This window comes from Grammomys surdaster, unplaced genomic scaffold, assembly GCF_004785775.1.
Source record: "Grammomys surdaster isolate TR1022 unplaced genomic scaffold, NIH_TR_1.0 272, whole genome shotgun sequence".
In the NCBI taxonomy this organism is placed as follows: domain Eukaryota; kingdom Metazoa; phylum Chordata; class Mammalia; order Rodentia; family Muridae; genus Grammomys; species Grammomys surdaster.
In genome coordinates this window covers 558611-629947 of record NW_021604713.1, presented here as the reverse complement: position 1 = coordinate 629947, position 71337 = coordinate 558611, and the positions used below count along the sequence as shown (strand labels likewise).

The 71337-nt window shown below is 44.7% G+C and overlaps 2 protein-coding genes and 1 pseudogene across 3 annotated transcripts; 1 reads left to right on the top strand and 2 right to left on the bottom strand.

The window, feature by feature from the left end:
* Window positions 1–17583: 17583 nt before the first annotated feature.
* On the bottom strand, window positions 17584–18998 carry LOC114628817 (annotated as a pseudogene).
* Window positions 18999–41822: 22824 nt separating this feature from the next.
* Ska1 (spindle and kinetochore associated complex subunit 1) lies at window positions 41823–52593 on the bottom strand. Its single transcript, XM_028776758.1, has 7 exons — window positions 52411–52593; window positions 51811–51906; window positions 49049–49173; window positions 47458–47555; window positions 44723–44860; window positions 42606–42775; window positions 41823–42132 (listed from the first exon to the last, which is right to left on the bottom strand). Exons 2-7 carry the CDS (start codon window positions 51893–51895, stop codon window positions 41984–41986), a joined length of 765 nt encoding a protein of 254 aa, XP_028632591.1. The 5' UTR covers window positions 51896–51906; window positions 52411–52593; the 3' UTR covers window positions 41823–41983.
* A 10015-nt stretch (window positions 52594–62608) lies between these two features.
* On the top strand, window positions 62609–67964 carry Cxxc1 (CXXC finger protein 1). Of its 2 annotated transcripts, none has more exons than XM_028776750.1 (15): window positions 62609–62870; window positions 63539–63657; window positions 63785–63885; window positions 64180–64415; window positions 64504–64689; window positions 65041–65067; window positions 65144–65389; window positions 65538–65657; window positions 65791–65975; window positions 66242–66449; window positions 66524–66634; window positions 66762–66811; window positions 66964–67060; window positions 67289–67441; window positions 67523–67964. In XM_028776750.1, the coding sequence occupies exons 1-15, from the start codon at window positions 62868–62870 to the stop codon at window positions 67667–67669; spliced, it is 1989 nt and encodes a 662-aa protein (XP_028632583.1). In that variant the 5' UTR covers window positions 62609–62867; the 3' UTR covers window positions 67670–67964. The 2 variants fall into 2 exon arrangements, with proteins under 2 accessions (XP_028632583.1, XP_028632584.1); XM_028776751.1 differs by having other exon boundaries at window positions 62610–62870; window positions 65538–65645.
* Window positions 67965–71337: the final 3373 nt, after the last annotated feature.

The window sequence follows — 71337 nt, the reverse complement described above, 5'->3', positions numbered from 1 at the left end:
CTTCACCGCATCACTCTGGATCCTCAGAAACCTCAACCATAGGAGCAGACTTAATTTAGGAGGTAGTGGTGATGTCACTGAGGCGTTTCCTTAGTGTTTGTAGCTTGCCAAACACAACCGTGGAATAACAAGAAATGTATTCAGTCATCTCTCCCTGTTATACCTGAATATGTTATGTTCAAGTTAGTAATTTAGGATGAGGTCCTTTGGTAACCTTGACTGGGTCACCAGAAACACCAAGTAGAAAGAGGATAGACATTTTAGTCCCCACAGACTGACCTTGGAAGGAAAAGAGGGTTCCCTGAAGAACGAGTACTATAGAAATTGTTGAAATATGAGGAGTGTCTGCCACACGGTGAGGTTCACCTCAACCCTGCACAGCCTGCCCTGTTAAAAGGTTTAGCAGGAGAGGTTCCAAAGGTCAAACACCATATCAGCTCAGTGTAGCGGCAAGGTGCTCATTGTCCTGGTTTAGAAGGCAGTGCTTGATTCCCAGGAGTTCTCTCCAACTACCCTCACTCAGCCCTGATGTTCAGTCATGGATCTGTCTCTGGAAGCTTAGTGAGAGGTGCCCTGAAGTTAGGGAATTTAGGAACCCAGGTCCAGAACCATGCTGGTGAGGCAAGTCTTCCTACCCTAAGTCAGTGGCCTTCCCATCTGCAAAGGCTATAGTTTTCTCCAGGAAGAATGCTCTTGACATTTCAGTGGGGACCCTTCTTGAAAAGAATTAATTGCCTATCTACAGTAGGCTGTTTAGTGCCTATCAGCCCCTGGGCCTGAATGATCAGTTTCTAAAGCTTTCCAGAGCCCACCATTATGAAAATTCAAACTTTATCCCCGAACATTTCCAAATGCCCCATGCCCATGGAAAGAGAGAAAGAGTCCAGGCTTGGGCAATCCCACAATGGCTTCCAGCCACTGGGATCTAGTTGGTAAATGTGGGGAGATGTGCAGTGTCGACAATGGCTTTATCAGTAAATCCCTCCTCAGCTGTGCTGTGTACTGGAACATTCTGGGTTTCGTTTATTTAGTTCCATTTGAATGCTTCTAGTTGTTTGGGGGTGGGGGGAGCTGTTAAGTTTCAGTAGAAGGTTCCAGACCAGTGTCCTGACCAGAAAGGCAGAGCATCTGGTGTGTGATGACAGCTCTGTCCTTTGTTTTCTCTAACAGGTCTTCTTATCTACGGACCCTCCAAGCTCAAATACTAAGGTTTCCTGGTTATTATAATTGAAGCAAAACCACAGAAATAATATCCACGGTGTCTTTGGTGTGGCAGAGAAGGTCACTGATGGCTGAATTCACATTGGCCATTGTGACTTGCAGTTAGAATACTCCCTGTCCTCTCACCAAGGCACTCCCTACTGCTGGCAAGTGGCAGAATTTGGACTGCAAAGGGCACCACTTAGCTGTTAACTGAAGCGATGTGGCGTGCTGTGCTTAAGAGACCTGAGTGCCTGCGGGTACTTATGAAGCATGAATACGTTATGACTGTTGATGAAGGAGTTCTCTGTGAAAGAGCCACCCTGTCCTCCTGGCCTGGCCCTTGGCTTTGTGCTACAATCCATTCACCCTTGCTGTTCCTGCTTTGCTGTGTCCACACCTGTGACACAGGGAGCGCTGTGTTGTCTCTTGAAATGACTTCTCTCTCTAGTCCAGGCTTCAGAAAGCGTTCTGTGAAGTCAAATGCGTATCACATTTGGCTTTTCTGAGCCTCTTTCCTGAGCCATCTGTGCAGAATACACAAGCTGGAATTAATCAGCCCAATGGACACTTGGTTCAACATGCTAGGTTGATGAGGTTAAAACTGGCTTCACTGTTTCCAGAGTTTCTTCCATGGAGTCCTGCAGCCTCTAGGAGAATCTTTTCTGCAGTGACCAGAGAAGATGAATGAACTCAGCCGTGGATGTTGGGAACTGGCATGGAGCAGGAGCTGTGACTGGTACAAATGGGGATTTGAAGGCAGGGCATCCACAGCCCACCCTGCTGAAGGTGAGTAAGTGAAGCTTGTTGAAAGCTCCTGATTGTGTTCTTACAGAGTTAAAATGTGGAGCCCTCTGCTCTATGAAGAATTAATCTTAAAATTAACCTTCTCTAGGGATACCCACCATGCCCCCCCAAAAGCAAGAAAGCATTTTTTCTACTTTTCACTACTCTCAGCTACTGTAACACCATTAGATTCTATTTTTTTATTACTTACGATGATTTCTGACCTGACCTTTCTTTGTGCCTCACCTCTAGCCAATACCTTAACCATGTGTTTTCTAACTCACACTCTGATTGTTGTTAGAAACTCTTGGATAGAAGCAAAATAAAGAGGGAAACAAAGGCACCTCACCCCACAGATGAAACCTTACATGCAGCTGGGCATTGTGGTGCACACCTGCAGTCTCAGCTACTCAAAAAGCAGAGGCAAGAAAAGCATTTGAGCCCAGAACTCGAGACCAGCCAGGGCAACATAGTGAGAACCCTGCCTCAAAACACACACATGCAGAGAGAGACAGAGAGATGGAGAGCCAATCAATTTACTTGTTCCTCTTAATAAAGAACATCTAACTCCTTGATGATTGCTGTACAAGTCAACTTTTCTCATTGTCTAGGATTATCAGACTATTCATTGGGGAAAAGACGTACCCATCCTCATCCTGAAGCATGCCCACAGAGCCCAGCACGACAGGTGCTACAGCTGGAGAATTCCCATCAGCCCTTTCTGCCTTAAGAGAATAGATGAAGCAGATTAGGAACAAACAACCTCATCTCCCACAGTCTTTAGGCAGTCACCTGTTCACTGAGCCCTTAGAAATTCCCCAGTGTATTTAGCCAGATCCTTTATTTAAGAACAATTCTTATTTACTCAGTAGTCAGAGATCAGCTCATATCATGATGACCCAAATTATGTTACTGAAGGACATAGATTTAAAAAGAAACTTAAATAGCAATATAGGACTTTGCTGAAATATTTTAAAGATTTTATGTACTTATTAATTTATTTAGAGACCAAGTCTCACTATGTAGAACAGGCTTCAAACTCACAGAGATCTGCCTGTTTCTGCCTTCAAAGTGGTTAAAGGTGTGCCCACCACACCCAGCTTATTTTTAATTAGCTGTATGTGTGCCCATTTGTTGGTAGGTACAGTCAACTGACTGCAGGTCCCATGAAGGCCAGAAGAGGGCACTTGATCCCCAGAGCTGGAGTTACAGGTGGTTGTAAGCTATCTGATTTTTTTTGAAAATTTGCTGTAACAGACACATTTTGCCTGAGAATGAAGCACACATATGCACACACTGCATACACGCATGATAACTTAGGGCTGTGATATAGCTCACCGGTACAACACTTGCCTAATATGCTTGAGACCCTGCATTCTATCTCTAGCACACAAGCAGGGAAAGATCTAATTTACCAATCTTTCTAGGAGTAGTCCAGAGGGATAGACCTTTATGATGATAGCATGAATCTCAATTTGATTATTTCTATTTCTTGTGGATGAAATCAGTAAAGTTCAGCAAAATTACACATATGATGTCATCAATTATATGGTTAGTATCCGTATTATATGGAACAAAGTGCTTATCGGGGTAGCATATATTGGGCCATTAAATGGTATCTGACATAAAACAACTATCAAAAGCAAAGTTATTCGTGGTCCACATAGTGGGATGGAGTGGGGTTTTCCTTCTCTTTTTGTGGTGTTGGCAATGGAACATAGGACCTCACATACAAAAGACAAGCACTCCATCACTGAGGTAGTCTCTATCCTGGGGTGCTTGGTCTTTTTCTTTCTTCCTTGTGTGTGTATGTGGTGTGCATGCATGTGTACATGAGTGTTTGAATGTATGTGCACGCATGTGTACATGGGTGTTTGTGTATGCATGCATGTGTTCATGAGTATTTGAATGTATGTGCATGCATGTATGCATGAGTGTTTGTGTATGCATGCATGTGTGCATGGGTGTTTGAATGTGTGTGCATGCATGTGTGCATGAGTGTTTGTGTGTGCATGCATGTGTGCATGGGTGTTTGAATGTGTATGCATGCATGTGTGCATGAGTGTGTGTGCATGCATGTGTGCATGAGTGTTTGAATGTGTGTGCATGCATGTGTACATGGTGTTTGTGTGTGGATACATGTGTGCATGAGTGTTTGAATGTGTGTGCATGCATGTGTGCATGAGTGTTTGAATGTCTTTGCGTGCATGTGTGGAGCACCAGGGCTGACATCAGGTTTACCCCCCTTCAATTTATTAATTTTTGTTAAATTTTCATACAATATATTTTCATCATAATCTTTCTCCTTCCCAAATCCTCCAAGATCCTCCCCTACACACCCAACTTCATGTTCAAAACCAAAAAGACAAAGCCACAAAATCATAGCAAAAGAAAGCACACACAAAAAAACATGGCATCTGTTTTGTGTTGGTCAACTACCTCTGAGCATGGGGCTTACCTGGAGTTTGGTCGACATAGCTAGTATTATTCCATTGGAAAAAGAGAGATTGTCTTTCTTCTAGTGTATCAATTGCAAATAGCTTCTTGGTTAGGAGTGGGACTTTGTGCCAGCTTCCCCTGCTCCCATTAGGAATTTTCTCTGGTTTGAATTTGTTCAGGTCACATGTGTGCTGTCAAACTCTCATTGAGTTCATGTGTGGGGGTATCAGCCCTGTATCTAAAAGATGCTGTTTCCTTGGAGTCATCCAACACCACTGGCTCTTATAATTCCAACTTATTTATTGAAGCAAGATCTGTCCCTGACCCTGCTGCTCACTTACTCTGACCTAGCCAGCTTGCCCCAGAAATCCTCTGCTTGTAGGCTCTCGAATGCTGGGATTATAAAGATGGCCTCCACAAGGGTTCTGGCTATCCAAAATGGCGAGCCCTTGGTGCATTGAACCATCTCCCAGTTCCTGCTGTTTTTTTTAGTGACACTGAATAATGAAGAGCTTAAGGAACCTATAATGGCAAGCTCTAAGTCCTAAATACTCGGCTAAGCACAGGACAGAAGGAATGTCTCCTGGAGTGACTGGTCATCTTCTTAGGATCTAAACATGAATTCAAAATTTGATCCCACGGGTTCCAGAACTGCAGTGATAAGTTAATTCACAATCGCCTTTATTTTTTTCTTCATTTTTGGGTAAAAGTTTGGGTATCAGTTAGGGAGCAGTGAAGATCTAGATACAACAGGAAGATTCAAAGGCATTTGCCACTCTGTGTTCTGTTACTGTAACAGAACACCACAGGGTCTGCAAGCTGCAACAGACCGGAACTTATTTAGTTTATGGCCCTGGAGCCAAGGAAATCCAAGCCTGTGTGTCACTCTATGTCGCTGATGTGTCTCGCTTATGTGATGGTGAGAACAAGGGCAAGAAGGGAAGGGAGCAGAACTTACCCTCCTGTCAGGAACCTACTTCCTCAATAACTCCCTGCTGCTGTAAAATGGCATTGATCTACACACGAGGGCCAAACTGCCTCTTAGTCTCACCTCTTAACCATGCTTCAAGTTGCCCTGAGAATTAAGTTCCCAACACATGAGCTTTGGGGAACACATACAAGCTATAACCCGAGCATATAAACTCAGCAGGAAGAATCCTTCCTTCCTTCTGGTAAACTCAGTCTAGGGTCCCCACAAGTCATGGTTGAGGCATGAGCTGATTTTCCTTGTGGTTTTAGCTATGTTCCAAACTAGTCCCTGGACAGTCTCAAGAAGGCAACTCGGGAGGGACTTGTATACACACACACACACACACACAAATCAAGATACTACTCACTTTCCTTTACTGTATATAAATCATATTTTCTACTGTTAAGCAGTGATTAACTATTAAAATTAAAAGCAAAACGTTACAGGTTAAGACTTGACAAAACTAGAAAGGGGAAATGGACTCGGTGGTGTGGACTCGGTGGTGGGGAGCATGAACAGTAAGCATGGGCAGGACAAGGACTTGGAGAAGAGGAAGGTATGCTTAAGAGGTGAGGGGACTGGATTGGGAAGATTTCGACCTCAGGTAAGTGTCTACGTGAACAAATAATGAGATTTGATTGCTAAGCCCCACAATGCTCCTGAAACACCCTCTCCTTGCTCAATCTTCCTTTCCCACCACGCTGGACCGGTTCCCGCTAATCATCCCCATCACCATCCGGTAGATTCCCCTCTTCAGAAGATTCACCTGAGGCCTGGGAGCAGCTTCCGAGCAGAGCAGTCTTCTCTCCCTTCAGATTGCTCATGCTCTGCTCCTCCCATGACCCACCGTTCTTAGGCTGGGTGCCTTCTTCAGCTTGCTGTGTCTTTTTGCTGTTTTCTGGGATTTCTTGAGAGACTCTGTCTGCTAAATCCTTAGCTCAAAGGTCAGTGCCTCTGAACTTAACTTAGCTCTATTCCTCTCATGGTTTTCAGGCCCCTGACTAGGGTATAAAAAGACCAACCCAGAAGAAGATGTACACAGCAAAGAACACACAAGAGAGTGCTTGTTTTTATTCTGAAACACTGTTTGGAATCTGGTGTAGACAGAGAAAGAAACTTTGGAGAAAACTGAGTCTACTGGAATTTGTGTAGTCTGGGAACACTGAAGTCTATGTGCTAGCTGAGCAGCAAGAGGTGATTTTAGTTTTGGTTTCAATTAGGTGAGTGATACGTGGGCTTCGGGGTGGTCTAACTCTAAGATATTTAATATTTAATGCCAAAAAGTCACTGGCATGCCAAACCTAGGTGAGTGCTTCTTAAACTTTAATGAACACTCAGTAAGATCTGGGGTGAAAGAGTATTCGTTGCTAACAAACACACAGGTGATGCTAATATTCCTGGTTCTCACAAACACTAAGCCCAAAGCTATAAGAAGAGGTTGGAGGCCGGCGGTGTGGGGCTGGGGATACTCTTACCATGAGCCTCCCTTCCTCTTGGTTGTTGCCTATGCACGCTCAATGAATCCTAAAGATTGCACTGGTAAAAGTATTGTCTTCCCCTTCCAGCGATGGTGAGAATGATAATAACAAGGGCTATCCTCTGCTGATTGAGGGTGCTAGTTAGAGACACTGAAATGGACATGAAGTCCCCAGTGTCTGTGACAATGCTGGATTCCCGCTTTCATTCCCAGAGGCCAGGTGAGCTGGTTACCAAGTAACCAGAGTAGTAAGATGGTTGACCAGCAAGAAACTTGGCCCTGCTCCTTGATCATGAGTGCCTTCGGATTGAAGTTGATAGCTGTCTACTTACCTTCTTTACCAACATAACGAATAGAGTTTTAGCACGAGGGAGGTCTTTCCCTGGGGTTGCTGCATGCTCAGTGCCCAGTATCCACTATCTCTTTCCTATCTTTCTGCTCCTCTTCCTTATAGATCCCCGCACCCTGCTGTCTCTGACCGTCTCTGCACATTGCTCTCTTCCCTTCTTTGTTAAAATTCCAGGGCAACTCCTTGGCTAACATTAACTCCCTTGTATCAGCCGCGCTTCTTTCTGCCCCAGGGCCTTTGTACATATCTGCTCTTCCATCTTCCCAGGGAATACTTCCTTCTCGCTTCGCTGACTTCTTCCCCGCCCATCCTTACGACCTCACCTCCGTCCCTCTTTCTGAGAAATGCTTCTCTCAGTAATCATTACATCTCTCCAGTGGGGCTATTTACTTCTCTGTCCCTCTTCCTGCACCTGTGTGCCCATTTGGTTGGTCCCCTCCAGCATCTGAGTAATGAAAGCTGACGTCTGAACCTCTGGCAGAGAGAAGCAGACCCCAGATGTTTCTCCCACTCCTTCAGCGTCTCTTCTCTCCTTCCCTGGACTCCATTGCTTTTCAGCTAAGCGAGGGAGGGATATTTTTAAAAATCCGAGAACACAGTTGACGGCACAAAATGAAGCCACTAAATTGTGAACAAATTTAGTTCTTTTGAATCTTTCGCAACCGAAACGGAATTACTAAGCTGAAAAAGACCATTCAATTTTGTTCTACCTGAGGACAGAATCCAATTCTCTCGACGTTCCCGCCCCACCAGAGCTATTACTGAGCTGGATACCGCCCCATAAATCGCATGCCTGTGGGGCTCTTGAGCTCTTAAAACGCCTTTCGGTTCCTAGCTTCACTTGTGTAGCGTGGGCTTGTGTGCACTCTTTCCTGTCCCTCGTCACTGATAAATTTGTTCAGTTTCACTCATTGTTCTTGCTCAACGTACCAATTAGGAGCGGCTCAAGGATGGTTGATGTAAGGATATTCGACTGGATAAATACATCGGGGAATGGGAGGATTTACAAGCAAGTGTGATCCACGCGAGACACATGAGCTCACATGGCGTGAACTTGGATGCTGGCGCAGCCCCTTCGCCCACACACTCTTTCCCCACAGATGTTGCCATGACATTGCTCCAGGAGCCGGAAGACACCCGCCTGAAAGCTATTGTTCCTTAGAATCCCGCACCTGCACACAGTTTAGGCGCCAAGGCTTTGCTTTGCTGCTCACTTTGGCCCCTCTGAATGCAAGGCAGTAAAGAGGGTGCGTCCATCAAAGACAGCAGGGGGGCAACTTTGCCTTCAATGGGTGTTAATGACTGGTATCTAGGCATTCACTTGATCTTTTGTTATTTCCACTAATAAAAGCTTTAAAAAATGTTTTAATTTAAATGTGCTCGCTTCTGCTTTCCATTCTGAAGGCTAAAAGGCAAAAAAATCTAAGTTACCTTCACAAGAAGGCAGACCAGGCCAAATGGTACTTTATGTAACTCATCTTAATTAGATTGCAAAAATGTTCAGCCCAGAGTCCCCCAGAATCCAGCTGGCTCGCTGTGGTGAGCGGCTGCAGAGTCTTTTCTCCCTCACCCACGGAATCAGAGCAGTCGCCCATTTTTCTGTCACAAAACCCAGACACGTAACATTCTGTAAATTATTCTTCCTGATGGTGTAGGAGGGGATTTTAACAAAAGGAAGTCATTTACGCAGTAAAGACAGTTCAAACAGCACTGAGATAAGGCTGTCCTAGACCACTTCAGGGCCCTATCTGGAAACATCAAGAACCTCCTGTCCGAGAGCAGTTAACAGCAGTTAACGTCTGTGCACTGCTGGAGTCTGTCCTGGTATCATCTGCTGTGTTTATATGGGGGACCAGGACTTTACTGAATTGGGATGGGAAGCCAGTCGTTTAAATCGGTCTGGTTCACCAAAATACTTGGCCCTTTTCTCTCTTTGGGAGATGGTCGTGGGAAGGAGGGGGAAATTCATCTGCAAATAGAAGGGTACACTGACTTCATTAGCAAATGTGAGTCTATTTCTATTGGGCTAAACCTAGACTTTTGGAGAAAATGGATGCTAGTGAGACGAATGCCTGGGGCAGGGAGCAGAAATAAAAACTAACCTCAACCTTCTAGGGCAGTGGTTCTCAACCTTCCTAATGCTGCAACCCTTTGATACAGTTCTTCATGTGGCGACCCCAACCTAAAATTATTTCATTGTTACTTGATAACTGTAATTTTGCTACTGTTATTAATCATAATGTAAATATCTGATACGTGACCCCCCCCCCCAAAGGGTTGAGACCCACAGGTTGAGAACTACTGCGCTAGAATCTGAGGCTGAAGGATTATCTTCAGGTCAGCCTGAGATCTATACAGTAATACTGTCACAAACAATAAATAATAGCAACACTTTTGTTTCCCCTGCCAGAGAGCTGGACAGGCATACTTTGGTGGTGGATGGCTTAATGCCAGAGACATTCTATTTCTTTGGATGAGGGGTCTCTTTATGCCTCTACTCTCTGGCTATGATCAGAGATATCCATGCTTTTTTGAGTGGTAACCTATTAGCTTTAAACATAGTAGAATCTAGCTGCTGTAACTTGACATGATGGTAACATGATCTAGCTTGATGGAAAACAGCAAAAGTGTGTGTGCATGAGTGTGTGTGTAAACAAGACAATAAATTCTAATATATTAGAGCAGTGGTTCTCAACCTGTGGGTCGAGACTCCTAGGGATTGTATATCTGATATTCTGTTTATCAGATATTTACATTACAATTCATAACAGTAACAAAATTGCAGTTATGAAGTAGCAACAAAATAATTTTATGGTTGGGGGTCGCCACAGCATGAGAAACTGTATTAAAGGGTTACAGCATTAGGAAGGTTGAGAACCACTGTATTAGAGATTAAGGCCAAGGATTTGCACAACAAACTAGTTTGGATTTACCTCATACAAATGACTCAGTAGACATTAGGTAGAGGACAGAGAAATCACTCCAGCAGGGCGAGTAGGAGTTTTCAAATCAGAGGCCTTAAAAGTAAACATGAATGTGTTTAGATCACCAGAGCTACTCTGCCCAGTGCCTCACTAAGACTCTCACTGCAATGAAGGTATTAGATTCAATGTTATAGCCACAGACTGATATCCACAGCAGAATGAATGCGCAAGGTGGAGTCCAAGCAAGACCAGACACAAGGTGGGTTGTAGGGAAGGAGGGTGCTTATTCCCTGTGTGACAAACTCATCCAGGCAAAGTTCCCAAGCCTTTGTGTCCAAGATATATGTAGTATTCGAATACAGAGGCATGGACTGGCACCTTCTGAGGCCCTCAGTCTCCAGCTCCTTCTAGAAGTCATGCTATTATCAAGGCCCTCAAAGTTCTTATATAAGTCACATTAGCATAACCATCTGACATTGTCCAGGACCTGAGGCATAAAACCAACACTACCAGAGGCCATTCCAACACCTCACTGGTAACCTAGGAGATGAACCAGGGCCAAGCATTCCTCTGCAGTGTGCAGACTTTAAAGCACCTGTCTGCTAAGGAGGCTGAGGAGGAGACATCAGAGGGGCTTCTGGGTGCGACAGCCTGCTGTCTCTGTCTGGATTGTGCAGTTAGTTCACAGATACTGTTCCCTTCTGAGCTGTGAGCTTTCTGCATTATATAATACCAAAATAAAGTTTTTAATAGAAGCTTTGTTGTTTAAAGCAGTCTTTCTCAGCCTCGGCTTTTGGGTTAGATCACACTTCCCTGGAGGTTATAGGATGTTTAATGACATCTCTGGTCTCTGCCTTCTGGATGTCTTCTCCCTCATATTTCTAATAACTAAAAATGTCTTCAGACACTGCCATATACTTCCCAGGAGTGATATGGCCCCAGTTCAGAGCCATGATTCCGGATAAACATAGAGGAAAAATTTATAGTTGAACTAAGACATCAGATATTTGCTTTAAAATAGTCCTGACTGGAGGAGGGTTTGAGGTGACAGTGAAGTCGAGGTGAGTGTCTTGCCATTAATTGTTGGAACTTGGTAGTGGGCATAGGGAAATTCATTACAAAGTTCTCTAAACTTTTTATGTTAAGTTTTCTATAATAAAAAGGTTGAGTGTTTTATTTATTTATTGTATGAGTGTGTATGCACACACGTGACATGGCTCACGTGTAGAGCCATGTAGAGTAATTTTCAGCAGTTGCTTCTTTCACTCCACATGTATGTCCTAGGAATCAAACTGAGGGGGTCAGGTTTGAGGCAATCATCTTCATCTGATGGACCATTTTCCAACATAAGAAAATGTTTATGGCATAATGTTATTAGAAGGGAAAAATCAATAGAACAATACTTACTATGTATAGATAGTAAACAGATCAGAACCTAGTAGGATGACACATGTTTGCTGCTCCATGACATAAAATTATGGGTAATTTGTTTTCTGTTTCCACATATTGTTGTACAATGCAATACTTTTACAATTGGAGAGATGAGCAAAGAATTCAACTTTAACACAAGACTTATTATACAAGAATTTTCTAGCTCTGACCCAGAAAATTTCAGAAAACCTTCCAATTACCCCTTGGCATCTGGGCAAAACATAGTATAAAGAAGCAGTCCTTCAGTGAACAGATGAGGGGCGACCAGGCAGTGACAGGTCAGGGATCCACAGAGAGCTCAGAGCACAGGCAAGAGAACTGGCCACTTTTGGCAGGCAGCAATGGTGGTTAACACAGCTCAATGGGGCCACACCTGGAGACACAGGCATCAAGAGAGTGATCTGAAAGGTCAGGCTGGAGTAGAAGTCCTATGCAAGAAGATACTTTATTCTTGGCTTTTCTTACTGCATTAGTACCTTTGCTGAAAGCCCTTACAAGGTTTTCCTTGTAAGGAATCACTTCACTTGGAATCACAGTCATCCCCCTGCAGAGGCCTTCAGGAAACCAGGCCTCTCCAGTCCTGACTTACTTCCACACAAGTGTTCAATCCCTGAAGACCTGCACATCTGCTCTTCCCTGTGACCTCTATGCACCCCCACGCAGCACCAGAGACTCTATAACTTTCTTCTTATTTGCTCTGGTCAAACATCACCTCTCTCAATAGTGGAGTCTTCCCTGGCCACACAGTGTCACCACCATGCTCATTCCGTGTCTTGTTAGATTGCTGTATGTTTTCCAGAGCAGTTACTGCTAGCTGACTTTGGCATAGTTTATCATGACCACCTCACACCTCGTCAACACTCCTAGCCCCAAACCACACTGGAATGAAGGTGGGGTTGGCCTTATCCATGGCTGTATCTTTGTCACTTGGAATATATATATATATATATATATATATATACATATATATATATATATATCCAATACACGTTTCCTAGTGGGATTAATCTCATACAGTATTTGGTGCACAGTAAGTTCACTGGGTAAAGATATGGGTTCTGGAGTAATTGGGGGCTGGATTCAAATCCCAGCTCTAAGCTTTACAAGTCAGAAGACCACAGGAAATTTATGTCACATCCCTCTGACTTTCTTATGTATCTGTCATGGAAGGCTAACCTCTCATAGAGTTGTTTTGGCTGTTAAAGTAGACAGTAGGTGAAGCTTTTAGCATGATGTCCATTAGATAGTAAGTAGCAATAAATAAAAAAAATTGCTGGGCGCTGGTGGCACACGCCTTTAATCCCAGCACTTGGGAGGCAGAGGCAGGCGGATTTCTGAGTTTGAGGCCAACCTGGTCTACTGAGTGAGTTCCAGGACAGCCAGGGCTACACAGAGAAACCCTGTCTCGAAAAAAACAAAACAAAACAAAACAAAAAACAAAACAAAACAAAACAAAACAAAACAAAAAATCACCAGTGAGCAGGGAGTTTGATTTGCAGACTCCGTCACTGGCCTACCTTCCCCAAGGCTAGATGTAAGCTGGAATTTGGAAAACGTCGCACTCCATTTAGATGAGACCAGTGTTGGACAAGACCCGAGCTGTTTCATCCCACTTCCCCATAACATCACTGCCCAGGGCCCTTGAGCAGGTCTTTGTACTCTAGCAAGGAGTGGCAGCTGTGTGGTTGATTTTTTTTTACGATTGGCAATGCTCCTTTCATATTTTCATGGCCACTAGAGGGCAACACAGACACAATTCCTTAAAAACATGGTTAACATTTAAAAAACCACACACATCTTATGACTGTCCTTCGATATATGGATAATTGTGTGAATATATGTTTATGCGCACACATACACTGAGGCAACCATCTTTATACGATGACACCCATGCTGTGTGGTGGGCCATTTTTATTAACACCGTCACATTGTAAAGAATAGTTCTCAGCAGGGAGGAGACTTGAGATCTGAGTAGCCTGGACTCAACCGGCAGAAAAATGACTCCTTTATCCGTGATTCCAATCTTCTGTAGCAGAGAGCTCTTGCATTCGTGTATACAGATAGACAGAGATAGGCTAGCAGGAAAGACAAAGCAGGGACTACTGTGGGGTCCTATTCAAGTTTCAATCCTGGCTGTGCTGTTTATTGCCGTGGGGTATACAGCACTCATATTCAGTATTATGCTTTCCACACCTGTACAAGGGGGTCCTTGAAAGGTTTCAATGAATTAAATATATGGGGCCAGCTTCAAGTGTGACCATATTTGACCTTTTCTGCTCATCATCTTCTAATTTTATATTTGAATGAGTTTTGGTTTAGTTGGTTGGTTTTTATTTTATTTTGCATTGCTTTTTGCTGAGGTCTGATGGACCAATAAGGTATGTATTGAGGCCCTTGGGACTCCGTTCCCATGCATGTTCCTGCCTCCCATTCAGTCCCTAGGATGGTTCCTCTGCCGGCTGCTCGCTGGCCGTGGCATGTGAGAGCACTGACAACACAGTCTAAGTGCCAGGGAAGGTATCTGCTATGACCTTAGGTCACTGGTGACCAGCCCAGGAGATCAGGGCAGCTTCCAAGCTAAATTCCAGACTCATAAGTGTGGCTCAGGAGGATACGAAGTGAGAGGCAGAGAGAAAAGTCCTGGGGAAGAAAGCAAGAAGAAAGCAGAGTTCCACAGGGAGCTGCTGTGGTCTCAGCTAGTGACACTGCTCAAACAGCACTGTTAACTCTGGCAAGAGTAACTATAGGCCCAAATGGAATTAAGACCGGCTTAGCTTTTCTTTCAGAGTTAGTGAGCTTGGGAGTTTTATGTCAACTTGAAACAAGCTAGAGTCATCTGAAAGGAGGGAGCCTGGGTTGAGAAATTGCCTAAGACCAAGCTGAAGGCAAGCATGCAAGGAATTGTCTTAATTAGTGATTGATGGGAGAGATGGTGGATGGTGCCATCCTTGGGCTGATAGTCCCGGGATCTATAAGGAAGCAGTCTGACACTTAGGAGAGTGGGCCGTACACTTTGCCTGGGCAGCACAGTAGAGCTGGCACTGGTGGTGTGAGCACAGGAGAGCTGCTCTCCACTACCATCTGGACCACAGGAGAAAGCTGGCCTCACTTCTTGACAGGGCAGTGCTGGAGACCTGGCCCTGATGGTGTGGGAGAGGGAGAGCTGGCTCCAGTGGGTTGAATGTAGGGGAGCCAGTCTTGTTCCTTGCCACCTGCAGAAGGCAGAAAACCTGGCCCTGTACCTTGACTGGGCAAAGCAGGAGAGCTGGCAGGCTGACCAACTCGGCTACCACCAAGGCCCAGATCCAAGGCTTTGAGTTGGCCTATCCTAATGTCTACCCCATCTGTGAACTTCTGGATCAAATAAAGGAGAGTCAGTCCTACAGAACCAAAGCTGCAGGATCTCCATGACACAGGCCAACAACAGGATGTCCAAGAGAAGTCCCAGTGAGGATCCAGTAGATGCTCTAGCAGAAGCCGGAGGCCTCAAACCAGACCAATGACTCACTGCAATGCTTATTTGCAAGTAAAGCTATTTGGACAAAAGGGTGCACTGTGTGGCACGCCACAGCTTCCACGGCAAATTGTGTTTTGTTGTTATTGTTTTGTTTTTGTTTTCTTTCCAGAGGGAGGTTGCAAAAGTGGATAGATATGGATGGGTGGGGTTGGGGTGTATGATATGAAATTCAAAAAGAATCAATAAAATGTTTTTTTTTTTTAAGTGAAAGAAAGAAAGCAGGCTGATCAAGGTACAAGAAGCATGCCAGAATCAGCACCCTTCCATGGCCTCTTCATCAGCTCTGGCTTTAGGTTCCTGTCCTGCTTGAGTGCCACCCCTGACTTCCTTTGCTGCTGAACAATGATATGGAAGTATAAGCCAAATTAACCCTCTCTTCCCCTAATCGCTTTGGTCATGGTGTTGTTCTGCAGCAATACTTGCTCTACCTAGGACAGTTAGGTATGTTTCCATTCAGCCTCCCAGAGGGTAAATCCAAATAATTTTCTGTGATCATAAGAGGGAGTTCCTAATATCGTCAAAGTATAAAAGATACTAGTTATAAAATATTAGAGATTAAAAAATTTCACATTAGATGGACATCAATGAGAGGACAGTTATTGAAATTGTAAGGGATCCACAGACTTATATTAACCACCCGAGAGTTCTCCAAGGCTCACACATTCATGTCTTTAATAGCACTGTAAATAGCAGAGTTAGGTAAAAGAAAACACACAATGCTGAGCAGGAAAGCTAAATGACAGCTAATTTGAACTTAGTGTATTTTGTGTTGCCATAACATAACACGTGAAGTATAGTTTATTTGGCTGAGGATTCGGGTAATTAGAACAATGCTGTATGCTAGAGAAAGTTCCCTGCTCACATCTCTTTATGACAGAGAAGCAGAAAGGGGGCCAACACTTTATAACTTGTTCTCTTGTGAATGAATCTGGGCCTTCGAGAACTCCATTAATACTTTCAGAGAACAGAGCCCTCTGGCCTAATCTCCTTTCGCTAGACTCCACCTTTTAAAGATACACCACCTCTGAATATTCTTTATTACACTGGGTCTAAGCATCCAAACATAAAACTCTCAGACCATACTAGAAGGTTATTTAAAACACTCTAACACTAAATAGAATCTTGAAAAAAATTTTAATGTAAGAATACAATGACTGGGGAAATGGCTCCTTCCAGTAAGTTCTTTCCATCTATGAATCAGGACCCAAGTTTAAGCCCCAGAACATCCGTAAAAAACGTTGAAAGTGATGATAAACACCTGTGATACTAGCACTGAGCAGGCAGAGACTGGCAGGTCTCAGGTACTCACTGGCCAGCCAGCTCAGCCCAGATGACGCGACTCAGGTCAACCAATGAGAGATCCTGTCTCAAAAATCAAGACAGATGACTTCTGAGGGACAACACTCTAGGCTGACTTCTGGCCTCCACACGTATGAGCATATGTGTGCGAATATACATGTTGTGTCTGCAGATATGTGTGTATCTATATACACATACACAGATACATTTCAAAATTCCTAGGGCTGACATGGTTTCAAACAGCCTCAACATTCTAAGCCAACAAGCCTATTCAATCACAGTGAATTTGGATAGATTTCTTGTGATCTTCTAAATGAGAATGGGAATCGTGAGGCTACAAATAATCCCTTTCAGGTTCATTCTAACGATTACTAGCAATTTGACAAGAATATAGTTTAAAATGCCTTTAAAAACCTAACATGAAAGGAAACTATTTTCCCCTGTGTTTTTTAAACTAAATATCTATTTTACTTAAGTACTTTTATGTTGCAAATGTAATAAACTGACATGCCTTTGACTTTTACACACTCATACACAAGATCATTACATAACACTGCAGTGTTTCTCAAGTGAACTTTTAATCAGATCTACAAAGCTTTGACTGGGGTGACACATCTGACAAAGCCACAGACTTCTATCAGGCAGCATCGGTATAATATAAAAAGTAAGTAAAGGAACTCAATAGCTTTCTCTTAGCCTATGAGTAGCTGTATTTCTGGGAAAGGACCTACATACATAATTCCTTGCCAAGAACCAGGACACTACACCTCTGAAGAAGGGAAATGTGGATTAATACATTCCTTTTTGGTTTTTAAGGAGACTGTAATAGAAATATATTAAAGATAGCCTTAAATATCCAACAATCTTCTAACTTACAACTTAAACCAAAGTTATAGGAATCTACAGGTTTTTATAAAGACTTCTGTTCACAGCATAGCTGTAGTTCATGTTAAAACACAGAAATATTCCCTTTGTGCTATAGCCTTACAAACAAACCTAATATATATGTGTGTATTTGAAAGCTCAGACTCTGCATCAAGCATTATTCAATCTTGCCTTTTGATATAAACCTGAAGACAGCCAAATCTGCAAAGCATTCACTTAGTAGTCTAGTTGATGAAATGTAAAATGGGTATGCATTTTCAGAGAAGGAGAGTATTCAGCTTTAGCAGTGTCCTTGACACACTGAGCTCAGCTGAAGTCCCGACCTGTGAGGACCAGGGGAGCTACAACAGTCCAGAGGTAAAGGAGGAGGCACACCTAGCTGGAGCCTATTTTGACCCACACAGCTAGTCACTCATTGGATACCTTCTGGAATTTGGCATTGGGGCTGTACTAGCTGGTTATGGTCATCATGATATACAAGGAGGCACAGGAGAGCATCAAGTGAAAAAGGAGTAGCTATCCTGCACCCCCTCCTTCTCGTTGTCTGCAGCCCAACGAGGCTGTCCCATCTTCATCACTGGCTCCACTGGTGGTATCAGCAAGGATAACACTGTCACTCCCTGAGAGGGTCAGCTTGTTAACTTGGTTGTTGCTCAAAGTACAGATGCTAGAATATATAAGGCAGAAAACAAAGATAATCAGTCCCCAAATATCATCCAAATTCATAAAATGTCCGTTCTGTGGTGGTGGAGCACAGGCAGGAGCAAGAGTAGTTGAATTTGCTGAAGACACAGTTGGTGAAATTAAGTGTGTGATGATGCCCATAAGGGAGGGGTTGCAGGACCGCTCAGGTTCATGGTCATGGCCGACCATGTGAGGTAAAGGGTCTGTACAGCGATGATAGAGGACTGCAGGAGGCCAGAGTGAGGCTGATGTTCCTGAACTTTGGGGAGGATGGATACAATAGAAACTGCAACACAAAAAACCAGGCTCGGGCTGATGAAGACCTTCTTTTCTGTGCAGCCGTCGGGCTTGGTGTAGAAGATGTAGAGCAGCACAGCAAAGACGATCGAAAGGATGTACAAGAGGGTTGTAAAGGGCAACAAGGCAGCATACCAGAGCCTTGGGTTTCCTTCCTCCGTTCGATTTACCCATGATTCATTCCGAGAGTGAGCCACGTCTACCAAGAGCACCAGCTGGATGAAAATGAAGAAAGTGGCCCCCAACATTCCAGCGCCAAACCAGACTTTAGTGAAATGGTCCCCGGGGATGTAGAAAGATGCAACCATGATACCAATAATGGCAGTGATTTTGAAGAACCAAAATCCATTGTGTACTGCTGCTCTGGGATCTTTACTTGTTTTAACTTTTAATTTGAGCAGAAAGAAGGCAAAGAAAAAGATGGCCACAGCAAAGCTGATCCGATACACAGCTTTAAAACCGACCAGCACGTCACACTCTTTCTCTGCTTTTGTATCAATCGTCTTGATTTGAAATCTTCCTTCACAGAATCCAGGAATCTTCTTCAGCTGAGTTTGCACGCCTTCTGTCATCATGATGCAAGACGTAAAAGTGCCAAGGATGAGCATGGAAGCGTAGATGAGCGGGGTTACGGTGGGATTCTCACTGACGGGACCGCAACTGCACAGCAGACATGATGCGCCACTACAGAGACATGGAACCCAGCTGGCGAGGGAGAAGGCGCCGAGGATTGCTCCCATGGTGATGCTGCGGCCGAGACCCACCACTCCAAGCAGCTCCCTGTGTGGTGGCTAACTGCCCGCTGAAGCATCGCCTCAGAAACCTCCCCTGTGTTTTCTAAGAAATATGATTACAAGTTGCCAAGCAGGACAGCAACAAGCTAGGAGAGAAAGCTGCCCCACTAAAAAGTCAGTAAAAAGACGGAGTTTCTCATTCCAAGTGCTCTAGAAGTTGCCTACAAGAACGGGAAGCCTTCAGGCTGAGAATGGTTGTTGGTTGTGTCCAAGTCTCAGTGAATACTTGAAGGGTCCCAGTGAGAGAGAAAAGTCTAGAAGGAACTCCAGTGGCTGCTAAGAGAGTGTCAAATGTACCCTGGAGCAAGGAGATCTCCAGATTCCACCAACAAAAGACCCTTTACAGACACCATCATTCCCTCCACAGAGTTGACAGAGTCTCAAGTCAAGTGAAATGGCAGAGGAGAGGTGACATTTCCATACGGGCCACCAGAATGTTTGAACAGGATGGTGGTGACCTGGGCAGGAAAGAGTGCAGCAAGCCTGGAAGAGGCAGAAGTAGGAGCTTATGCAATCAAGTATGGTACAGCCAGAGGGCAGGGCAGTGAACAGAGCCTGTCCACACAAGCATTCCGCCAGCTGCTTGATGGTGTGGGCTTCTGCACAGGCAGTCAGGGAGTGCTACTGCGCCTCTGTACTAAAGAACAATGCCCTTGGGGTGTACTGTAACCAGCAATAGCATGTCTATGAGGGAATAGCCATCTTGCTGTGAGGCAGAGAGCGAGAGCTCAATGCAGCCTCCTGCCCTAAACTGGCATCTATATAAATCATAAAAACCAGTTCCATTTAAACTATTATGCTTTTAAAGGTAAAAAAAATTTTAAGAAAACATTTTAAAATTAAACACTTTATTAATATGTTAATATTAACTTTTTTTTACTAATTCTAAAACCCATAGCTCCTTATGTTACTTCCCAAAGTTTGATTTTAAAAAATGCCATCAAATGATAATATTATCATAGGAGTATGCACTGAATATGTTAAATTCCTTTATAAAAATTCATAATGCTTTTCTCTGCTTTCACAATTGAATTTCTGTCATACTTATAAGAAAGCCTTCTCTTTTATTGTATCATCTAAAATAAGTATATACCCTTGGATCCCCTTCCCCTAAGTGCTCAGACCTCAGTGGGAGAGGATGCAATTAGGTCTGCTGAGACCGGATGTCCCAGATCAGTGTGGTATCTAAAGGAGGCTTCCACTTCTCTTCAGAGAAGAGAGGGGGTAGTGGGGGAGGGGCTTGTAAGGGCAGGACTAGGAGGAGAGGAGGGCACAAAAATTAAAAAGCCAGAAAGATGCTGCAGCACAGCTTCCAGACCTTTCTAAGATACTATGGCTCACAGATATTTGTAAGTACCCAGTGGAACTCATTCAATAAATGTGTCATGTGACCAGCATGGGAAGATGCTTATAGTCTATTAAATTTTAACAGCCAGTGATATTACATAAGGTTCCTTTCATATATATATATATATATATATATATATGAGATATATTTATATCGTATATATGTTCTTGTTTTTCTGGGTGATTTTATTTATTTTTAAAGTTAGCCTACAAAGTAATGGATTTCATTGTGGTGTTTTTAGACACACACACACACGATTATACTTTTTTATCCCTTGCCTTCTCCACTTTTCTCACAATTCATCCCGCCCCTCTTGCTAGCTCCCTTCCTCTCTTCAAACATTCCTCCTCTTGCTTCTGTGATGTTTTCTGTAGTTGACCTGAGACCACCAGTCAATGTAGGGACCTCGAAAGGGGGTCTGGGAATTAAAGGACAAGGACGAATGGAGCCAAGACAAAGTTCTGATCAAGGCTCAACTTTATTGCAAAGCACCAGGCTTATAAAGGCAAAAACCACAAGCCCAACCCCTAGACGTGACTGATGACATAAATCACCTCATGCTGGCAGCCAATGGCATAGGTTTCCATTTCTCCGAGTAAGTCTCTTTTCAAGGAAGGTAACCAAAAGCAGAACTCCCAACTCGGGCGGGGAAATTCCACCAAGTGCTGTGTAGCAAAAATAGATGATGTGGCAACTCCTGCTATGCAGGGCAGGGCAGAACCTCATAGTTTTCCTCCTCCTTTTTTTATGATTCCCTTCTAGTTTCATGACCTACCTATCTCTCTCTGTGTCACACACACACACACACACACACACACACACACACACACACACTGGGAGTGGGGGGGATGGGAGGAGAATAAAAGGTATACCTGTCTGTTAGAGTGATCAGCTCAGCTTTAGGGTTGTGCACGTGTAACTGCTGGTTCCTGTGTTATAGACTGCTGTGTAGGAGGGATTATAATTGGTAATATAAAAGCCTCTGGGGAGTGCATTTCTATGGGTAAAACAGATTCTTCATTAAGATAACATATGTACATAATTTATGACTTTTATTTTAGGGGAGACTCACATTGATCTCTTCAATTAGTTTATTGCTCACTTTGGGCAGAAAAGGGGAGTCCCTTCTGTACAGATGTCAGTCACAGGAGACTGCTTCTCCCACTTGAACCTTCTCTCAGCACCCTCAGGCCTGTGATTTCTCCCAGAAGCCTTATTTGGTTCTCACACGTCTATGTTAGGTGCTTCAACATGTTTTTATAGTATTCACTAGGTCCAGCATATATTACATCGCTATTTTGTCCTGGGTTAGCTATGATGCTTCCCAGAACATCCATTTCTGGATATGAATAGATTTATCTCCCTCATTAGAGCAGGAAATGTAGAAGAAGAAGAAGAAGAAGAAGAAGAAGAAGAAGAAGAAGAAGAAGAAGAAGAAGAAGAAGAAGAAGAAGAAGAAGAAGGGCCACTTTGTAAGAGTTTCTGTTGTGGTCTTTCTGTCAGCAGAAAGAGGGGAAAGACCACTTGCAGCCAGGAAAGGCTAATGGTAGGGATGGGCTTAGTCATAGTCAGGGCTAGTCAAAGAACTAGGTAGTCCAGAAACAGCCAAACTTGTAATTCCCCTTCAGGTTTTTCCATCAGGCAGGGAAAACCTCAGTTCAGCCCTATTTTATTGCAACTAGTGCTGGACCACTTGAGTCTCGCCCAGCTCATCTTACTTTAGCCATATTTAAGCACAGCAAAATTTTAGAAAAAAGTATTTAGATAATGATTAACTTGGTCCCAAGTGCACAACAATTAAAGACATGTTTTTAAATTGAGATTTACAAAGTACATCTGCGTCCTCCCCACTCCCTCACCCCCCACCCCCCGCACAAGAATGAGGATTGAGGACTGTTGACTCAGAGATGGTGTCCAAGTTTCAGTATCTACAGAGTTTGACTGAGGTAAGCATAACGCCTGTGGGTGTCAGGATTGGTCTGGTCCTAAGATAACATAGAAGTCACTTAAGCTGTTATACAAGTGACATCACTCAAAAGGATGGGTTTCGTGGCCAGTAATGCTCAAGGTTTAAGGGGGAAGGGTCTGAGATAAGCCAGTTTTGGAAATATGAGAAAAGCCCGTCTTATCAGAGAGCAGAGGATCATCAGGTCCTAAAACTACATTTTTATGACCAGGAAGAGCAGCTGGACACCTCATTCCACTGAAGAGGTGCACTGTGTGTTTAACTTTTCCGGCTTCTCCAGTGATTATCTGTGTGTGCAAGGCCTTTTTGTCTTCCACACAAACTAGGAAGTGTGATCAGATGAGCAATGAAAATAGGAGTTAGGAAAGTAGGGGCCGTCATCGTGACCATCCTTACGATAAGCTGATGGATTCTTCCCAGCAGGACATGGGCACTTTACCTGCATGCATTACCAGCCATCTAGAGGCCAATCAAAACCACAGAAGATCTACCCCTGGCAAAAGTCAACATCTCCACCTTCTCAAGAGCCCTGTCTTTGCATTACATAAACAAGTATTTTAAAGACATAGGACTGCTTTTATCACTGCAGTTCTTTCTCCATGACACCCACAGAATAAGTCCCGCCTGACACATGAATTCCAGTACTCAGGTTGAGAACACTGCTGCTTAGCAATCTGATAAAGGACAATGCAGATGAAGAGCCATGGCAATTAGGCTGTGTGCGTAGCTGGGCTAATGTCAGTAGTCTCTCTGACTCAGAGCAGATCAAGGGTGCAGAAAGAGCAAATCACCCCCATCCCTGGTACTATAAACCCACTCACACTCAGAAATGGCACAGGTGTTGTGACGATAAAACTCCTGATTCCAACCCCACCTCCAAGAGGCCTCAGAATAGGAGAGAGCCACCCACCGCCATGTCCTGCCCACATGCAACAGCAGAGGCTTGGGCGTTCCAACTCGGGGCCCATGACTGTTATGACTTATCATGGTGTTGCACAGGGGAATGGGTACCAGAAGTGAGTCACTTCTTTCTAGCTTACTAATGCCAGCACCTGCTATTGTTATCACGAAAGACCATGAAAGAGGAGGCTGGCAGAGTTCTTGCTTCGGTTATCACCTCTGGAGATAAAGATAGAAATAAGAATCACATGTCTCTAAATATTCTTCTAACCTGGGGAAACGGGCCAAAATGAAGTATGGGCAAATTTCTGCTTTGTTTGTAGAAAATCCTAAATCGATGGGCTGGAGAGATGGCTCAGTGGTTAAGAGCACTGACTGCTCTTCCAGAGGTCCTGAGTTCAATTCCCAGCAACCACATGGTGGCTCACAACCATCTCTAATGGGGTCTGATGCCCTCTTCTGGTGTGTTTGAAGAGAGCAATGGTGTACTCAGACACATAAAATAAATAAATAAATAAATCTTTAAAAAAAAAAAGAAAAAGAAAATCCTAAATCGAATACAAATGTTTAAAATAGAAAATTATGGCTCACCTTCCTGTCTGCTCTCAGGAGGAAAATATTAATGGCTTCTTTAAAACAGACAGTAGCCAAATGACACAGTCACTACTAGTGGCCTAAGGATATACATGGTAATGTCTATACTGTTGTTAACATCAAAAATGTCAAGAGGTGGCTTCCTAACTTCAGGTTACAGAGTAGCCTAAAATGGACTATTTGAAGGCCCTGTAAAGTGACCAATAGCAGAGAGAATGGGAAAGGGCCACATCCCTTGAACAAAAGGATTTGTAGTAGTTAAGATTCATATTTAGAGGTCTGGAGAGATGGCTCAGCAGTTAGGAGCATTGACTCTTCTTCCAGAGGTCATGAGTTCTTTTTCCCAGCAACCATATGGTGGCTCACAACCATCTGTAATTGGATCCAATGCCCTCTTCTGGTGTGTAAATGACAGCATGTTCATATACACAAAATAAATAATCTTTAAAAAAGATTCCTATTTAGACAAGCTTTGCCTATGGGCATTCTGTAATCGGTATGCCTGTCAACTAAAATTCCAGCAGAAAAGCCAAGATTACCAGTTTAAGGTATCAGACTTCGAGGGAATGGTTATTATAATTTGTGACTTGGCAGGACAGGGCATCCTCTATCTAGTATTCCCCCATCTTGTATTCCTGCTGAGGCTATTTTAGTTTTGACTAAAATTTAATCTCTTTAATGGAAAACCCTGTGGGAAATAACCCATCTCTATTCTGGGAACCTGAGATGTTCCAGTTAACTCATCTTTTTGTTGTTGTTGTTGTTTTTCTTTTTGTTTTTCTAGACAGTGTTTCTCTGTGTAGCCCTGGCTGTCCTGGAACTCACTCTGTAGATCAGGCTGGCCTCGAACTCAGAAATCCTCCTGCCTCTGCCTCCCAAGTGCTGGGTTTAAAGGTGTGCACCACCACTGCCCGGCCCAGTTAACTCATCGTAACTTCTTGTTAAACTGCTTGTTTGAACAGACCTCCCACTCAAGCTAACTGCTTGTCATAGCTTCTGTTAAACTGACTGCTTGTGTAAAACCTCTCCCTGTAGCTGCCAAGTGAGTTATGTCTCACTTGAGAATGTGGGTTATGTCTTTCAAAGCTTCTAAATACTTGGTGCTACACATAGGTCTTGAATACCTGAGTGTAGTCATGTCCATCTGGAATAAAGACTTTCAATTGGCTATAAACTGTGCCTAAGTGATCTTCTCTAGTGGCCTTCCTGTAACAATAATGTCTGGTAATATAGGTCTTAACTCTATAGGTCTGGTGTTCTAAAACAGGCCAAAACTGTTTGGTGAGTCCCAGTGGCTGGAAACAGACACAAAACCCAAGAGAAAGGGGAACTACAAAGGAAAAGACTCCAAACCTACTTAAACACTCTCTCAGATTCCTGCTGGTAACCAGAAAGGAGGTGTCTCCACCAGGTATATGGCAAACTACAGCTGAGAAGATGGAAGGCTGTAGGCATAACACATGCTGCCACAAAGGCAGAGACAAAGTTTAGGTTTCAAACTCTACTAACCTAGAGGGGTGCATTAAACACCTGGCTTTTTATTTGAACCAAAAAGGATTAGCTATTCATAACCTATGCCCAAGACTAAGTGGACAGATGGAAACATGTAGTGAGAATATCAGCAGGAGAAGATGATGGAACAGAAGAAATAATTGATAAATCATCTAAGGCAATGCCTGAATACACACTCCCAATTGTATACTCAAATTGTGTGTGTGTGTGACAGAGAGAGAGAGAGAGAGAGAGAGAGACAGAGACAGAGAGAGAGACAGAGAGAGAGACAGAGAGAGATACAGAGAGACAGAGAGAGAGTCAGAGAGAGACAGTGACAGAGACAGAGACATGGAAAAACAGAGATCATCTTGAAATAAGTCAGTGGGGAACATAATGGATGAACAGAAAATATTATGATTTGAATCCGAACTGTCCCTCACAGGTTCATATTTTGATTTTTTTTGCCTACAGCTGGTGGCACACTTTTGGGAAGCTATGAATCCCTTAGGAAGTGGGACCTCACTGAAAGAAGAAAGTTAATAGAGATAAAACTTTGAAGACTCTAGCCTGGGCTTTCTTTCTATCCTGGCTCTCTGCTTCCTAGTCTGGCTTGATGTGAAAAGGCCTCCATTGTACACTTCCAGTGTCATGAACTGGGTTTTTCCTCATGCCTTCTCTGCCAAGACAGCCTGAAACTGTGGGTCAAAATAAAGCTTTCTTTCTTAGATTGCTTTTGTTGGGTGTTTTGGTCACAGAAACACAAAAGAATCTAAGACAGGGGGACAGAAATAATAACTTCATCAGACTCCCCACCAGAAGCCATGCAGAGAGTAGAGTAGAATATTTAAGGTATTAAAATAATAATATAAAATCATCACAATTAGTTACCCATCAGGAATATCTTAGACAGAGGGGAGGAGAGGCCCTAACAGGTTGGTTGGCTCATGAAAGGACCTTTCTGAAACAAGTTTTATAAAGAGAAAGGGCCTGACACTACAATCACCATGATCAGGCCTTGAGATAGATTAAACATTAGAAAGGTTTACTATGTTATATTGCAGTCAGCATGAAAGAAGGACTTAAAGGGAGTCTTCCCTTTAAAACCTGGAGATGGGTTTTCCCTTGAATTATTCTTTTTTTTTTTTTTTTCAGATCTTGCCTCGAGTTTATTTGTAAAAACAGCACAGGACACTGGTCATCTGCAAATAGTGTGTGGGTAGGTGTGTCACGGCAGTCCATCTGTCTTCACGTTGGCAGGAGCCTTTTCTATGGGGCCTTCACAGGGGCCTGGGCACCTTTGGGAGCCTGGGCTGGAGCTTTGGCCTGGGCTTTAGCTGGAGCTTTGGCCTCTGCCTTGGTTTGAACCTTGGGCTTTGGTTGGCAGAGCCTACGACCCTTGGGCATGTAGCTTCGAATCCGCTTCCCAAGCTTGGGGTGAGCAATGAAAGCCAGGCGGCTGAGTTTGCGGCTGGGGCCCTTAGGCATCTTGGGCTTGATGGCCTGAGGCTTCACAAGGGCCTTGATGGTCTCTGCGCGTGCACTCACTGCCTTTGCATTGTTGGCCTGCATCTTTTTCAGGCCTTTCTTGTTGTGCTTCTTGGCAAAGCGCATGTTCCTCAAGAACTTGGGGTCAACCCCCTTAAGAGACTCGTATCTTTGTGACCGGGGTTTCTTGATGCCATTTCTGTGCCATTTGCGGGACTGGTTGTGTGTGGTGTGGTTCTTGGACTTGGCCATGTCTGCACGGTAACCCGCGGCTTCTGCAGCGCCTGGGACCGGAAGAAAAAGAGCGAATTATTCTTTTAATCTCCATTTCACTCATTTCTGCCCTGATTTCTATTGTTCCTTGTCATCTAATGTCTTGAGTCTTGAGGTTTGGCTCATTCTTGGTTTTGTTGTTGCTTTTTTTGTTTGTTTGTCTGTTTTGTTTTTTCTTGGACCTTGAAGTACATTGGGTTATTTGAAACCTTGCTAATCTAATAATGTATGCACTCATAGCTCTCTTCTTAGAACTGCCTTAACTGTAGCCCAAAGGTGGTACTTTTATTTTCATTTACTCCTAAGAGTATTTTAATTACCTTCCTTTATTTCTTCAAAGACCCACTGGTCATTCAAAAGGGACTAGGGAGATAGGTCTGTCAGTAAAGCCTTACCTTGCAGGCATGAGAACCTGAGTTGGCTCTCCAGAATTGTTGTTTGGAGAATTGCATGACCAGTTAAGTGAAGGTTTATGTTCACACAAAACCTGAACTTGAATGAAGCTTAATTCATAATAGATATAAACCGGAAACCATAATTTATTTCAGTAGAGTAATAACTAATGACCTGAACTATGGAAGTCATCAATGAAAAGGAAAATCCTGTTGATGTATACAGTGTTAGGAGTCTGAGGTCTTTCAGAGACTCACCAATCTGGCCATGAATAAATTTTAAACAAAGAATAGGCTTTATTTAGATGCTGGCCTCAGGTGTACAACTGAGATTTGGGATTCCCAAGGTATAGCAACAACTTACATTAGTCAGGGGCCTATAAAGGCAAAACTCACAAGGGTGTATGCCTCCTGCTTTGGTGGAATTAGGGATAAACAAGTTTGCTGACAGAAGTAGAACACGTGGTTGGTTATCTTTTATGAAAAACTATTTCTTTAAAATTATATAAAACAATACAATTACAAGAACAGCCATCAACATCCCAGGAAGTAATATGTCCTTGGGCAAGAGGGGCTTATGGGTTAGAGGCATTTTTCTTTTATAGATCTCTTAAGCACAGTAATTTAAACTTAAAACATAATGTTAGCCATCATATTACCAACCAATGAATCTGTAGAGTTGTGGTGTGTGGAAAATGTCAATGTCAAAGGCTTCGTTGCAGCCAAGAATTGTAGCTACACCTTCAATTCAAGTACTTTCAAAAGGTAGGTCAGTTGCTGTATGTTCAAGGCCAGCCTCATCTATACAGTGAGTTGAGGGTTAGCCGGGGCTACATAATGAGACCCTATTTCCCCAGAAAGAAAGAGAGACAGAGAGAGAGAGAGAGAGAGAGAGAGAGAGAGAGAGAGAGAGAGAGAAGAGAGGGAGGGAGGGGGTAGAGGGAGGAATGGAGGGAGGAAAGAGAAGAGAGAGAGAGGGAGGAAGGGAAGGAGAAGAAGAGAGAGGGGGAGAGGGAGGGAGAGAGAGAGAGAGAGAGAGAGAGAGAGAGAGAGAGAGATCTCATACTTTAACATTGAGTTATATCCCCAGGCCTACAATAACATTTTTCAAATGATAAAATTATAGAAATGGAAAGCAGATGAGTGCCTATCAACGGATGGAAAGATGATGAGAGGGAAGTAGGCATTGCTATAAAAAGGCAGCAGGAAAAGGCTTGTGCTGTTGGCAATGTTTGGTATCTTGGATACATCAATGTTAATATCCTTAGTATGGTGCTATATTTCTTAAAAGACTTTTTTTTACTCATGCATGTGGTGTATACACACACACACACACACACACGTGCATGAACACACAGACATACCACATGTCTTTGTCAACTTGACTACGTTTGGAATTAGCTAAAACCCCCAAACAGCTGGGCACACCTGTGATAGATTCTTGCTTAAATCATTTGAAGTGGGAAGACCCACTTTTCATCTGGACCTTTAAAGTGGGAAGACATACATTTAATCCAGATAGTTTAAGATGGGAAGACCCATGTCTAATTTAGGCCACACCTTCTGCTGGAAGCCTGTATAGAGGATATGTAACAAAGAAGCCTCACTCTTTGCCCTTACTAGCAGGTCCATTCCTTCACTGACATCAGAGCTACTCCGCAGAATTCTGGTATATACTGGGGACCAGCTCAGACATCCAGCCTCATGGACTGAACAACTTCTAGGTTCTTAGACCTTCCATTTAGAAGCAGCCATTGATAGGTTAGCTGGACCACAACGCATGAGTCATTCTAATAAATCCCCTTTACAAATATAAAGAGATTCATTCGATAAGTGATCTTACTCTAGAGAGCTCTGACTGTACCACATCTATGCAGGAGCCCTAGGAAGCCGGAAGAGTACGTTGGATCTCCTCAAGCTGGAGTTAGTGTTTTGCGAAGCACCTGAAATGGGTACTGGGAAGTGAAATCAGGTCCTCTCTCCAAAGAATACAAGGATATATCGGTATTGTTTCTTATTTATGTAGCTGATAGTCGTCAGGTGTGTATCCTTAATCTGTCTTTCTCTAAAAGAACCTATCTCACTTTTTGTTGTTGCTGTTGTTTTTCCAAGACAGAGAGTGGGTTTGGTTTGGTTTGGTTTGGTTGTTTGGTTTGGTTTGGTTGTTTGGTTTAGTTTGGTTTGGTTTGGTTTGGTTTCTATAGCTCTGGCTGTTTTGGAGTTAACTTTGTAGAGCAGGCTTGCCTCAAGCTGAGAGATCCACTTGTCTCCTGAGTGCTGGGATTAAAAGCCTGCACCACCATACCCAGCTCCTACCTCACCTTTAAAGATGCTCATGATTTAGCTGCCTAATTTACTGTGTTTCAGTGCATAGAGGCAAAAGACCATTCCCGGTAAACAAAGTGAAGGATAGTTTAGTGGTGACACTGTCATTTCTTTTCTGTTTGTTTATTTGTTTGTTTGTTTGGTTGGTTGGTTTGGTTTTTAAGACAGTCTCATTATGTGGCCTTGAACTGGCCTGGAACTCACTCTACATACCAGGATAGCCTTGAACTCATAGCGATCCACCTGCATTTGCTTTCTGGATGCTGGAATTAAAAGCATACACCACTATACTTGCCCTGTGATCTTGTATACATACTTTAGTGTGTAACTTGAATAGGGCTCAGTTTCAAGTGCATTATACTGTGTATATACTTTCTAATCACAAGCAGCCTTAGTTCCACAGTCTGTACAGCATGCTTTGAAACATCAGAAAGAAGCCTGGTGTCTTGAGCAATTCTTCCTTTTGCTGCTTGCATTACTAGAGGCTATTGTTGATCGATGGCTATAAATAATGGCTCTAAGATCTGGGAAAGTAGTTCCTTAGCGTGAAACTATATGCTTTAAAAGTTCTATATCAGGTGCTGTAGGAATTTCAACCATGGCTGGGTATGATTTATCAATAAACTGTAAAGTCCTAAGACCATATCTAACAAACAAAATAAACTAGAAAACTGAAGACATCTTAGAAGGGTCCTTAGTCAATGAAATCTTGCTCTAGTTGTATAATTAATAATTTAGAATTTTGGCCGGGCGGCGGTGGTGGCGCACGCCTTTAATCCCAGCACTTGGGAGGCAGAGGCAGGCGGATTTCTGAGTTCGAGGCCAGCCTGGTCTACAGAGTGAGTTCCAGGACAGCTAGGACTACACAGAGAAACCCTGTCTCAAAAAACCAATAATAATAATAATAATAATAATGACTTAGAATTTCATTATTTCTTGAAACAATAATTTAGATTCTTTGCTTAAAATTTGCAATGTAATAATGAGGTGTTAAAAACATTTTCATTATCTAGTTAGAATATTCTTTAATTTCACAATAAATGCATCAAGTAAAAAATAGTAAAAAAAAAAAAAAAGAGAAGATCCTTAATAAATTTTTGTGCAACCATTTCTACATATAGAGAAGGAAATAGAGGCATAAAAAGTGACATCACTTGCCTCAGAGTCTTCCAACTGTTTTAGTTAGTGTACATTCAATAAATATTATCCAGCGCCCTCTACTGTGGAGCACCATGAAAGATACAGTAAGCAAAAAGCACAGAAACTGTGCTTTATATTTTGTAGGAAGGAGAAAGTTAAAAAACAAAAATAAGTAAAAACCTCCTTGAGAGACTCTAACGCTCATGAGAAATACAGAGTAAGGACCTAAAGCTTTATCTTGGTAAGTAAGGAAGATACTTTCTCTGGGAAAGGAAAGAGGAATAAGACAGGAAGCAAGCACAAAGTGGCAAACACCTTGGCTGGCTGGGGCCCCACAAACCACAAACCAAGACAGAGCAGGCACTCAGCCATAGAGCGTGTTCCCAGGGAGATTAGAAAACAGACTCAAGGAGAGACATGAGTTTGTCTGCTGGCTCCATCTGTTGTTACTGGGAAAAGGTATACTCCGTGACCAAACCCTCCCACCTACTGGGAAAGACAAATGCCCTGTGACCAGCTCTTCTATGAGTCTGGGAATGAGCCAGATAGTCACAGGTCCTGTTGAGTCAGGCCTGGGAACTGGCACTAGATGGAAGGCAAGCCTGACACTCACTCAGGATGGAAGACAGACAGTTGAGCTAGTGCCTGTGGCAAGGCTGCTCAGGGTTCTCCATGAGCAATCAGCCCAGAGTCTGAGACACAGATGAGACCAAAAGAGTCTTAGGGGGTACCCATCTACTCAGGAAACATAAGGGGGAACAGAATACACTGTGGAGAAGTTCCAGGAGACAGAGCTTAACTATGAAAGGAAAGGGAAGAAAGTATATCTAAGAGACAAGGTAGGCCAGAAAGTATCTGTGAGAAAGTAGAAGGGACAGTACCAACCAGAACAAGCAGACAGCATATCCATCAGAACATCCAGGGAACAGAGTGGACTCATGAAAGGAAAAAGGGGCCAGCGTGTACCCAAGATAGGAACAAGGGCCTAGCAGAGATGGGAGAGAGCAATCATAGAAGGAAGGATACTGAGCACCCTAGATGGCACAGAATATGCAGGAAGGACAATGCAGGACCATGGTTGTGACACCTCAGAATACTAAATTCACTTTTCCTAGAAGGGGAAATGTCTTACATAATAACCAACTTCTTCAAAAACTAGAACTGACAAAATATAACAGACATGCTTGGAGCTACTTACAATATTCTGCCCTCGTACAACTCCATGAAGATAACCCCCAGAAAGCCCTTGCCTGGTGAGCATGGCTCCTCCTGGAGTACAGAACATAAGCAGTGACCAATCAAAGACTTATGTTTGTCGTTTGCACCAGCGGAGTTTGTGGCAGAAATTTCCTGCCCAATGTATTTGCAGCGGAACCCTGTGATTGGATAGGGAAGAGGGAGGGGAAGCTGGGAATTGGGAGGAGAGAAGAATGCAGGGAGAGAGGGGGAGAGAAAGGAGAAGCCAGATGCTGGCAGATGTTACCCTAGAGTCTCTAGCAATCTCAGGTAGTTAGTCATATTAAGGTTAGATAATTGGGATATCAATTCTAATTGTGTGGCCATCTTGTGTATTGAGGATTTGCTGATATATAAGTCTATTTGGTTAATCTTCAGTATTAAGAATCTTATTTCTACTGGGTACTGGTTATTATGGTAGATACCTTGAGGATTGAGGTTATTGTCTGGGGTTAAGCCAAGCCCTGTGCGTGCGGCGGAGTTGGCCCAGGGGCCATGCCCAGAGCCATGGAGTCCTTGGAGCTGACCGGCAGAGGCAGCAGCCACACCAACGTTTCATGGGTCCTGGGCCTGCGCCACTGGCCAGACGGTGCCACCATTAGTGCGGGCACTTAGAGCTGGGAGCTAGCCGGACTCACCTTTTTTCAAATACCTCCCGCTACAGGAGTTGGGGTAAATAACCATCTACTGAAAACCCCTTCCTGGGGTCTGTTTTCTTTTTTCTTTTTTTAAAACTTTGCACTCTAGCACTGAATGGAATTCTTTTTTTTTTTTTAATCGTTTATTTATTTTATGTGAGAATATTGTTGCTGTCTTCAGACACACCAGAAGAGGGCATCAGATCTCATTATAGACGGTTGTGAGCCACCATGTGGTTGCTGGGAATTGAACTCAGGACCTTTGGAAGAGCAGTCAGTGCTCTTGATCGCTGAGATATCTCTCCAGTCCTGTTTTCTTTTCCTTTTTTTTTTTTTTTTTTTTTTTTGTCTAGAAAAAAACAGGCCCTCTGGGGCTAGAGAGATATTTCACTGGTCAAGAGCACTGGCTCCTCTTCTAGAGGTCCTGAGTTCAATTCCCAGCAACCACATGGTGGCTCACAACCATCTGTTATCGAGTCATCAAGTCCTATGACTTCTTCTGGTGTATCTGAACAGTGACTATGTACTCATATACGTAAAATAAATAAATCTTAAAACAACAACAATAACAACAACAAAACTCACAAAAACAAACAAACAAACAAACAGGCCCTCTGGACATGATCTCATAGCACTGAGTTTGAGTATATAGCATAAATGTCTCCCCAGATGGCCATCCTCCCTGTGGTTCAAATCAATTTAAAAGAAATTTAAAAGCCACATTCATTGTTGTGTCTGTTCATAAGTGTGGCCGAGCATGTGTGTGGAAGTCAGAAGACACTTGGTTGGAGTTGGTTCTCTCCTTCCATTGTGTAGATGCTTGGGAAGCCAAAGTTCAGGCTTGGCAGCAAGCCCCTTACCCACTAAACCATCTTGCCAGCCCCTTGAATCAATTTCTGTGTGCCTCCCCACTTGCTTTTAGGTTAACCTCACATAAAAATTGATACGTCATAACTAACACACTGCAACTGAAAGTTCTGGATCCCCACCATCAATCTTGCTGGTTGTGGGATAAAGTGAATATGGTGGCTAGTCTGTTGTCAACTTGACCCGCAAACTAGAGCTATCTGAATGGAAGGACCTTCAATTGAGAAAATGCTGCCACTAGATCCAGATGTAAGTCACCTTCTTAATTAGTGATGGATGGGGGAGGGCCTGGCCCATTGTGAGTGGTGCCACCCCTGGGTTGGTAGTCAAAGGTTCTATAAGAGAACAGGCTAAGCAAGCCATAGGAATGAGCCAGTATGCAGCACCCCTCCATGGCCTCTGCATCAGCTCCTGCCTCCAAGTTCCTGGCCTGTGTGAGTTCCTGTCCTGACTTCCTTTGGTGATGAACAGCAAGGTGGAAATGAAAGCTGATTAAGCCCTTTCTTCCCCAATTTGCTCTTTAGTCATGGTGTTTCATTGCAGCAATAGAAACCCTAACTAAGACAGTGAGTAAACCAGACATCAGGCTCTGCAGGGTATTGCCAGGACAAGCACACAGGGCACGTTCTTACGTGTTGTAGAACTCAGCTCTCCAGCCGTGATACAGGAGTTATCGTCTTAATTGGAGCAGCCATGATTACTGCACAAGTTCCTCACAAGATCAGGTCAGATGCCATTCCCTCAGAGGCATGGGGGCAAGGTCACCAGATCCTCAGCTAAGATTACAGCCACTTACCCCTCCTGGCCCTGGTGCCAGCTACACATGATATTGAGAAATGCTAGGGTTCACAAGAGGTGGAAGGAGAGGCTGCTATGTTTCTGGTTGGATGGAAGGGTGTCCTGGAACCATACAGCTCTGATGGCATAAGTATACCAATGGAAGGGCATTCTAAGACACAGGAGCCCAGGAACAACAGAGGTGGGACAGTGTCCCAGTGGAAGGGGATCCTGAGACATGGGAGTCCCGGAATCATGCAACTATGAGAGGATGCCTCCTCAGCAGAGGCCTTGCAGCTCCCAGGGGAGAATATCCCCAGCTGAGCGCGGAGCTCAGGCGCCTCAGCCTCGCTCTACTTCTTCCTTCTTTTCACTGATTGTCTTCTTCTGATGAAGAGAGTCACACCAGGCAGCAAATCTCATGATTTACTGGAGGATCCAGAGTTTGGAGGGACAAATCTAGGGAGGGACAAATCCCTCTGCTCCCGGAAGTAGGGAATTGGACAAAGAGCAGGGCTTATATAGGACTCTTAGGGGCGGAGCTTTTCAGGACAGAGATGTCCAGATTAAGGATTGGTGGGATTTCAAGTCCTGAGCTTGAGGAGCTCAGGGACTGGTGGGTTTTTGTTGGAAGCTCAGGGATTGGTGGCTTTTCTTCATTCCCTTTTCCCTGAATCAGGTCCATAGGTTAGGTCCTTTCTGGCCACAGGCAGTTTTGGCTAAGGGACATCTCCGTGGAGCTGCTCAGGGGAGGCTGGACAGCTCCCGCAGTGGTATTTCAGGAAAGCAGGAGGCTGAAGCAGGAAAGGAGAGATGCCACTATGGGCAGCTCCTCATGACGGCAGCAAGCTGAGGTGTCATGGTGCTGCCAGTTTGACAAGAGGCGCCCTTTTTGACAGCTCCTGGTGAGACATTTTAGAGTTGCTATAGGCTGGGGCCGGAAGGAGGGGCTGAATGACACCTGCCCCCAGGGGACAGGAACAAGTGCATCTATGCAGCTTTCAGGAGGTTGACTCTCATTCCAGGCTTCTATAGTCACTCAGGTTGCTCAAATAAAGACTGGACTTGGATGGTATGGTTACTCTAATCTATAGTTGGTGGCCTATGGGTTGAGGAGAGTGTATACAGGCTTATTCAGGAAGTTAACAGAACACCATGAGCAGACAGTCATCAAAGAACAGGCAAGAGATGGACCTAAGGGCAGACACAGGACAAACATTTCTCTTAAAATTAAAAATGTCATTCACAAAACAATAAGTAGTCCATCATTTTGCTTGAAAATAGTCATTTTTTAAATGCCTTCATTATTTTCGTTATACTTTATCAGCTGCGTATTGAGGCCTGCTCCTTTTAACATAACTGTAGCCATTTTGTATTTAGTCTCCGTTTTGCTCAAAAGGTGAAAAAAAAGTTTAGTTCTCAGACTCCGCTTCCTAGAAGTAATCATTTGTAGCTGACACTGAAAAATTCTCCTAAAAAGGCCATAAAGCTATGAATTACTCACACCCTGTTATCTTCGTACTCTGGAAAATCCCTAACCATCACCTCACTTACTAAAAGTCAGCTAGTAATACTTTGTCTCGTTAGACAAAATATAAAACTGTTCTCCACCTTGCCTTCTGAACTTGATTATTCCTATAAAAAGCCTGCCCTAAGAACCAACCAGCATCAGTTTGGCTATCAAGTCCTCTGTGACCCTGACCAATCAGTCTTGGGGTGTGAGCTCAATAATCTTGCTTGACTGAGATCAGTGTTCGTGTGGTTTGTGAGGCAATTCCGGAACCCCAACACTGCATTCTTAAATGAACATAACTGAGAAAATAAACACAATGATAGATAAGTGGCCCAAAGTTTCTTGCAGCTGGCAGAGTACTTGCCTCTCACATGTAGGACCTGGGTCCTAGCACAAAAATAAAAAATAAAAAAATGCCTGTGTCTGAACATGCAGGGCCTGTCATTCACTCTGGCCATCACAGTAATGGTACACATTTTTCCTCTACTACAGGCATGAGCCTGGCAAGCAGATGGCACACTATTAATAGACCAGACAGCCTCCCCATGCACAGAAGAGGAACATGGCAAAGTTCTTACAATCCAATTAGCATTCTCTCCTGACCCCTTTCAACTTGTTCACAAGTTATCATTTTCATTTCATTAGGAAAAGATGTTTTCTTCTACAATACACCCACATACTCATCCCAAATGTGCAGGGCTTTTCCCCCAAAGGAATTGACTCTCCAAAAACCTGGATACCAGCTAGGCATTCCACAATTCAATGCTAACACTAGGTAAAGTTAGTGTAGCCCCCTGATTAAAAGCAAAGTCCTACAAGACTACCCCCACTTCAGATTATATCTAGTGGGCCCCCAGATTACTCATGCTTCCATCCTACTTGGCTACTGTGATGGCTACTCCCGGTTGTCAGCTAGCCTATATCTGAAATGAACTACAGTCCAGAAGTGGAATGTGGAGTGGTGGACTGTGAGAAGCAGCTGGGCGCCTGGTCGAGCATAAGCCTCGAACCCTGAACCCTAATCGTTCGGCAGGTGTTCGGCTCTGCTCTCGGGCCCTGGTTCTTTTCATTTAGCTTCAGCCCTCCACATCTCCTCCCACAGAGAGGTCTATGGCCATCAGTCATGAGGAACAGTGCCTCAGGCTCTCCCACATGTAGATGAAGTATCTCCAAGCTCTCAGACCAAGCCAATAGGCGTTATCTACTGCCAGACCCTAACCCACCCTGAAACTGTATATACTGGCTCTATTCAGGAGAAGTAAAGGTGTGCAAGAATCATCCCGGTGTCTGAGAGTTTCTGTTTGCAAGAGCTGTGATACTTGGGAAGAGATCTGCTCTCCCAGAACCTGCCTGGGACACCAAGCTGCCTCCTTGACAGCTAGCCGGATTCTTGGAGGCCCAGCCTGGGCCGGCTCAGTGCAGTGAGACAGGTGCAGCACCTGGGAGTGACCAGGCAGTGACAGCGGAGACATGCCTTTGTTCTGGATCAACATGAGATTTTAATCCAGATCTTGGGGCATAGTGGACATGCTTATAATGATCTATAATGAAAAGGAATTAGGGGAAATTTTAGGTCCTGTGTGGTAGTACACACCTTTAGTCCCAGCACTTAGAAGACAGAGGTATGCAAGATCTCTGAGTTCAAGGTAAGCCTGGTCTACAGAGCAAGTCCCAAGACATCCAAGCTTAGGCAGTGAAGGAAACGATCAAAACCAGACAGCTGGTGAAGATCTAATTGAACAACGGGGCCATATTCCAGCCCCAGCAAGCAGCAGAACATGGGAGCTTTGGCCATGTGTTTCTGGTTTTAGAGTCAAGAAATCTCTCTCTGTAATTAAGTTGCTGAGGCCTGATGTGTGACAGGGGTGTCCTGCATGGAGGCCCAGAGAGGTCATTGCATGTAGCTGTGAAGGTGAAGCCTGGATTGCCTTGGAGACCCTAAAATGTTAGAGATGCCATGCCAAAGAAAGTTGATAGTAGAACCAGCACAAAAGAAAGTGGTGTGTTGCAGTCAACAAAGCTAAAAGGGGTTGGAGATCTGAAGAGCATTTTGACATCAGACATGAAGATGCAAAGTTTGGAGTTTATCCAGCTGGCATTTCCTCACTGTGCTCCTTCCTTACATTTTGGAATAGTAATGTATATCCCGTGCTATTGTATGTTGGAAGTATGAGATCTGCTTCTTTTGATTTTGATATTATAGGGGATTGTATTTCAGAGATGGCATGAATCTCAGAAGAGACTGTTAACTTTGGATTTTTTAACATTGGATTTTTAACATTGTTGAGACTGTGATAGGCTACGGGGACTTTTGAAGTTGGACTAAATGCATTTTGCATTATGTTGTGGATATAACCTATGGGGGCCAGGGAGTAGAATGTGCTGGTTTGAACAGGAGTGGCCTCCATAGACCCATGTGTCTGAATGCTGGGCAATAGGGATTGGCACTATTAGGAGATGTGGTCTTGTTTGAAGAAATGTTTCAATGTGGAGGCAGGACTTTAAAGTCTTAAATACTATGCCCCATGTCTCCACCCTGGCTGCCTTCAGATCAAGAGGTAGAACTGTCAATTCCTGCAGCACCATGTCTGCCTGTCTGCCTGCATGCTGCCATGCCTCGAACCATGGTTATTATCAACTGAACCTCTAAAACTGTAAGCAAACACCAATGAAATGTTTTCCTTTGTAAGAGTTGCCTTGGTCATATTATCTATTCACAGCAAGGAAACACTAAGACAGCTACAAATCGAAGTTCCTATAACCTATTATGGTTAGCTTTAATAGTAACTGGCCACAGATTAATTACCTGAAGTGTCAGGAGCAGCCTTGCTTATACAGTGAAGGCCTAAAATCAGCAATAAGCCTGAGTCAGTCATACATGCCTGCTAACACAAAATCTTGGTCTCTGTGGAAAAACACTGACCCTAGAACAGATAACTATAGATCTTGTAAAAAGGCAGCCTTGGTGGAAAACTACCAGCCTGGATAGTCATAGACCTTATGGATAGGTAGCCTTGGTGGAAAGTACCAGCTTAGATAAAAGCAAGTGAATCATAGACAGTCATAGTGACCTGTTCCCTGCTTCTTCACCCAGCCAATACTCTGTTCTGGAAGGTATCTGTACTCCCCCTGAGAACACCTACGCTCCTTCCCCTTCCCCATATCCTGCCTTTTTGTGTATATAACCCGTGTGAAAAAATTAAAATCAGAGGTTTGATCAGACTCTAGACAAACCATCCTCCTTTGTGTTCACCTGCTCCCCCATTCTTTCTTTCAGGTAATCCCCCTGGACCCTGTTCACTGCCCTGCTGAACAAGGCACTGAAGAACTCTCCTGATTGCCCTGACTGATGTGAGAAAGTCCACCCGGGCAGCACCTTCTGCTAGTAGTCCTGATATAAAAAGGATGTCAGCAAGAACATCATCTTGCCTTTTGCTCAGCTTATCTTCTCTCTTGCCACTAAACTGATTTGTTGCTGCTGCTGCTGCTTCCTTCACCAGCATTTCCAAGTGTACATCATGGACTAGGGACCAGTAGCTCTTGGCAGATTGGACTACTGAGACACCCCAGCTTGTAGACTAACTACCGATGTTGTTTCTTCATTCATTCTGTAGGACCACTCTGACCATTGAAGCAACCAGCTTCAAGAACTGAATAACTGTTGGCTTCACAGCTTCTCTGGTGTGATTTAGCTGTAATATCTATTTTAAACTTTAAAACCTATTGTTATATGGAATTAATTAAAGTACCCAGCCTAGCTAATTCCAGTTTGTGCTCAGACTCCATCTTATGCCCAGCATGTCCTTAGTTTGAACTTAGTAACCGGAAAGACCACGACTTGTTCCAGGAACTAAGACAACCACAAGCAACAGCCACTCTACCCTCAGCACCAGGAAATGCCCAATGACTTGGGCAATGACTCAAGTTAACCACAATTGCACTTAGCAAGTTAAAATTTTCACTAGCTAAGCTATAATTTGTGCAAGCATAATTTTTGAAATGTCAACCAATCATGTAACTGTTAAGTGGGAAAGCCCCTTGCCCTGCTTAAACTGTATAAAAAGACAAGGCCGACACCAGCTCACCATCTTCCATACCTATCCACTGCATTGAGAGGTTGGTGAGGTCCAAGCCGGATCTTGAATAAAGACTCCTCCTGGTGGTCTTTAGTGATCTGTGGGGGCCCAACGGCCTGGGTGTAACATTAAAAAATTCATATATGTATTTTTTCATCCCACTGGTTCTGTTCCTCTAGAGAATCCTGACTAATATAACCCCCTAGTTAGGAGTTTGGTAATTCTGCTAGGACAACTTTTAAAAAGCAGGCAAGCAGTGGACTTGGCTTTAAGTACTGTGATGGTTTGTATGTTTGGGCCAGGGAGTGGCACTATTTGGAGGTGTGGCCTTGTTGGAGTAGGTGTGTTACTGTGGGTATGGGCTTTAAGACCCTCATCCTAGCTGCCTGGAAGTCAGTATTCTACTAGCAGCCTTCAGGAGAAGATGTAGACTCTCAGCTCTAGCTGCACCATGCCTGGATGCTGCCATGCTCCTGCCTTAATGATAATAGACTGAACCTCTGAATCTGTAAGCCAGCCCCAATTAAGTGTTATCTTTATAAGAGCTGCCTTGGTCATGTGTCTGTTCACAGCAGTGAAACTCTAAGGCAAGTACATACCGAGGGTATCATAAAGCACATCAGTCAGTAACTGGATGAAGAGCCTGCCTTAAAGGTCTCCAGCACAGGAACATCCAGCCATGCAGAGTTGGGGTACACCACTTTCCTGGCACATCAATGTATTTTCCAATCTCCCCAAAGGTAAAGCTCTCACAGATAAAGACGAAGCATGTCGACATGATCAACCATCTCCAGCCCCAGCAAGCAGCAGAACTTGGCAGCTTTGGCCAAGTGGTCTTGACTTTAGAGTTAAGAAATCTCCCTCTGCAACTAAGTTGCTGAGGCCAGATGTGTAACAGGGGTGTCTCCCTCCCTCCCCGAGAGCTGGAGAATGGCTCCAAACTGCAACTTTCTAGTCATGGCTTAGTCTTTCTGGGTAACCAGTGCCCACCTTGAAGCCACCCAAGAATCACCTCACTAGAATCAGAGCAAAACATGTTCTGATTGGAGAAAATTTTCAAAGGTGTTTGAGAGCTACAGTTGAGCATTGGGGTCAACACAAGACACACCCTTATCACGTAGGACGTTTCAAGGATTTTTACAAACTCAGAACAAGGAACCAGGAGTGAAGTTGTAATACATATTGTACCATGACACGACAGCATCTCATTGTACTTCAGTACAGGTCAAAGCCTCCAGGCTCATACTGAATGCATTTTAGGCAAGCTGTAACGTTATGGGCACGTGGAAAAACAGTAATCAGAGCATGCCACAGAGGGCCTGAGCATCCTCCATTGTTCCCAACATGATACTTATGCTCATGGTATCTGTGCTTAACAGAACTAGTCATGCTTTCCATTGTATGCCTCGTGCAGAGGCTTGACAGGGCAGTGGCTGAAATATTTACTGAAAGGCAGTGATTTTTTACGTTAGCACACAAAGAAATGAGTCCCATTACTACACTTTTATATATCTTGTGGCATCGTGCTTGCTACCCCTCCCCTGGCTGGCTCCCAGATAATCCTTCCTTCTGGTCTCCTATCACAGTGGCCCAGTGCCTCTCTGTTCCCCTTCTCTCCGTACTTCTCAAGATCCTCCTTCTGGTCTCATGATGCTCACACTCTAACACACACACAGGTTCCACAGGAAACAGAATCTGTCTTGCTGACTTTGGCTTATTGTGTTTGTCATGAGCTCCAGCTTCAGCCACGTTCCTAAAGGCGATACATTTTGAAAATATATATGCTTTGTCCAAAGTTTTACTTCCGGAACAAACAAGGCCAGGAAATGAAGAAGACAGAAACATACATGAAATGTCGTGACTACTGTCTATACACTACTGCCCACCAGTTCCAAGTCTTCAAACCCTCAGGTTATGACATATCGGGTAAGTCCTCCCCCGCGGACCTCTGACAGTCTCTGGCAATGCCGCAGAATGTTCATGATCACATGGAACTTCTTGTCAACTTTCAAAGCTGTGAATTCTTTTATATCAGCTTCCACGATGAAGTGACGACCTGCAAAAAAAACCCCCGCAGGCTCTAATTGTCATGTGGCCAACTCTCCCATAAGTTCTTAAGACATCCCCTTGTGAACGCCTGAGTCCCTCTTACTGTCCCTCCAACTACAAAACAAGGAGAGCAATGGTATCCCTGCTAAAATAATTTTGCATCTGCACAGGCCACAAGACATCCTGCTGACATTGGTGCATGCTAACCGCCTACCTCCAGCTGATGTTGCTATGCGGTAACCGCCCACCCAGACATTCTGTGGAAACATTAGCCAAGGGAATCCACAACTCTATCAGATAACTAAAGGCCTCGGATGAGCCAGGAACTCTGTCCAGTCTGCAAAATGGAACAAGGGTATTGTGAGGACTGGAGCCTGGCAGCTGTAGAAGACTAACTGCTAGGGGCAGCAGTTTCTAGAATAGCTGCACTTCTCACTGTGATCCCCCAGCAGCTGCTGTCCTCAGAGGCCATCACTTTACCTTTCGTGTCCTTCGTTTCTTCATTAATAAACCTTTGGTAGAGATTTCTCTTCACAGAGCTCATAGATGCTTTTGGTTGATGTATAATCTTATATTTACTCACTACTGCTTTATTAATTTCCTTAATAACATCATTAATTTGACAATAAGTTAAGCGGGATTTCATGTACCTGTTTTTTGAAAAAAAGCATGTAGTTATTCTTTTTTTAGTTTAATTATTTATATTATAAATATATAAAAATATATTGTTTATTTAAAGATTTACTTCTGCTACTTTTTAAAGATAATATATAAAGATAATATATAGAGAAAATAAGATAAAATATAACATAAAACAGAAACATATTAGAATTAGACAAACAGAAAGAAGAGAGTCCAAGAATAGGCAGACGAACTAAAGACTCACTTGTTCACACACTCAAGAGTCCCCTAAAAACGCTAAACTGGAGGACACATATTTATGTGTGTGGTGGTTTGAATGGCACTCTTAGGAGGAAGTGGGTCACTGTCCTGGCAGGCTTTGAGGGCCACTAGTGCTCAAGCCTGCCACTGCAAGAAAGAGCATCCTGCTGGCTGCCTGCAGTCCCTTCCTCGCTGCCTCAGGATGTAGAACTCTTGGCTCCCCCAGGACCATGTCTGCCTACACACTGCCTTGTTTCCTGCCATAATAATGGACTGAACTTCTGAACCTGTAAGCCAACCCCAATTAACGATTTGCCTTTATAAGAGTTGCCTTGGTCATGGTGTCACTTCATAGCAATAAAACCCAAACTAAGACAATATATATGCAGAGGACCTGGTGAAGACCTGCACAAGCTTACTTAGTCTGTGTGTTCAAATGTGCTTTGATCATGTTGACTTAGAGGGCTTCGTTTTCTTGGTGCCCTCCATCCCCTCTGGCTCTTAAATTTCTACCTCCTCTTCTACAGGATTCCCTGAGACCTGAGGAGAGGGATTTTTTTTTTTAATTTTTATTTTATCTATGTGAGCACACTGTTGCTGTCTTCAGACACCAGGAGACGGAATCCAATCTTGTTACAGATGGTTGTGAGCCACCATGTGGTTGGTGGGAATTGAACTCAGGACCTTTGGAAGAACAGTCAGTGCTCTTAACCACTGAGCCATCTCTCCAGCCTGAGGAGAGGAATTTGATTGCTACATGTCATTTAGAGCTGAATGTTCTAATGTATGTAGTTATTCTTTAAAAATCACCACACAAACTTTTCCTTTGAAAAATATATTTCTTCCTTGATGACACTATTCCCTGCAAACTGTGAACACACCTAAAATGCAGAAGTTTCTACAAGTGGCAAGTATGAAACCACAAAGTGACAGTACAAGCTGGCCATGGGAGCACACACTTTTAATCTCAGGGCTTAGGAGGAGAGACTGATAGATCTCTCTGAGTTTGAGGCCAGCCTGGTCTACATAAGGACCAGTCAGGACTACATAGTGAGATCCTGACACACTTTCCAGCCTTTTTACTTCAACACACTACTAATCAAGATACATGACTGGTAAGTCATAAAGCTTGGTTGAATGTAGCTGGTCTTTGCTACTTCGTGGGTCCTTCTTTTTCCCACCCTTTACGCCCCTGCACTCCTGTTTCACCCCCTAACACTAGATAGAGAAAGAAGGATAGAGGGGAGAAAGAGATCCCTGAATCTAATTTTTTTCTTAACCACTCCTCCCAGTTTCCAGCCTAGCCTCTTCGAATGTTTCTCCCACCATTCCTCCCTCAGTTCGACAATGGTCCACTTAAACAGCCCCTCCTCCCAGTTCCCCAGTGTTAGCAGCAGGTCTATCTGTGTTCAGCTATCTGTGTGCAGCTAGTGTTCTCCTGGCTCAACTGTGTCCTAATGATACCTTCTGCACCAAGTGCCTTTCCACTCACTCTGCTAGCCCAATTCTCCTCACCTCTGCTGGCTTTTTAGTATCTGATCCTGTTCCCAGAAATCCAAGAGGTAATCAACACTTACCGTCATAGGGACAAGTAGTTCTAACAACTAAGAATTCTTAAGGAGCCAGTTGACTAGCAACTGGAATCCTTTAAAGGGCCAGGCGCATGAGATAAATTACACTAGAGTGGAATATTAGAATCTACACTCAGTACTTACGCAGGAACACCACTGAACTCGTCCGTAGTTATAAAGTGCATTTCCTTAATAACTCTCTGCTCTTTGGGAGGCTTCTTTGGCAGTGCAGGCTCCTCAACTTTAACTGACTCTTTAGGATCCAGATCTGGCTTGGGAACCCTATAGAGGAGATGAACATGCAGACAGGCAAGTGTCAGAATTAAGCAGCAGACTGAACATGTTTTTTAAACTGGGGGGAAACCTGTAAATGTGAGACCTATCCTTGTTTAATAATTTTATAGCCAACTTTTCTTTGTATCCCTACCCCTTAGTTATGAAGATATCAATTGAAAGAGGAATTTTGAAAATTAAATTCATAAATCTTCAGAGTACGGCTGTTTTCATGTATATATCTGACCATGTCACACACAGAATGTACACCACACACCTTCACCAGTGTTCCTATTTGCTTCTCAGAATCAACACATATAAAGCTGAGCTGAACTCCAAACAGCTTTTCTTCTTCGTTTCCCTAGCTCTGGATCTGGAAGCACCAGTCATCTTGTGTGTCCCCTAGTGTATTCTGTTAGTCGTTACTATTATGTCACTAGCTATTGAAGACTCAGCAAGAACCACGGGCCACCCTTGACCTTGTTCTATAGCAAATGGAGTCTAGAAATGCACTGTAGCTTTTAGGTTGTTTGACTGCCCAGACAGAAGAGACATCTGCTGCCATAATGCATGAACTATTCCAAGAAAAAAATACCAGATCAGGAAAATATAGATCCAACACAGAAAGAAGCAGAGGAATTCCCTGGAAAGACAACAGCTGGGGATCAGACCCCAAGCATAACAAACATAACAGGTTACTGTGGGCAGTCATAAAATTTGGACTCCTCTGTCTTGGCTATGCAGTGGAATTACAGCAGGAATTACAGTAGAAACAAAGTGATGGTGCCATATTTTAGTGAATGCCCACATGACCTCCATCACTAAACTGGCCAAATCGTCCCTGAACTTTCTCTTCTTGACCAAGAACTAAGGATATACCTGGTAACTCCCACATGCCCGGCTGTCTGTGTCCACTTCAACCTATTCAAAACTTCAGCTTTGACCTGGCTGGATCCCTGAAGCTGGGCAACGGCAGTCCTGTTATGCTGGCCACACTCCTCTGGCTATCCGCTGTCTAGCCCATTCTAGAGTCTGACTCATGACCTGAGGCCTCTTTTCTCTAATACTCAGCCGTGACTTGTTCAGCAGTGCTCTCTCCTTGTAGGGAAATCCTAAGCATTATCAAGGCCAGAACAGTGATTACCTCTACTGCAGAGGGAGGGGCTGCATCAGAAGGATTTTAAGGTACTAGTCTAAATTTAGCTCATATGTATATAGATACTGATTTACTATTTTTCAATTTTAACATACACCTCCATAATCACTTTTTTATATATATGCTATACTTCGAAAATTAAAAATTAAAAATCAAGCTATGGAACACTTGTACCTGCTGAAGCACCTGATAGAAACAATGCTGGTGTCAGGACTGGAGAGATGGGGTAGAGGTGGGAGTCCAGGAAAGGTGGAGGCACAACAGACAAACTCTTACAGACAAGAAGGATAGAGAGAAGATCTTATTCAGAGCCAGGCAATGTGAACAAGGCAGAGGAAAAGACACAAACCTGAGAGACATACTGGATAGCTGGTAGCCGAGAGAACAAAAAGCAGTGAAGACAGAAGATCCTGCCAAGGCAACACAAGCCATAGGTTTGCCTAGGCTAGGCAACACAAGCCATAGGTTTGCCTAGGCTAGGCAACACAAGACATAGGTTTGCCTAAGCAACACAACACATAGGTTTGCCTAGGCTAGGCAATATAAGACACAGGTTTGCCTAGGCAATACAAGACATAGGTTTGCCTAGGCTAGGCAATACAAGACATAGGTTTGCCTAGGCAACAAAACCCCATAGGTTGGATACATGGGTAACAAAAGAGCCACTGAGTTCAGCCTTGGACCTGCCAACTTTGAGAGAAAACATCTCTCTCACCAGATTTCCAGCAGGCCTTAAAAACACCAGAACTAGATGTCAAGACTAGAACTGGACACTTCAGAGCACTGACAATTGGGGTCAGGCAAGCAGAAGCACAGGAGAGGCAGAGGGAGAGGACACAACCACATCTAAGAAATGCAGAATGACAGCCAAGGAAACAGGGCAGTATGGAAACAGCAACAAAGTGGGTGAGCAAGGGAGACAGACAGAGCTCAGGAAGCACTTAGCACCCTGCAACCTTCAAGCCACCATTCTCACAAGAGGGGTGGCAGTAGTAGCTGACCGCCAGGGATGAGGGCTCCTGGGAGAATGGTGAGGGCGAAGTTGATGGCTTCTCTAGTTGTTCCTCGGGGGTCACAGAGCCTATCTTACCCTAAAGGCAGTGGTTACCCTAGTTCTCAAGGGTCAAGGGAGATATTACCTAGAGGTCAAAATCTTGGTGATGACAGAGACCTTCACTGTCAATCTGGCAGGAGGCAGGACACTGGTATCTAGTGGGAGGAGATCAGTGATGCCCTGAACACTTTATTCTATTCTCATAGCAAAGAATAGCCTGGCTGAAGCCTGAAGGAGTGAGGAATATGGGGAAGACAGGGGAAGTATGGCCTCTACTGCAAAATTCAAGAAACTGAATGATCACTTAAAAAAAATCAAGTACATGACAGAAAATGACTGAGATATTTGTTTCCACAAATACCTCCAGCCAGCAAGAATCAGCAGAAGTATACTTACGAGCTCTGAGTCACTGTCACTTGAGGCAAATAGGAAGGAATGTGTTCGTTGAGATGGTCCACATCTTTAAATTCTTCTTCAAGAGATGCACAGAGTTCCTAGATTTTAAAAATGCTTGTGAACAAGACATCTTCCTCCACATGTGATGTGTGACGTAAGACACAAGGCTCAGGAAGGACCAATGTTACTCAGTCCTTGGAAGTGCCAAATGCAGCAACACAAGGCTGTCCCTAGAGGATGGCATTTTTCTCTACTGCGTTTTCTTTTTTAGAGAACAAGCACTAACCAATCACATTATAATTGTGACGCTGAAATGAAGTTTAAGTCTTTTCCAAACATGTTAGCCTTGGGAAGCAACTAAGAAACGGATGAACCACTGATGGTTTTCAATTTAGCAAATTGCTCTTAATGAGTTAGCACACACACACACACCCTCCCCCCAATGTAGCCTCTACAACAGAACCAGAGCGAGAAAGTTAACCCAGGTGAGAGGTGTTTTTCATGTTTCTGAATTTTGAGTTTTACGTTTAGGTTTTTTGTTTGGCGTGTCTCAGTGTCTGTGGGTGGGTGTCTGTGTACAGTGTGTGTACAGTGTGGGAGTGCATACAGCATGTGGAGGTGGATGTGTCCAGTGTGTATGTACGCAGTGTGCATTTTATTTAATTTCTACTAGAATCTAGGACAAAGAGCTAACTCATGCAGAGAGAAAGCTTCCTGCCCCCTGCCTCTCAATCATCATGCGACCAGACTTCATGTCCCAGGTGAACACACTCTGGGCTACCATCTACACCCTGAGTTCCAGGAAAGATGAAAACTGACAGACCAATTCTCTTCTCCATTTTGAATCTATGACATTTTTCTTTTCAAGAAGTAAATTATGTTCATGGCCACTCTTTTCAGCTGGAGATTACATTAAGCTTAATTATGCCCACTACTAGAGCTGAAGTCTTCTCAGACAAGGACTGCCGGCTGGAGGGGGCCTTGAAGGCTCCCTTTTCAAGCTCATTGAGAACTACAATGGTCCAACATGAGATAATCCCGGTGCAAACTGTTTTCCTCATTAGAAAGCACACAAACGCTCTTATTAGCTCAAGTTATTAGGAGACATACTTAGAACAAAACACTCATCTGAGTGAAGTTTAAGCTTTGCTTTAATGAAGTGTCCCGAAATTTTATAAAAATGAGGAAACAGGGTAGCTAAGAAACAGTTATTATTCTTCAAATGAGAACCCTGAGACCACAGAGGTGACATGGCTTTCTCAGGGTGGCAAAGAAGACCAAGGTGCTGACCCACGTCTCGTGCAAGGCAGTTGTTCTCACTCAGCATTCCCCCAAGGTATCATTTGTTTATATTAAACCTACACAGAATTCTTTAGGAAATTCACTTTTTAGTAAAGTTCTGTGCTACTGGCCATTGGCATGAAGAAAGAAATGGCTGTCATTCTTAATTTCGTTATGTTGAGAACACAATGTTACTTTATAGACTAATAGTTTACAAAGTCATAAATGTTACAAAGAATCCTTACAAATGACCTGGTGATTAGGGTTTCTGGGTTCATTACCTTCTCTTTTCACGTTAGGAAAGCATTACCTTGAGTGAACTGTTCGTTTGTTCTTGATACTGAATTTCCAATTCAAACTTATTTAGAAGCTCATTTACTGTAATGATCTCATCCCCTATTTTACTTAAGGTGGTCTTCAAGGCAGGGTCTTGGCCTATTATAAAAAGAAAATGGAAAGCAAAGTATATATAAAACTCAAACATACATGTCTCACGTGAACTCCTGGAACAGACACCTACAACTCAGAAAGACATTTGAGTGGAAAAAGGACAAATTCTTCATTAAGACCTGTCCTCATAGCTGGGCGGTGGTGGTGCACGCCTTTAATCCCAGCACTTGGGAGGTAGAGGCAGGCGGATTTCTGAGTTCCAGGCTAGCCTGGTCTACAGAGTGAGTTTCAGGACAGCCAGGGCTACACAGAGAAACCCTGTCTCGAAAAACTAAACCAAAACAAAAAAACAAAGACCTGTCCCCATAAGTAATCTTAAATTGTCTGTCTTGTTTTGTTGTTCATGTATGACAAGCTCTTGCTCTGCAGTAGCCCAGGTTGACGTGGAACTTATATCCCTCTGCCTTGGCTTCTACAGTGCAGGGCTTACAGGTGTGTGCCACTAGGCCTGGCCTACCTTTCATTTCCAAATAGTATGGAAAAGAAGGAAATGAGAGGCAAGCCCAAAGTGTTTCCTGCAGCTTTTATTTCTGGCAAATTCCTTCAATACAATAAAATCATTAGAAATAATAAACAGCCTTATATAGGTCTAGCTGAGTATCCATCAGAAAGAGGCAATTCTTCCCAGGCTCCGACATGAGCTGGGACTCACAGACACCAGGCAGGGCATATGAGCAGAGGCTACAACAAGCCCAGTCAGTACATGTGGAGGAATGCTAGCGAGGAGGCTTCTGGTCTCAGTGACTACATACCCATAGTAAAGAATTGACTATACTATGGATAAGATCCAATGACTTTTGAGGCCTCAAACCACAGGGTGTTAGAAGTGAAAATTTCAAATGAGGCTGTTACCTATTTAAGGGGACAAATTCTTTTTTGTGGGGTTAATGGGGGTGAGACAGGGTTACTCTATGTAACCCAGGCTGTCCTGGAACTCATTCTGTAGACATGGCTGGCCTCAAATTCAGAGATCCACCTGTCTCTGCCTCCCAAGTGCTGGGACTAAAGGCATGTGCCACAACACCTAGCCAGAGGACATATTCTTAAGGAAAATCTGAAAAACTTCAATTGCCAGGGAGATAAACTTATGTTTGGACTGCCCTTCAAGTGTGTTTGTATAGAGAAGGTGGGCCTGAAGAGACTAGCAGCTGGCTTTGGGAATTTGTAATATGTTTGCAATGCATCCTCGCTAGTCAAAACCCTTAACCAGAGAAACGACAACCAAAAACTGCAGACTGGTGAAAACCCTGGGGGCCAGGAAAGAAGCAAAGACAAGATGTTTATATTTATAAACAGCATGTCTACACTTCTTGTACCACTTAGCACCTCTCTAAATTCATAGATCTGTGAGGGACTGGAAAACCTCAAGTTCCCTCCTCCTTACAAATACAAGTGACTTAGAACCAGCAAGATGGCTCAGAAGGTAAGGGCACCTACTGCCCAGCCTAACTAACAACTTTGTTTTGATCACGGTGGAAGAAAAGGAGCAACTCCCACAAGCTCACACACTAAATATGTAAGTAAACAAAATATAATAAAACACTGTTTTAAGAATAACTTTGGGCCAGGGAATGGTGGCACACACCTTTAGTCCCAGCACTTGGGAGGCAGAGGCAGGTGGATTTCTGAGTTCAAGGCCAGCCTGGTCTTCAGAGTGAGTTCCAGGACAACCAGGACTATACAGAGAAACCCTGTCTCGAAAAACAAAACAAAACAAACAACAACAAAAGAATAATTTTGAAAGTGTTAAGATCAGTCAGTGTGATTAGGCATACCTATAATCCCAGCACCCAGGAGGCAGAGGCAGGAGAATCTTTGTGAGTTGAAGGCCTACAAAGTTCCAGGACAGCAAGGACTAACTACATAGAGTCAACCTATTGGAAAAAATAAATAAATAAATAAAATAAAACAAAATAAAAAAATCGTATGTGTGCTTCAAACAACCGAAGGATGAAATACAAGTAAGTGAAGAATATCTGAAATTTGATGGTATTTGCTGTGTGGAAGCAGAAGGGACTAGCCATACATTCCTGGCTGAAGTCTGATGTAACAGTAGCTGTTACAGGAAGTGGCTGGAAAGCTTACTATATGAAAGGACAAGAAGACATAAAGATGTAACACTTACTAAATGCCAGTTACTACAGTGCTCTGAGGACTCCTGTCACTCTTATTTTGCATTGCTAATTCTATCTGACACTAAATTTACAACAACTAAAATGAACTGGTAAGTTAATTTCAGAGATTTTTGAGTTTTGTTGTTTTGTTTTTTGAGGGGGCAGTGCAGGGTGGGGGGCTTGGGGATGGGGGGTCTCACTACATAGCTCTGAATTTCCTGGAATTCACTACAAAGACCAAGCTGGCCTTAAACTCTGAGATCTGTCTGCCTCTGCCTCCTGAGTACTAGGATTGTTGGTCCTTATGTCCCAGAAGAATGTGAGTAAAATGAAATATTCACCCATTACTTAACAGCCCCTCTGCATTATTCAAGACAGTCTGGCACTGGAGTGTTTTGAAAAAATAACTACTGGAAACCTAAAATTACATTACGAAGAGACAGCCACAGCACAACAATAATCAAGATGCATTGTATGTATACCTCAAATCTGAGTCTGTTTTGCTTACCAAGATTTCTTATCGACAGAGTTTTCTTAATATTCTCAATCTTCTCATTAACATAAGAGCATAACTGTTCTAGATCTGAGGCCATCCTTTAAGAGTCTAAATAAAACATAGAGAAACGCCTTTAAAAAGAAAGTAAAACCAAATTTCTGTTCACTTTCAATATTTAAAAATATTAACAAGTAAACAACTCTGAAAAGAAAGAACACAATCGTGTTCTCTGTCTCTCTCTCTTTCCCAACTCTACAAAACTCAGTGTCTAACAAATACACAATGGTAACGTGTCTTGGAGGTTCCAGCAAATCCTGGCACCTTAAACCAGAGCTGCCATCTTCCTCTAGGCTGGAGGAACGAAAGGTCCTTGCGAGGGTGAGTGGAAAGGTGCCGATCTGAGCAAGCTTGTCCAATCTTTGGACATCGCGACGCGACATCGTCAAGTTCATGCTTGAGAACCACGCCACGAAGCTACCAAGAACAAAACTGGTAAAGTCAACCCCCTCGTGACAACTCCGATTTTGCGCAGGCCCAGCTTAGCCGCGCCTGGCTGGAACCCGCAGTCGGGGAAGGCGGGGGCCGACCCTCCGCGCCGCCCACTCCCCGAACCTGCTAAGCGATGTCTCCTCGGGCGGCTTCCGAGCCAGAGGCCTCGCGGAGTCTGGAGCGAAGAGCCTGCACTGTGGCTGGGGACCGAGTGCACCAGACAACGACGAGAAACGCCAAATCGTGAAACCAGCTTCCAGAGCCAAAATTCAAACTGTCCGCCGGACCTGTCGCCGCGCAGGCGCACAAAAGTGTTCCCAACAGCGCACACTCCAGAATTTCCGCGGGATCTGTCAGTGTCTGGGCGGGGTCGTGGGCGGGACCTGGGGCGGAGCTAGGACAGGATTGGATGGCTTCTGACGTAGAAGGCTGTCTTTTTGAGCTCGGGCGCTCTCGGGTGAATTCAGTTGGTCATCCTTCTGTGACCACAGCCCAGCTAGAGGCCCAGAGTTCGAGATAACATGAGCAGCTCAAACAGTGGTTCTGGAACCTGCTGCAGAATCACCAGGAGCAGCTTTTCACAAACACCAGGGACTGGGAGCAAATTATGAGCTCAGACACTTAGAGAATGTTTTTTAAAATACTCCCAGATAATTCCAGAAAGCAGTCAAGTTGGTGGTTCTGCCTTTATGGGGATTAGATACTTCAGGGCAGAAGCTAAGGAAATTCACTTCAGATACAGAAGCTTAAAAATGAAAGCTTTATTTTCTGGGTGCTTAGGGAAGCAGCCAGTTCGGGATTTAAACGGTCCGAAGGGAAGTTGTACAACATTTTTAAAGGATGGGAACACAAAGCGAGAGGAGAACTGGGAGGAACTGCAGTGTTAGCCAACTGTGTTTTGGACATTGTGGATTAAGCAAGGGAGTACCCATTGGAGAGTGGGCTATATCCAGGACACCTGGCTTCAGGGTCCTTAATTCATTCTCCTAGACATTAGGTTAGGTGTGGAGCTCAGAGTGATAAGGGGACAAAGGAGCAACTCGGTTCCATGTAGTTAAGGTACAACAGGTTATATATTTTTACAATGTATGCACCTGGGTTTAGATAACAGAAAGTTCTATTTTATTTACCGGTTAACAGACAATTAAAAACATTTGGAAAAGTGGAGTAGGTGTTCATTTCTAGGCCTGGGAACATGAGCTTGTTTGACCCTACCAGCAGATGAAGAAATTGTCTTTGAGATGGCTGGACTCAGACAACTATTTACAACAGAAGCTGTTCAGCTATAGGGAAGTCCCCAGCTCCCCTAGGTCCTGGGACCTTGAATTTAGTTTCTCCCTATGATTAAATGGAGTCTGAAAACAAAATGGTAGTACTTAAAATAATTTCTTTTGCTTGCTTCCGACAATACTCTATAAAGGGCAATACAAACACCAAATTGAAAATTCCAAGCCGGGCAGTGGTGGCCCACGCCTTTAATCCCAGCACTTGAGAGGCAGAGGCAGGTGGATTTCTGAGTTCGAGGCCAGCCTGGTCTACAGAGTGAGGCCCAGGACAGCCAAGGCTGCACAGAGAAACCCTGTCTCGAAAAACCAAAAAAATGAAAAAAAAGAAAAGAAAAAGAAAATTCCAAATGTTTATTATATGAAAGAGAAAGAAGAGGGAATCCTGGGGAGGGAAAGGTTAAGTGGGGATGGGAAGAGATCGAGAGGGGTTAGTCCTACCCAAGTAAGTATGTATGAAATGGGTTTTTAGTCACAGGGACAAAAATGGATACTTAGAGAGAAAGAAACACAGGAAATTTGAGAAAATAATGTCAGGAAACTTCTCAAAACTGGTAAGATCCAAGAGGCCTGTATAGTCAGGGTTCTGCAGAGGAACAAAACTAATACAATGAATCTTTCCTGGTTTAAGCTTTTAAAACCTCAGATGAAGCCCACTCCCTGTGACATTCTTCCCCCAGCAAGGCCACATCTCCTTATCCTTCTCAAATAGTGCCACTTCCTGACTAAGCTTGGTCAGGGTGTGGTCAGGGGACATGTTTATTCAAACCACCACATTCCAATCACTGGCACCAGTAGGTTTATGATATCAAAATGAAATGTATTCAATCTAACTTCAAAAGTTCCCATAATCTTTCACAGTCTCAACACTGTTTTAAAAGTCCAAAGTTCAAAGTATCTGAGACAAATAGTAATCTCTTAACTGTAACCCGTTGTAAAATAAAAACAAAAAAGAATAAATCACATACTTCTCACATATAATGGCGTAGAATACGCATTACCACTCTAAATGAAAAGCATAGTGAAGAAATATTAGATCAGAGCAGTACCTAAAACCAGCAGGGAATAAAACCAGCAGGAAACAGGAAGTGGAACATCTGGCAGGGATAGAGAGAATTCTGGGAAATAGCCAGAGGTGAGAGAGATTCACCTTGGAAACAGTGAGGAGAGGGACAAAAGAAGAGAGGAGAGGAAACCACCCACATAACTGAACTCAGCTTAGAATTAAAGGGATAACAGAGCCATGAGCTAGTCCGAGAACAAGCTGAAGCCTATGGCCTAAGCATTATTAGTTAAATAGTTAAATATCAAATAATTAAAGAGTAGTTATTTCAGGGAACAAAGAAGCCTGGGTGGAAAAGCCCAGAAGTAACACAAGTTGACAACCAAGAATAGCCATCCCAAAACTTAAGGGACTAAGTTATCTCAAGTCAAAGCAATCTATACAAAAACTCAATTTGTCCTTTTTACTATTTATTATTTTAAAAATATGTTTCTGGGTATACGTATGTATCTGTGTAGAGTGTGTGCACGTGACTCCAGGAGCCTGAAAAGTCTTGAAGAGGATGTCCTATCCTGTCTTAGTCAGTGTTCTATTGCTGTAAAAAGACACCGTGACTATGGCAACTCTTATTGAAGACAATATTTAAATGGAGTTTGCTTCCAGTTTCAGAAGTTTAGTTCAATATCCTCATACCTGGGAACATGGCAACACACAGGCAGAGATGGTAGCTGAGAGTTCTACATCTGGATCTGCAGGCAGCAGGAGGAGACAGACCGGGCTTGGAATGGGCTATTTGAAACCTCAAAATCCACCCCAGTGACACACTTCCTTTAACAAGACCACACGTCCTAATCCTTTCTAATAGGGCTACTTCTTGGTGACCAAGCATTTAAAACCAAGAGCCTCTGGGAGCCATTCACATTCAAACTATTCAAACTTCAGATCCATGAAGCCACCCAACATAAAGGAGTGCAGGGAATTCACTGAAAAGGACCACTCCAAGGGTAGAGAAATGTTTATTGGGGAATAAACTGACAGGACATCTCATGAGGGTGGAGAATAGCAGTTTAGCAGAGGAAACAAGTAGGTTTTATAGGGTTTCTAAAAGCTTAGGTATAGATCCCTCCTTCAGGAAATTTTTCCTTTCTTGGGTCCCTAAGGCAAGCCTGCTGGGAGGGAATCTGTGCCCGACTCAATCAGGCCAGGTTATGGGAAATAGATATCCTTTTATGTGTAGCAGATAGCCCTTTAGGGAAGAATGAAGAAACTTCAGTTTTCTGATGAGGTCCCCGAGACACAGGGCATCCTGGATAGTTTTATGTCTACTTGACACAAGCTAGTGTCACCTGAAAGGAAGGAACCTCAACTGACAAAATGTCTCCATAAGATCCATCTTTAAAGAGTGTGAGAGAGCAGGCCCCAGAGGGTGAGCTCTGGAGAGCTGGTCCCACCCCTCCCAGAGGTGGTGCTAGAGACTTAGCCTCTGCTCCCATCCCCACCCCCACCCTTGTCTGGGCAGCATGAGGGAGCTGGTCCTGAAGACACGGGCACAAGAAAATGGCCCCACCCCTTGATGACTGTAACATTCAGGAAAAAAGCCACACACACACCTTGCGTTGGCAGTGTGGTAGAACTAGTCCTGGTGGTGTAAGCAAGGGAGAGCTGCTGGCCCTGGTGGTGTGGGTGCAGGAGAGTCAGTTTTGTTTTTTACCAGCTGCTGCAGGCAGGAGAGCTGACCCTGCTCCTACTTGGGCAAAGCAGAAGAGCTGGCCTCTAGTGGCCCAGACACAGGAGAGCTGGCGGGCTGACCAACTCAGCTACCACCCAGGCCCAGATCCAAGGCTTTGAGCTGGCCCACCCCAACCATCTACCCCATCTATGAGCTGCTGGAGTGCATGAAGCGGCGTGTCCTGTGGATCGAAAGCTGCAGGATCTCCATGACCCAGGGAAACAATGAGATGTCCAAGAGAAGTCCCAGTGAGGAGCCTGGGACTGATAGTGTAGCCGAAGCCAGAGGTATCAAACCAGATCAATGACTCTTTGCAATGAACATTTGCAAATAAAGCTGTTTGGGACAAAGGAGATACTGTGTGACACATGGGGACATACCACAGTTTCTACAATGAGGTGTTATGTAATTCTTTTTAATTCTTTTAAATTTTGCTTTGTTTTCTTTTGGGTGGAAGTTTGTGAGAGTAAAGGGCAGATATGGAGGAAGGAGAAGATGAATGGGATTGGGGTGCATGAGGTGAAATTCACAAAGAATAAATTAAAAAAAATTAAATCCCTCTGTAAGGCATTGTAACAGCCATTTCTTTTGTAACTGCCGGTTCTGCTACTTTGTAATGGCCTGTACTGCTGCTCTGGTCTGCAGGTCAGGGTCTAGCAAGAGAGAGAGTGGGGACGGAGGAAGGGCGAAAGAGGGGTGAGAGACGCAAAAGATAGATACAAGACAGAGTCTGGTCAAGTCTCTTCAAATCTCTTCTTTATTCTCCTTTATTCTTCTATATTCTCCTCTATAGAAAGGAAATCTTGGGTATTGATACTCTTTACCACGTGACTTGCCCTCGTGGACAAGCTCAACTGACGGAACTACGTCATGTGCCTTGTAGCCATGGATACCAGGTGCACCTTGCAGCTGGGGGCACTAAACAGTGTAACAAGATGTTTATCAGAGTGTGCTCAGCTGTTGCGGGCTGTTGAAAACAAGTCTCTTGTCAGGGTATATGGCTCGAGATGGCTGTAAAGATGATAGCGGCTAAGAGTCGGCTCCCAACAAGGCATTTTCTTAAGTAGTGATTGATAGAGAAGGGCCCAGGCCATTGTGAGTGATGATATCCCTGGACTGATGGATCTGGATTCTATAAGCAAACAGGGTGAGCAAAGCCATAAGGAGCTAGCCAGCAAGCAGTGCCCCTCCATGGCGTCTGCATCAGCTCCTGCCTCCAGGTGCCTGTCCTGTCTTTCTTCAGGAGTGGACTGAAGCTGAAATGTAAGCGTTCTATGGAAAGTCAGTTGGATGGTGTTTTCCTGGGGCAAACGAGTGAACATGGACACAGGTGTGAAAAGCTCAGGCAGACTCGTGAAGGAATGTTTCCCTGAAGCAGACACAGGAGAGAAGATGTTCTAAGGCAAGCATGTGAAAGGACACATGATGAAGGATTCCTTTTTAAAAAATTTTTTTAAAGATTTATTTATTTCATGTATGTGAGTATGCTATCTTCAGACACACCAGAAGACATCAAATGCCCATTACAGATGGTTGTGAGCCACCATGTGGTTGCTGGGAATTGAACTCAGGATCTCTAGAAGAGTAGTCAGTGCTTTTAATCGCTGAGCCATCGCTCCAGCCTGATGAAGGATTCTTTATTAACAACACACATGTATTGGCCCACCTTCCATTGTGTAGCTGAGCTGCATTTGTTGGTACTCCACAGAGAGAATCACACTTCTGGTGGGGTACTGCAGTTTTTTGTCGCTTCTGCCAACTCAGGCTGATTGGATGCTCGTGCTGAGGCAAGACCTGTGCTGAGACAAGCCATGTGAAGGACACATGATGTCTGGAGAGGACTCCATAGAGTGACAAAGAGAGAGCTTGGCTTTGCTGATACAGCTAGCTGTGCAATGTTGTGGGTCTTGCATCTTCGATGATCTTTGCTTCCCTGAGAGAGGCACAGCCAAGAAGTTCTCCTGGTGTCCCTATAAGTCCTTCCTGGTGACTCGAGCAGAGGCTGAGGCCTGACTGTCTCTGCTAGGTTGTGTCACAGCTGTTGCTAACACAACTCTACCAAACTAGACTGCTAGTGCATCCGTGAAGTATTTGTGAGTGGATTGAGCTGCTGCTGCCTGCTGACCTGTGAACTGAACTGCTGATTTCCAGACAGCACAGACAGACAGGAGTTGCTCCAAAGAACCTTCCTGTTGTGTAGCTTTTTGCTACACTGCCTTAGTTCTAAACAGGTCCATTTGCCCTGTATCCTTCCTTTCCGATACCTCTGGTGGGTGGTGGGCTACAAGAGAAGTTAAATCATCATTAAAGAACCATCATTAAAACTAGTTTTTTAAAATACTAAAATTACAGTAGACTACAATGTCGAAGTGTAAGCTGAATAAACTTTTTCTTCCTCAACTTGCTTTTTGGTCATGGTGTTTCAGTGCAACAATAGAAACCCTAAGACACAAGGTTTCTGAGAAATGCTGGGCGTTAGCTTTGTGTTTCCTCATGGCCACCAGCCTTGGCTTAGGGCCTGGCTTTGTGATGTAGCCAGTGCCGGGAACCCAGTTGGAGTCCTCTGTAAGGACAAGAAGCAGTTATAACTGCCATGCCACTTCTCCATGCTCACAATTAAACTTCTAAAATAGAATCTTGAAGGAAGCAAAACAAGTAACTGGAAAACACACACACACACACACACACACATACACACACACACCGGAAGGCAGCCAGTCAGAAGCTGTCCCACCACCTGGTCTTCGGCAAGAGCAATGAGTCAGCAAGTGTCCAGGCCCTCAGCAAAGGTTCTGTAAAGTCTCCAGAGCCCTAGCCAATCCCAGAGACACTCCTAGAGATAGCCAACCAATCAAGTTAAAGGACATCTACCCCTACCCTGGAATTCCCTGACTCTGCTTTAAATGATGCCTGGGAAGCACACGCTTGTCTTTGATTCTGATAGTTGGAGGACCCCTGCATGCTGGATTTCTGCAGAATAAACACTCTTTACTGTTGGATACTATTTGAGTCTGGGGTATCTCTCTTCAGTGAACCACAGACCCTTGCAAAAGCAAATAACTAAAAGCAAGTGAATCTACAAAGTTTCTTCAGGTTTTCCTCTTTCTCATTTTTCCTTTTAATTTCACAGCCTTTAAGGGGATTGTCAAGTCAGGAATAAGTATGAAGCTATGTTAACATTTGTTGCAGTTTTATTTAGAATACCATTTGAAAATGTTCTGTCAGCGTAAAAGTCAGTGTCTCACACAATGGTGCACAGAAAAGAGCTTATCCAGGCCCTATAGTAAGAAGAACTGAGAAGAGCTGCCAGGAAACACCAATTTTAGTTGTCTAGATTAAACAATGAGATATGGCCATGGCCATGATTTAGTCTCTCTCTCTCTCTCTCTCTCTCTCTCTCTCTCTCTCTCTCTCTCTCTCACACACACACACACACACACACACACACACACACACACCACAAAGGGGCACCGCAAACTTGTTGTTCCAATTTGACTGGTCATCAAGAACAGCCTGGGTCCTTACCTGGTTCTTGTTCAGCCGTGGTAAGCAAGAGGGAGGCCCTCTCCAAGTTATTTATTACTCTAATACTTTCAAGCTACTTGAAGATTAACAGATTAACATTAACTAGATGATAAAAGTAGATGTCTATGTGTTCCAGGTCTGATAGGAGGGTGCAGACCATTTCCCTTGTGTTCTAGTTAGTTCTGAATGTTCAACAGGAAGACAGGGAGGAGCTGGGGACATGGTCAGTCAGTATGCTGCTTGCCTGGGTGTTCAATCCTCAGCACCCCAGAACACACCTCTTATCCTAGCACTCTGGAGGTGTAACATATCCTCACACCTTAACGCAACTGACACCCAAATAAAAACATCATTCAGGCCTCGGAACCCAACAGGAACAAAGACCTAGTCCACCTGCCAAAACAGAACCGAAGCCTAAGTCATTGGTTCCAGGATGTGTCTGGGAAAGTCCCTCAATGTCCTAACCTTGCTTTTTGGCCTCTGTAGTTCTGCTTCTTGCTAACTAGTCTTGTTAACTAAAGTGTGTCAACCTCAAATGTGGTTTTTGCGCTTAAAAGACCAACAGCAGTGAGGCTTGAGGCTACATGATTTGGGAAAGTCTCTCGCAGCCAGCGGCAGTAAATAAGGACTTTCTAGTCAACTTTAAGAGTGTCTGTGTAGCATTGGGTGCTCTTGCAGAGGACTGGGGTTCAGTTCTTAACACCCACATGTCAACAGAGAGAATCACAGATATCCTTTTCTGGCCTCTGCAGACAGCAGGATGTTCACAATGTATAAGCATAAATGCTCACACACATAAAATACACATATCTGTGGGAGAAAAAAAAATTATGTCTGTGTATGTTCTCTGGTGAACTTACTATGTGACAGAGGTGGAAATTTAAACTTATCCTGGGCTAAAGACTATATCTTGAAAAAAGCCTAACAAAACAGACAAAGAAATGGATAAAATGTGGCATGCTGTGACATTATTCTGTAGCTTATAGAACTAAAGAAAAAATTGAAGTTAGTTTAAGAATTATTTATTTTTGCCCAGTGGTGGTAGCACACGGCCTAATGTCAACACTCAGGAGGCAGAGGCAGAAGCAGAGAGAGAGAGAGGCAGAGGCAGAGAGGCAGAAGCAGAGAGGCAGAGGCAGAAGCAGAGGCAGAGAGGCAGAAGCAGAGAGGCAGAGAGGCAGAGAGGCAGAGAGGCAGAGAGGCAGAGAGGCAGAGAGGCAGAGAGGCAGAGAGGCAGAGAGGCAGGCCGATTTCTATAAATTCAAGGCCAACCTGATGTAGCTTGAATTCCAGCATAGCTAAGGCTGTACCTAAACCCTGTCTTGAAAGAGAAACCGTCAAAAGAGAAACCCTGATTTGAAAGAGAAACCCTATCCTGGGGGAAACGAATTATTAGTTTGTATTTTTTTAAAATTAAGTCTATGTGTGTATCATTCATGTACTTGTGCACACAGTGCCCTTGGAGGCCAGAAGAGGTAGTAGGATTCCCCTGGAGATGGATTTACAGTGTTGTGAGCTGCCTGGTGTGGGTGCTGGGAGCTGAACTCATATCCTCTGCAAGAGTACTCTTAGTCCCTGAGCTATCTCTAGATCTCTTTATTTGTTCCCTCCCACCCTCCTTCCCTCCCTCCCTCCCTCCCTCCCTCCCTCTCTCCCTCCCCCCCGTGTGTGTGTGTGTGTGTGTGTGTGTGTGTGTGTGTGTGTGTCCAGCTATAACTTTAGTGTGAAAGTCAAAAAACACTCGTGGCTGTCAGTCCTCACTTCCTCTCCTCTCCTGTATGAGTTCTGGGAATAGAACTCAGGTTGCTAGCCAGGGCTACAAGGACCTTTACTGGCTAAGCCGTAGAGAATACTTTTCATCATTTGTTTTTGTAATACTAGGAATCGAACTAAGGCCCTGTGCACTTTTACTTGGGAATTATTGTACCTGGCACCTCTTTTTCACTTCAGGGCTCTGTAATTAAAATTGCGATAGTACTGGCTTTTAATGAGCTAGCTATACACCCATTTCTTTTCTTTCTTTCTTTTTTTTTCCTTTTCCATCCCCCTACACCCCCAAAAGGGTTTCAAAATTGTTCAAGCTGGACTTGAACGCTAGACAGGCTTTGTTAATTTGCAACCTCTAACCCCAGCCCCATCAGTGATGGCGTTACCAGCATGTGCTACCATGCTTAAGAAGTTAAAACTTTTTTTTTTTTTAAGCCAGAAGTGATCGCTCATGACTTTAATCCCGGTACCTGAGAGCAAAAGGCAGGTGGATTTCTGTGAGTTTGAGGAAGGTCTGGTCTACACAGTGAGTTGAAGCACAGTTAAAACAAGAGAAACTCTGTCCAAAAAAAACCAGCCAGATCTAGCTGAAAAACATGATGAGGGAGGCAGATAAAAGTGGAAAAACAACTGGGACAGGTACTGACACATTTATTTCCCCTCCGGAGGCCTGGCATCCCATTGATAAACATCGAAGGGTAAATGATTGGCTGCAGGAATGAATGAGACACATCTAGACAGTAGCAGGATTATCCTGTCTGTAGCAGCAACAGTCACTGTACGGAGTCAAGTATCAAGATGGCCACGCCCTTCGGAAGCCGTGATCCGGAAGCTACTATTTGTTGCCTAGGAACTCACGGAGTCCGCCTGATGACGCTAACCAGCTGACGACATCTGCGTCGCAACGTCGAAGCAAATGCGGCCATATTGCCCTCTGGCGGCCACCGTACGGACTTCACTGACAAGGTGGCGGCGCGCTCGGAGGCCCTGAACTGTAGGCGCGGCCATACTTCCCCGGAACGTATGGTCTCCGCTGTCTTACGGACTCGGTGGTCAAGATGGCGGCGACAGAGAGACATTCGCGGCTCTAGGTGGGCAACCTATTTGTTTGCTGCTAAGCGGTCGCGCCGGGCGTAAGGAGTAAGAGTGCGGGGCCGCGGAGGCGGGACCAGTGGCGGAAGTAGTTGCGGGCGCCTTTGCTACCGCCGCGGACGCTGCCGAGGAGCTTGCTCAGCTTCGCGGGGTCCAGAGCGGGTGCTCTGTGAGCCGAGATATGGTGAGTACCTGGTGGGATCGGGGTTCAGAGGCAGAGGTCGTGGGGGTTGGCTGGCAACCGCTGCCTGTTGGCAGGCGCACGGGGCGAGCTGTGTGCCCAGTCTCTGGGCCGGTGAGTGAAGGGGTGTGATGGGGTTTGAGGTGAACCATCTGTGAGTTCTTTGATGAACCGTTGTAGGGGGGTCCATAGTGGAAGTTCCGTGGGGACTCCAGATGGCAGTTCTGTGGGAAACCTTCACGCGAAGTTCCTTCGTCAGAGAGATAAGGACTTGGCCATGAATGTATTTGCACAGGCTCTGGAGAACCGTCATCGGGGGTGGGGTCCATGAGCTAAGTTCTAGACACACTTGTGGGAAGCCGGGATGGGACGACAGCAGAATAAATTAAATGCTATCCGCCTAGAACTCTTGAAGGGGACAGTGTGGTAAGTGTATGTGATGAACAGTCAGAGTGACAGGATGCTTGACAGGATGGGTGTGTGATAGGAGGTCTGAGCGATGGAGAAGTATAGGCAAAGTAATGAGGCCCAGGGTTAGGTGAGGAGGGTCTGGGTGAACTATAATGGAAAGGCTAATGAGAAGTCCTGAGACACAGTTGGAATTTGTGGTGAGCCATGGTGGAGCTGTAAGAGGGGGAATTACGGAGCTATCATGGGGGTGGGTCTCACAGGAAGGAGATGGCTCAGACCTGGAACCTCCAGATGCTGGGGAGGACAGCAAGTCTGAGAATGGGGAGAACGCACCCATCTACTGCATCTGCCGCAAACCGGACATCAATTGCTTCATGATGTGAGCTAGGGAGAAGCGGGTGGGCTGATGCCTGGCGGGGATGGGGATGCCTGGCGGGGATGGGGATGGGGACCCCTGTGATGAAGCATACCCCTCACGTCTCTTCTGCTTGCTCTATCATATGCAGTGGATGTGACAACTGCAACGAGTGGTTCCATGGGGACTGCATCCGGATCACTGAGAAGATGGCCAAGGCCATCCGGGAATGGTACTGTCGGGAGTGCCGAGGTGAGGCCTGTGGATGAACAGGGAAGGAAGTGGGCTCCGAGAGACGAAGAGGAGCCCTGATGGGAGGGATCCTGGGTAGTAATGGTGTCCTGTGTGGCCAGAGTGATGGTTGGTCTGTGGTGGATTGGAATGCCAGCTCCAATGTAAGCAATTATGGAGGAGCCTAAAGGAAGGGGCAGCTCTCCCCTATAGCATGAGCCAAACAAGTAGGTGGGGCAGGAAAAGAGAAAGAGGTTCTGGGATCCTTCAGACCTCTCCTACAAACCCACCTTGGCCCCACTCTTTGCCTCACAGAGAAGGACCCGAAGCTGGAGATTCGTTACCGCCACAAAAAGTGCCGGGAGAGGGATGGCAGTGAGCGGGACGGCAGTGAGCCCCGGGATGAGGGAGGAGGGCGCAAGAGGCCTGCTTCAGATCCAGAACTGCAGCGCCGGGCAGGGTCAGGGACAGGGGTTGGGGCCATGCTTGCTCGGGGCTCTGCTTCGCCCCACAAATCTTCTCCACAGCCCTTGGTGGCCACACCTAGCCAGGTGAGTAGCTGCAGAGCTTGGGATGGGGGAAAGCTCTGCTCTGGGCCCCATCTCTATCCTGATGTCTACTCTGGATACTGTCTCCTAGCATCACCAGCAACAGCAGCAGCAGCAGCAAATCAAACGGTCAGCTCGGATGTGTGGTGAGTGTGAGGCATGCCGACGCACCGAGGACTGTGGCCACTGTGACTTCTGCCGTGACATGAAGAAGTTTGGGGGTCCCAACAAGATCCGGCAGAAGTGCCGGCTTCGCCAGTGTCAACTGCGGGCACGGGTGAGCATGGACAGAGCTGGACAGTATCAGATAGGAGAGCATGACTGGGAGGCCCAAGTAGGGCTGCTTGAGCTGCAAATGAGCAAGTGCAGGTGGGGGTGGAGCTTGTTATGTCCAGATGGGTGGGAGGGGCCTAGCAAGTTCAGAAGAAAGCTCTGGGAGGGACCATAGAGCTTTAGGTTGTAAGGCATGCCAGGGCACAACTGGGTAGGATGGAGCATATCTTTGTGGTGAGGGGAGGGATAAAACTGGTTTGTTAGACCAGGCGAAGCAAGGAGAAGTAGATGGGGCTAGGACAGGGCAGCTCTCCCATTTTCCTGGGGCTGACCTAGGCCTTCCTCCTGCGCACAGGAATCGTACAAGTACTTCCCTTCCTCGGTGAGTCCAGCCCCCCAGGGCGGGGCAGGGCTGCGGGCAGGGCGGTCAGGGCCAGTCCTGAGATTCTGCCCCGCAGCTCTCGCCGGTGACACCCTCAGAGGCCCTGCCAAGGCCCCGCCGGCCACCACCCACTCAACAGCAGCCACAGCAATCTCAGAAGCTGGGGCGTATCCGTGAAGATGAGGGGACAGTGTTGTCATCAGTGGTTAAGGAGCCACCAGAGGCTACAGCAACACCTGAGCCACTTTCAGATGAGGACCTAGCATTGGACCCCGATCTGTACCAGGACTTCTGTGCTGGGGCCTTTGATGATCACGGCCTAGTGAGTAACAGCATCATCCTGTGGTGGGAGAAGAAGGGGAGAAGGTGAAGTTACAGAGTGGGAAAGGGGGCGAACAGGCTGCTTGGGAAATGAGTAGGTAGGCGTGGCCATGAGTTGTCAGGTGGGTCAGTGCATGCCCTGCTTGCAGCCCTGGATGAGTGATGCAGAAGAGTCCCCATTCCTGGATCCTGCACTGAGGAAACGGGCAGTGAAAGTGAAGCATGTGAAGCGCCGTGAGAAGAAGTCTGAGAAGAAGGTGATGGAAAGGGTAAAATGGCTGTTAAAGGAAGAGGATGGTGTGGGAGGGAGATGGAGACAGAGCCAAACATCTGGAGTGGAGAGCAGACAAGGGCTGAGGCTGACCTCTGTGGAACCCTGACATGACATGCCTTGCCCTCTAGAAGGAGGAGAGATATAAACGGCATCGACAGAAGCAGAAACATAAAGACAAATGGAAACATCCAGAGAGGGCTGATGCCAAGGACCCTGCATCTTTACCGCAGTGCCTGGGGCCTGGTTGTGTGCGTGCCGCCCAGCCTGGGTCCAAGTATTGTTCAGATGACTGTGGCATGAAGCTGGCAGCCAAGTGAGTCTTTCCTGGGGCACTGAAGGGGGTCAGGAAGTAAAGCATAGGGTATGGACAGGTGTTCCCTCCATATCGCTACAGTTAGGTGTCTATGTACTATTCAGTCAAACCCCCATTGGCACACAAAGCCACTATTCAGTCACCACCTGCCCCTCCCCCTCCCATCAACCTTGCACCTCTTCGGGTGGCCTGTTGTTCATTGTCTTTGGTCAGCTCACTCACTGCCTCTGGTGCTTCTCTGCCTGCACTTCACTATCTCCCTGCAGCCGAATCTACGAGATCCTTCCCCAGCGTATCCAGCAGTGGCAGCAAAGCCCCTGCATCGCCGAAGAGCACGGCAAGAAGCTGCTTGAACGGATCCGCCGGGAGCAGCAGAGTGCCCGCACCCGCCTTCAGGAGATGGAGCGCAGATTCCATGAGCTGGAGGCCATCATTCTTCGTGCTAAGCAGCAAGCCGTGCGAGAGGACGAGGAGGTAAAGAAGCGGTAGAGCGGGCAGGCCCCAGTGCGACCTCCTGCCTGGCCTCATCATTCTTTCAACCTCTGCAGAACAACGAGAATGACAGCGATGACACAGATCTGCAGATCTTCTGCGTCTCCTGTGGGCATCCCATCAACCCACGAGTTGCCTTGCGTCACATGGAGCGCTGCTATGCCAAGGTCAGGAGGCCATCCTAAGGGAGTGGATACTTCAGGGATGCCTGTGGGCCCGCGAGACAGATGTGTGTTGCTTAGTAGTATCATGAGAGGGCACCCAAAGTCCTTTTATTTGTATTCATCTTTGCAGTATGAGAGCCAGACATCCTTTGGGTCCATGTACCCCACACGCATTGAGGGGTGAGTATGGCTGCCATGTGGAGTTAAGGGAAGGGTGGTTAAGGGTGGGGCTGGAAATGGGATAATGTGTGGAACTGAGGCTGGAAATGAGTACGGGCCTTTGATGTGGTCCTGGAGCTACTCAAGGCCACTCCCTTGTTAACCTCAACCAGGGCTACCCGACTCTTCTGTGATGTCTACAATCCTCAGAGCAAAACATACTGTAAGCGGCTCCAGGTGCTATGTCCTGAGCACTCACGGGACCCCAAAGTAAGGGTTTTCCTCAAATCCCCTGCATCCTGTCCAATCCTGCTTCATGTCTCACATCTGTGTGATCTTTTCCTCTCTTCTTTCTTCCTTCTCTTTTCCTGTCAGCTTCCGGTTCTTCCTTTTACTGTTTAGCCATCTCCCATTCCTACCCTTTTGTCTCCTTTTCACTGTCCTTCAGATTCTCCACTCTCCCTCACCTAATCACGACTACCCTTGGTGTCTCTGCAGGTGCCAGCTGATGAGGTCTGTGGGTGTCCACTAGTACGTGATGTCTTTGAGCTCACAGGTGACTTCTGCCGCCTGCCCAAGCGCCAGTGTAATCGCCATTATTGCTGGGAGAAGCTTCGGCGTGCAGAAGTGGACTTGGAGCGCGTGCGGGTGGTAGGTTCAACACTGGGTGTGACCAGAGTCCTCCTGGGCTCTCGGAGCTGCTTCTCATGCTTCCTCCCACTTCCTTGGCAGTGGTACAAGCTGGACGAGCTGTTTGAGCAGGAACGTAATGTTCGTACAGCCATGACCAACAGAGCAGGACTACTTGCCCTGATGCTGCACCAAACGATCCAACATGATCCACTCACTACCGACCTTCGCTCTAGTGCTGACCGCTGACTGCACCAGCCCAGAGCCTCTCAACCCTGCATTCAGTTAGGGGAGTGGCCCTGCATTGCCAGCTTTCTGTTCCTCCATTCATCTGTTTATTCTACTGCCCTTAGTTTGATCCTCACCATCCACGTTTTGGCTTCCATTTGCCCTTATCAAAGGGTCTCTGCTTTCCCTTTGTCACCGTCTGTCTCCTCTCTCCATATTCAGTGCTGGGGTGAGACTCAAGTTCACTCACCCTTGCCTATACCCACCCCCCAAATAAACAGGTTTTGTTAATAAAAATTTGAACAACCAACAAGGATATCTCTCAATAGTCTCCACTTTCAGTCGTGGTCCCAACCCCTGAACAAGGTAGAGTTAGCATAACTGCACTCCAGACAGGCTGTGGTAATTGTGGAGGCTGGGAGTATTGAGCTGACCCTTCCTGTCCTCCCTTTGGCTGTGAGTCTGACCTATTTGAGGAACATCCAGTGATCTGTACTCAGGCCCCTATCTTGGTATAATGTATCCTGTCAGCATTGTGAATGTCCTGCTAAGCAGGTTGTGGTTAGCGAGGCTTGGGAGGATGGTTGTACAAAGCACACAAAATGGAGTCAGCTAAAGCAAAATGGGATTGCTTGGTTTATTCTCCACCGGTCTTACATAAGTCAAAGCATTGACTTATTATCTCTGGGTGGTACAGTTGTACTAGGCCCTTAGGAGCAAGGCTATTAGTTGTTTGACAACCAGTTTGACAACCAGTTGATTAAAGCTCAAGGAGTAGAAGTCCTAGGAGGAGAATGAGGGAAATTTGAGACCCATACGTATGAGGACCACAATCAAACCAGCAATGAAACCAGGAACTGGTGTTGCTCTCTCTTTGCTTCTGATGTTTATTTAGATTTTCTTTGATGTTTTTTAAGTTTCTTTAAATGAGGACTGATATACCTGCATAGAAACAGCTAGCTTTCCCCAATACACATAGATCTACCCAAAACATAAACAATAAATCTAGTCCCTCTCCAATTTTGTAGAACTCTCAGTCAGAGATTTCAACCAGATTGTGAAGCATTTCAATGGAAGTCTGTAAGTGTCCTATATCACCATGGATTTTTTTGGAGTCACCCGTGACACTGCAAGTTCACCTCTTAACCAAGATAATAGTCGCTGGGACTGCTGTTCCAGCTCAGCTGTCTTACTAGGGTAGAGGTCAGTAAGAGCCTCTAGCATATGGTAGGCTAGACGCCAGGAAGGAACGTGAAGTGAGGACTCTCGGAGCCTGTGTGAGTGCACACCTTGAGAAAATGTGAACAGTAACATACAAGGTAGGACTACTGTAGTCTGTCTGAGGCCATGTGTTTTTCTGAGTGCAGAAGTACAGGTTAACCAGGTTCCCTGCAGTGCCAAGTAGGCTTTTGGATAGGACAGGCTGAGGGTGAAAGTATATTGCAGGAAATTTTTGGAAATTATATTAGATGTTGTCAAGCATAAAGCATTGCCTATGAAATCCAAGGTTAACGGCAGGGCAGAGATAATGACATGTCATTTGTAACAATTAGTGTTTTTATTTATTTTTACTTAACTTCCTGCTCACTGCTCCCCCCTCTCAGTTACCCCCTCCCATAATCCTTCCCCTATCTCTCCCTTTTCTGGTTTGTTAGGAACCCCCCTGAATATCCCCCCAACCTGGCACATCAAGTCTCTGAAAGGCTAGGTGCACATCTGCTACATATGTGCAGAGAGGCCTAGGTCCAGCCTGTGTATGTTCTTTGGTTGGTGGTTCATTCTCTGAAAGCCCAAATGGTCTAGATTAGTTGACTCTGATGGTCTTCCTGTGGAGTTCCTATCCCCCTTGGGGCCTGCAATCCTTCCTCCTAAGACTCTCCAAGCTCTGTCCACTGTACAGCTGTGGGTGTCTGTCTGAGTCAGCTGCTCAGTTTAGTAGCCATACTGCCTAAGTAGGACACAAGTGTCCACTGTTTGCGAAGAACCTGGCAACAGGCAAGCATGAGGGCGTTTTCCCCAGTGGTTAGTGGTCCCACAGTCCAGGTGGATTCATCTTCGCAGGGCCTCATCATCTCAGAGACCTCAGAGGTTACTGTTAGGCATGATAGAAAACCTAGACATTTTAAATGCCATATTCAGTAGAGGTCCAAAAGGTTTGAGGACTACAATCTATTAAGTACATCTGAGGTACACAGATTTTGTTACTAAGTTACCTGCTTCAGACTCAAACCTGAAAACATGCGCGGGAAGCTAGATGAAGCTTATTTCTAGAATTAGTACTCTGAATTAGTACCATGACAGAAAGTTTATATATACATAATAATCTTACACATTTTGAGATAATATTTATACCTTCAGAGAAGTTTTAAAGAGTCAAATGAAAACCAAAACGTGAAATTAGTGGTAATAGAATAGTGCCTTATTTTTGGTTTTCCTGTTTCATACAAAGTGGCTCTTCTGATATGAGACCGAGATTTTGGATTTTCCTTTAACAAGTAGCATGTGTAGGTTTACAGGAGAGAGTCATGCTCTGTCCCCAAAATCAGCTTTAATTTTAACTGAATTGGGACCACATGAAGACCATTTGCCTCTTATGCCTGTAGAGGGCAGCAGAGATGAGCTGTAGATGGGAGATACTATCTGGCCAATTACTCTTTCTTGGTATTCTCTTGATGATGTCCTCTTTCTTCAGATGTTTCATTTGTCCAGGAGTCTTTGGTTTTGCCATTTCCATGCACGCCTCCCATGACCAGATATCTTTACCATTGATCTGCCAGTGAGTGGCTTTCAATTCTGATGACCATATAACTGTACCATGGCACATGCACTGTAATTGGAGAAGATAGAGATTTTCCTTTTGCTTTCTTAGTTGATTTTCTTTTCTTTTTCTTTTCTTTCTTTCTTTGTTTGTTTCTTTCTTTTTTTTTTGTTTTTTGTTTTTTTGAGACAGGGTTTCTCTGTGTAGTCCTGGCTGTCCTGGAACTCACTCTGTAGACCAGGCTGGCCTAGAACTCAGAAATCCGCCTGCCTCTGCCTCCCAAGTGCTGGGATTAAAGGTGTGCGCCACCACTGCTCGGCCTTAGTTGCTTTTCTTATGGCCAATGTGCTGCGCTGATTTTGTGGTTCTGTACTCAGTATTGGCCATTGCATCCCTCAGTCTATAGTTGCCACTTTCTATTAGTTTTGGTTCCATCAGTGGCTGACGTTAGCCATGTGTTAGCCATGTGTTAGCCAAATGTTGTGATCATTCTATTGGTCCCCACAGTTCAATAGAATGCCTATTTTGAGGGAAAGAGTGAGAGGTTTAGGGAGGAAGATATTAGACAACTTAGCTATTTTGGTGTAAGAAGGCACAGAACTCTTTGCTGCCACATCCTGATCATGGAGGAGTTCTGATAGGCACAAGTTCCACTATTGTAGGTTTTTCAGAACCTACTTTTAATATGCATTCTTTTAATATGTGTTTAACCTCTCTTCTAGACCACCACCCACCAGAGGTAGTAGAAAAGAAAGGTTATTAGGATATGGGGGAAGTTAACCTGTTTAGAAATTGCTCTTTGGAGCAAATTCCATCTGTACTGTCAGGAAATAAGAAGTTCAGTTCACAGGACTCAGCAGTCTTAGCTCAATCCACTTACAAACACTTCACAAATATGCGAGCAATCTAGTTCAGTAGTGTCAAGATAGCA

Excerpts from the sequence above, each read along its gene's own strand:
- Ska1 (XM_028776758.1), bottom strand. The coding sequence starts at position 51,895 with ATGGCCTCAGATCTAGAACAGTTATGCTCTTATGTTAATGAGAAGATT. Across the intron at positions 49,174-51,810 it reads TCTGTCGATAAGAAATCTTG|GCCAAGACCCTGCCTTGAAG; the intron begins GTAAGCAAAACA and ends TTTTTATAATAG. Across the intron at positions 42,776-44,722 it reads GAGTTCAGTGGTGTTCCTGC|GTACATGAAATCCCGCTTAA; the intron begins GTAAGTACTGAG and ends TTCAAAAAACAG.
- Cxxc1 (XM_028776750.1), top strand. Across the intron at positions 63,658-63,784 it reads GACATCAATTGCTTCATGAT|TGGATGTGACAACTGCAACG; the intron begins GTGAGCTAGGGA and ends TATCATATGCAG. Across the intron at positions 65,976-66,241 it reads GGCATGAAGCTGGCAGCCAA|CCGAATCTACGAGATCCTTC; the intron begins GTGAGTCTTTCC and ends ATCTCCCTGCAG.